The sequence below is a fragment of the Somniosus microcephalus genome, chromosome 8 (genome assembly GCF_052327205.1).
Source record: "Somniosus microcephalus isolate GS21.2 chromosome 8, FLI_Smic_1.0, whole genome shotgun sequence".
NCBI lineage: Eukaryota > Metazoa > Chordata > Chondrichthyes > Squaliformes > Somniosidae > Somniosus > Somniosus microcephalus.
Genome location: NC_140994.1, coordinates 225,784,651 through 225,856,739, shown reverse-complemented (window position 1 = coordinate 225,856,739; position 72,089 = coordinate 225,784,651). Strand labels below are relative to the sequence as shown.

General features: G+C 48.1%; 1 protein-coding gene across 1 annotated transcript; it reads left to right on the top strand.

Moving 5' to 3' along the window:
• The first annotated feature begins 23,562 nt into the window (after positions 1-23,562).
• On the top strand, positions 23,563-51,809 carry LOC147114124 (glucosamine-6-phosphate deaminase 1). The gene is made up of 7 exons (XM_085995740.1): positions 23,563-23,660; positions 28,057-28,206; positions 31,155-31,256; positions 32,518-32,700; positions 33,261-33,445; positions 47,980-48,154; positions 50,345-51,809. The coding sequence occupies exons 2-7, from the start codon at positions 28,083-28,085 to the stop codon at positions 50,395-50,397; spliced, it is 822 nt and encodes a 273-aa protein (XP_085851866.1). The 5' UTR covers positions 23,563-23,660; positions 28,057-28,082; the 3' UTR covers positions 50,398-51,809.
• The last annotated feature ends 20,280 nt before the right edge of the window (positions 51,810-72,089 follow it).

Genomic DNA, 72,089 nt, shown 5'->3' with positions numbered 1-72,089 from the left:
CAGCTTTTAGCTCTCTGTACAAAAGAGTGGGTGGAGCTAAAACACACCAGACATTTTTTTTTAAGGACAGACTTTCAGACAAACGGAATACTGTAACTTCTTAAACATCCATAGTCAGGAAAACTTTCACACTTTCACACAAACTGAGATCCCAGCATTTTTTAAGGTTCCTTTCACTCAGCAATCGTGTTTTATTTGTTTCAGCACAGACGTTAATAACTTCCGTGTCGGTAAAACTTTAGGTTTCTCTTTCTGAATCATCCTACTCAATCTCCTCACTATTATTCCTTCCATTATGCACTGACCTTGTCTTTATTACAGTGGCACACCTTTTTAACTGTTCCACTAACTCCTCTTTTTCCCTCTCCCGTGTGGCCCCAATCTTACACATTTTTCAGGTGGCCCTGACAAAGAACCACCACAGTTTTCTCCTCCTTATTCTCGCTCTCCCCACTCCACCATTTCCTCCGTCGGTCGGGAACCCATTCAGGATCCTACCTTCCTTTCCCATTCTCCTCATTAACTTGTCATCATATCCCTTTTTTTTTTACCATCTTTTCCTTAACTTTCTCATACTTATTGTAGTGTATGTACCTTTAAGAGGAACTATGTTTTTGAAGCCCCTGTATACTGTAGTACCAGTAGTGACCACTCGGATATATAAGCCTGTGTAGCGTCTTGTGTTGTTAGTTCACCTCCAGACTTTGTTCAGTAAACACTTGTTAAATCAACTCCTGCATTCCATGTCTCCATTAACACACGGATCTAACAGTGGCGACGAGTTAGAAACGAACTTACCTGCAATTCGGCAGCACCTCAAGGGGATCGATTCCTCAGACGAAGGTCGAAGCCAGAAGCAAGAAAAAAAAATAACTCGAAGAAACTCGAAAACGAGGGCCAGGCTTGGTCTCCAGTCTGTGGTTTCCCCAGCTAAACGGGCTGGTGGCAGGTAGTGCACTGCTCCTTCCTGGGCTGCGGCGGGCTACAGCTTGATCGGGTGGCTCTGCAACGGGGCCGGGCAGCGAGTTGGGAAGCAGAAGCAAAGAGAGAGAGGGTGGAGCACTCAGGGCGTGGCCGGCATTCGGACTGAGCAGAGGGAGGGGAAAGTCCCAGAGGGTCCGCTCCACGATGGGAACGGTTCTTCAATTACGGAGAGAATATTGAAGTGATATATAAAAAAAAATAGAAATTCCGCGAAAAGCTGCAGGTCGCAACGGGAACCGCGGAGAACAGCAGCGGCGGGAAAGCGCGGGAGGTGCCATCTTAACTCGGCGGGGAAGAAAGAAAAGCACGGAAGTGCCATTTTAGATTTTCAAGATGCCAAAGACTGGCAATATTACTGCTTTCGATAGTGATATAGAAGATTGGACCACATATGTGGAAAGAGTGGAGGTATATTGCAAGGCGAATGAGGTAGCGGATGATAAAAAGGCATCGGTGCTTCTAAATCTGATGGGCGCAAGGACATACGGGCTGTTACGAAACTTGATCACTCCAGCCAAACCGATGGACAAGAATTTTAATGAGATTGTTGATACCTTACAGGAGCACTTAAACCCAACACCGCTGCTGATAGCGGAACGATTCAAATTCTTCAGGAGGAATCAGCACAAGAATGAAAGTAACGCTGATTACCTCACCGAATTACGAAAGCTGTCAAAGCACTGCCAATTCGGGGCAGGACTGGCAGATTCTCTACGAGACAAATTCGTCTGCGGTCTCCTAAGCGAAGGAACACAGAAAAGACTACTTTCTGAGAAAGATTTGACACTGGACAAGGCTTTCAGTGTGGCTGTATCATACGAAGCAGCAGCAAGAGGAGCTGCAGAGATACAGCAAAAGCCACAGGACTTCGGCACCCATGAAATGACACGGGGTTTCGAGAGATGTTATCGCTGCGGCAGATCCACCCATGACCAGAAGGACTGCTGGTTCAAGGACAAAGCATGCAGGCAATGCGGAAAGATGGGACACATTGCACGTGTATGCAGATCTGGAAAGAAATCCGCTGACAGTAAAAAGGTCAATAAGGAAAAGTACAGAAAAGTACAAATGATGACGGACAGTAGCTCCGAAGACCAGAAGAGCGATAGCGACTCCGGAAACAAGAGACTAAGCTGTCTCAAATTACATAATGTAATTGCCAAAGAAGACTACCAGACCATTTGGGTTACCCTCACGATAGCGGGGTCCCCAGTCAAAATGGAGCTAGATACAGGATCAGCTCTGACCGTCATGAGTCGACGGGATTACGAGCGGCTATTTCCGCATATACCTTTGAAAGACACATCCATTGTCTTGAAGACATATACGGGGCAGAAAGTATACCCCAGAGGGAAAATAAGGGTGCCTGTTGTATACAACGGCAAGGAAATACAGAAGCTGTATTTATACGTTCTGTAAGATGGTGGTCCACCGTTGTTGGGATGTGAATGGATCAGAAAGATAAGTTTAGACTGGCACTCCATTCAGGCACTGACGGTGACCAGTAAGAAAAAAAACGATGATGACGTCATACCTGGACGATTAAAAGAAATCTTGGCTAACGCCAAAGAAGTGTTTCAACAGGAACTAGGGACCCTGAAAGGCGCCACCGCCTCAATAAAAGTGGAAGATGCGGCAATTCCCAAGTTTTTTAAGGCAAGGCAATTCGTCCAGCCGTCGAGGCAGAGCTGGAGAATTTGGAAAAAGCAGGTGTGTTATCCAAGGTAGATTGGAGCGAGTGGGCAATGTTGAATAATGATAAATATGAAGAACAGAGAAAAGTTCGCATCTGTGGGGACTTCAAGGTGACTGTAAACCCGGTTCTTCACACGGTACAGTATCCTCTTCCGAGGATAGAAGATATTTTCGCCTCACTATCCGGAGGGAAACATTTCACCAAAATTGACTTAGCACAGGCATATCTACAGATGGAGGTTGAAGAGGCCTCTAAAAAGTATCTCATGATAAACACACACAAAGGCCTGTACCAGTACAATCGACTGGTTTTCGGAGTGGCATCAGCTCCGGCTATCTGGCAAAGAGCTATGGAGCAAGTCCTGCAAGGGATTCTGGGGACTCAATGCTACCTAGACGACATCCTTGTAACAGGAGAAAACGACAACGAGCACCTTGCCAACTTGGAGCAGGTGCTCACGAGGCTGAGAGAATGGGGCCTACGAGCAAATCGCCCCAAGTGCGAATTTTTCCAGAAACAAATATCATATTGTGGCCATGTCATTAACGAAGAAGGGTTGCATAAGTCACCTGAAAAAATTGAAGCGGTCGTAAAGGCCCCAGCGCCTGAAAATGTCTCACAATTAAGGTCGTTCCTGGGATTAGTAAATTACTATCATAAATTTTTACCAAACTTGTCGACGGTTCTGCACCCGCTTAATGCACTGCTACAAACGGGAGTAGTTTGGAAATGGAGCGAAGACTGTAAACGTGCCTTCCATAAATGCAAAGGCTTGATCACGTCCAGGGAAGTGTTGGCTCATTACAACCCATCACTGCCAATCAGACTGGCGTGCGATGCATCCCCTTACGGCGTGGGAGCGGTATTATTGCATAGATTCCCTGATGGCTCGGAGCGGCCGATAGCTTTTGCGTCACGCTCATTAAACTCAGCTGAGCGTAACTATGCCCAGATCAACAGGGAGGCACTCAGCCTGGTGTGGGGGGTGAAGAAATTCAACCATTACCTACACGGACAAAAATTTACCTTGTTGACTGACCATCAACCCCTCGTCTCCATATTCAACCCTAAAAAGGGCGTTCCCATTATGACAGCGCAAAGGCTACAGAGGTGGTCCCTTTTCCTAGGAGCACACCAATATGACATAGAGTACAAAGGAACAAAACAGCATGGGAATGCTGACGGGTTATCGCGCCTACCGTTGCCAACGGCGGAAGAGGCGCCTACAGTGGACCCAGTGGAGATATCCCACTCGACCATAGTGGAATGTCTACCGGTGACAAATTCTACCATTGAAAAGGAAACGCGAAATGACCCGACTCTCTCATGAGTCTACGATTTAACGGTGAAGGGATGGCCAGCACATGGCGAACCACTGTTGCCAGCATTCTCACAAAGAAGAGAACAGCTGTCAGTGTGCTGAGGAACCTTGATGTGTGGATCCAGAGTGGTGATTCCACCCAAACTCAAGGATAGAGTGCTAAAGGAGCTTCACGAGGGGCATCTGGGTGGAGTGAAAATGAAGAACTTAGCCAGAGCGTTTGTGTGGTGGCCAGGTATCGATGGAGACATCGAAGAAATGACCAAGAGCTGTCTCGGATGCCAGAAGGTCCAAAACGCCCCACCACAAGCCCCTCTACATCCATGGGAGTGGCCCTCATCTCCATGGCAAAGGGTACATATCAACTTTGCTGGTCCATTTATGGACTCAATGTTCTTAATCACGGTGGATGCACACTCCAAGTGGCCGGAGGTAATAAAGATGTCCTCCACCACCATGGAAAAAACCATCACAGTATTAAGGACCATATTCGCCAGGAATGGGCTGCCTGAACAGATCTGTTCTGATAATGGACCGCAATTTGTATCCGAAGAATTCAGGAAGTTCTTAAAAAAACAATGGGGTTAAGCACTACACGTCCGCCCCATACCATCCCGCCACCAATGGATTGGCTGAAAGGTTTGTCCAGACCTTCAAGAAGGCCATAAAGGCCATGGGTAATGAAGACATAAATCTACAACATAAGGTAGATAACTTCTTGTTTGCGCACAGGAATGCAACACATGTGGTTACAAACCAAACCCCCGCCATGATGTTTTTCAATAGAAGACTAAGATGCCGGCTGGATTTGGTCAAGCCAAACGTCAGAAGGGATGTAAAGAACCGGCAATTTCAAAGCATGAATGAAAGGCCAACTAGAACCTTCCAGATAGGTCAACCAGTTTTGGCCCGGGACTACCGTACCGAGAAATGGCAGCCTGGAACTATTTGCACACGACTAGGACCGCTGATGTATACCGTGGACATTGGAGAAAGCATAATAAGGCGCCATGCTGACCAGATCATAGAGTCATCCGAAAAAGGACAACCTACACCACAACTCTATACGCCTAGTGATGAAGCAGAGATACCCATAGTATCTACCTCCGATCCGGTGATACTGGAATCAGATGAACCCGACACTGGCATTGAAGCCGAATCGACCTTGCCAAAAGAACCTACTACACCACCGAGGCGTTATCCAGACCGAGTCAGAAAGCCTCCAGAGAGACTGAATTTGTAATTAACTTCAGCAAATGTGTATATTATTGTTCTTGTAAAAATGTTATGTACTATTTATCTAAAAGGGGAGGAATTGTAGTGTATGTACCTTTAAGAGGAACTATGTTTTTGAAGCCCTGTATACTGTAGTACCAGTAGTGACCACTCGGGTATATAAGCCTGTGTAGCGTCTTGTGTTGTTAGTTCACCTCCAGACTTTGTTCAGTAAACACTTGTTAAATCAACTCCTGCATTCCGTGTCTCCATTAACACACGGATCTAACACTTATCGTGCACAAATTCATACGGCAAGTTACGTTACGCCGTCCTGTTTGTCCGTCGATTTCTTTCCCAGCCATTTTCTAGTCGCTCGGGAATTTCCGTGCGGTTTTCGCACTTCTCCGGGGTCTTTTTACCCTGTCCCTACCGGAATTTCCGTTATCCGATACTATCGCGTACAAACTAGTACGGGCGTTTAGATCTTTTGGCGTCCTTTTTGTTCGCCATCCTTTTAGGGTGGATTTGCTAGTTCCCCCCTCGTTTGTTACCTCTGGGACTCCTCCGGGACTCCCCCGGACCTGTTACCTCCAGGACTCCCCTGGACCTGTTACCTCTGGAACTCCCCCAGACCTTCAGGGACCTTTTCCTGCTTACGCAGTTTTAACTCCGCCTGGATTGGATTTTCCCTATATCCAATCCTATATAACCCGAGCTCCTCAACTTATTCAGACATTTTCATTTCTACAATGTCCTAGCATGCACCCAAGTTGCTTTACTTATGTATCCGGACACCGCCTAGATTCGTTGGATCTCCAGCCCTGGGCTTCGATGCGAGGAGACAATGGGGGAGAAATTCAGTATCGGCACGTTTGGGGCGAAATTTAGCGCCCGGCCCAAATTATTGCCACCTACAGCTAAATTTACCTGCTTCGCCCCAGGAGGTGCTTGGAGCGCTAAAATGGGCGCTGCATGACTGTCCTAAGGCGCTACCACCGAGGGCGGGCGCAACGCAGGTGCGGCCAGTAAGCGATTGCATGCAGACATGCTGGTGCCGGTCAGCTCTTAAAGGGGAGGGTCGATCTTGGATTGCAGCCACACCCTGCGCATCGGAGCCCTGATTCTCGGCCTGGACAGACCTGCTGCCACATTCTAATGCCTAGGACCATGGAGAGGGTCAGGGAGCAGTGAGGGGGCCCTGCAGGTTCTGGTTGGCGCGGTGGAGTGCAGGCGATCTATCCTGTTTCTGGACAGTGGCAGGAGGCCGCTGCCCACTGACTATCGCAAAGCTTGGAGGGAGGTGGCTCACAGAGTGACCCCCAGCAGCATGGTGCCTAGGACCCCTGTGCAATGCAGGAAGAAGTTCAACGACCTCACTCGGGTCATCAGGGTGAGTACCCTTTTCAGTATCCTCTTCATCCCTGCATGTGCACCTCACTTTTATGGCCAAAGGGTCCTGAAAGCCCCAATGCCCAGCCCTCATCCAACACCTATGGGCATTTCATGAAACTCACACGCACATTCAGCACTTTACACACTGTAAGGGCTATTCGACCATAGGAGGCAGTGCAGCCAAGATCAGGGCTTCACACTGTAGGGCTATTCCACCATGGGAGGCAGTGCAGCCAAGATCAGGGCTTCACACTGTACTCAGAGCCCGTCCTTTCTCTTGCAGGGCAAGCTGGCCCATAACAGGAGGCAGCAGCAACGGACCGGGGGAGGCCGGCCTCACCTTCAAGACCTCAGCGATCTGGAGCAGCGAGTCCAGTGCATTATGGCAGGCCGGATGATTGGCCCCTTCGCCACTGGAGATGCCGACCCCGTTCTGGACAGCAATGGTACGGTCATCACCTTTTTGACCTCTCTCCTTCCACTTGTGCCTCACACCAGCATCCTTTGCCACTATCGAACTGTAATGAAATCTGTTTGTCTTGATCCTGTATTCGTTTTGCACTCATGTATATTACCCTCCCCCACTGTGTATAGTTTCACTTCCTCTTTCCCGACTAACCTGGGAGGTTCCAGGTCTTGGCTCTTGGCTCCGCCCCTGACTTCTCTTACATAAAGATCCCAGGATCTGTATGACTCATTCCTGTGAACCAGTCGGCGTGTTAAGATGTTAGCTCTGATCTTAGTGATTAAAAGCCAACTTGTTTAAGTCTATAACTTCTAGTTTTGTGGTTATTGAAGGCCCATCAATTTTAATCACTAAAGAATACTAGGATGGATCGACTCCTAAAACCAGAGCGTCTGGACTTGGATCCACATTCTGCTGAAGCATCAAATCAATTTGGACACTGGCTCAAATGCTTCGAACTCTTCGTGGGGGCCTCATCTGCTAGCGAGGTAGATAAACTGAGTCTACTGACTACTCGCATAAGTCATCGGATTTATTCGTTCATCCGGGACGCCACCTCTTACACGGAGGCCATCACTATCCTGAAGGCCCAATATCAGAGGCCGGTAAACGAAGTGTACGCCAGACATCTGCTGGCTACACGCAGGCAGCGACCAGAGGAATCAATGGACGATTTCTTACAGGGCCTAAAGGACCTGGTCCAGGACTGTAACTGCAAGGCCGTGACGGCCAACGCGTACTCTGACGAATTGGTCTGCGATTCCTTCATCACGGGCCTCAAATCGAATTATATCCGGCAGAGACTGCTGGAGAAGGAGGTCCTGGACTTAAAAAAGGCAGTGGCCACTGCGCGATCGCTGGACGTGGCCCAGAGAAACTCTGACTCTTATTCTTCCGGCCATGCGGCCCTCACCGCCTCATGCGCGCCGAGGGGGCCGCCATCTTGGAATCAGCCATCTTCCCCATCCAGGTCTCAGACCAGATCTACGCCGCCGGAGTCCCCACACAGAAGTTCACCCAGGAGTCCTACTACAGCAGCAATGTCTCGAGGCCCGAAATGCTACTTCTGCGGCCAGGCCAAGCACCCCAGACAACGATGCCCAGCGAAGGACGCTACATGCTTCAAATGTAAGAAAAAGGGGCATTTTAGCAAAGTCTGCAGGGGGAATCCGATTTCCAACTCCGTCACCACCTCGTGCGTGCTGTGCGGGCCGCCATCTTGGGATCCGCCATCTTTTCCCGACTCAACGGCTGCCCAGGGCCCAACAGTGGCTTCGACCACGGTGGATCAATCCAGGCCACACCCGTTGACAAAATCCATGATGGACATACAGGTAAACGGGAATTTAATGAAATGTTTAATTGACTGTGGGAGTACCGAGAGTTTTATCCACCCTAGCCTGGTACGGCGGCACTCATTAACGGTAACCCCTACACGGAGCAGAATTGCTATGGCTGCTAAGCCCCACACTTCGGACATTTTGGGCTACTGTGTGGTAACACTGACTGTAAAAGGCACAGACTACAAGGATTTTAAACTCCTCGTGATGCCAGAACTCTGTGTTAATGTAATCTTGGGCCTGGACTTCCAGTGCCACCACGAAAGTGTCACGCTAGCATATGGCGAGTCCCAGCCGCCACTCACAGTCTGTGGCCTATCAACCTTAAAAATCAGCCCGCCCTCTTTATTCGCTAATCTCGCTCCAAACTGTAGGCCCATAGCGACCAAAAGTAGATGGTACAGTCTGGAAGACAGACACTTTATCAAGGCGGAAGTGGACAGACTCCTGCGGGAAGGCATTATTGAATGCAGTACCAGCCCGTGGCGTGCCCAAGTAGTCATAGTTAAAAATAGCGAAAAGAAACGGATGGTAATTGACTACAGCCAGACTGTTAATATTTATACCCAGCTGGACGCCTACCCTTTACCCCGCATATCAGAAATGGTCAACCAGATTGCGCAATACCGAGTCTTCTCGACTATCGACCTCAAATCCGCGTATCACCAGCTCCCCATTAGAACGGAGGACCGCCCATACACCGCCTTCGAGGCGAACGGGCGCCTCTACCATTTTCTCAGAGTGCCCTTCGGGGTAACAAATGGGGTCTCGGTCTTCCAACGTGAGATGGACCGCATGGTTGACAAGAATAAACTACAAGCTACCTACCCCTATCTGGACAATGTCACTATCTGCGGGCACAACCAGCAAGACCACGATCTAAATCTTGCGAGATTTTTAAAAACTGCCCTAAAGCTGAATCTAACCTACAACGAAGACAAATGTGTCTTCAACACAACCCGTCTCTGTATCCTCGGCTGTGTGGTGGAAGATGGGGTAATTGGACCGGACCCTGACCAATTACGCCCCCTAAAGGAACTGCCCCTGCCACACAATCCCAAAGCTTTAAAAAGGTGCCTGGGATTTTTTTCGTATTATGCCCAATGGGTGCCCAATTACTCTGATAAGGCCCGACCCCTCATTAAATCAACGTCCTTCCCACTATCAGCTGAAGCTCGGGAGGCTTTCACCAGTATTAAACAGGACATTGAAAGGGCTGCAGTGTGTGCAGTGGACGAGTGCATTCCCTTTCAAGTCAAAAGCGATGCGTCAGACTTTGCCTTAGCTGCGACCCTCAATCAGGCTGGGAGACCTGTGGCCGCCTTCTCCCAAACCCTTCAGGGACCTGAAATCAGGCACTCTTCTGTCGAGAAGGAGGCACAGGCTATAGTGGAGGCAGTGCGGCACTGGAGACACTACCTAGCCAGCAAACGTTTCACCCTGCTCACCGACCAGCGGTCGGTGGCTTTCATGTTTAATAGCAAACAAAGGGGGAAAATCAAGAATGACAAAATACTCAGGTGGAGGATCGAACTATCCACGTTCGACTATGATATTATGTACAGGCCAGGAGCCCTTAATGAACCCCCAGACGCCCTATTGCGGGGAATGTGTGCCAGCATTCATACAGACAAATTACAGGGTCTCCACAACGCCCTCTGTCACCCAGGGGTCACCCGACTATACCATTTTATAAAGTCCCGCAATCTGCCCCACTCCATCGAGGAGGTCAGGGCAATGACCAGAGCCTGCCGCATCTGTGTGGAATGCAAGCCTCGTTTCTACAGGCCTGACCGTGCACACCTTATCAAAGCCACACGGCCATTCGAGCACCTAAGTCTGGACTTCAAGGGACCCCTTCCCTCTGCCGACCGTAACGTATACTTCCTCAATATCATTGATGAATATTCCCGCTTCCCCTTCGCCATTCCCTGCCCAGACATGACCAGTGCCACGGTCATCAAGTGTCTCTGTAATCTATTCTGCATGTTTGGCATGCCGAACTACATACACAGCGATAGGGGGACGTCATTCATGAGTGACGAGCTGCACCAGTTCTTGCTCTCGAAGGGGATAGCCACTAGCAGAACCATTAGCTACAACCCCCGGGGTAATGGGCAAGTGGAAAGGGAGAATGCTACTGTTTGGAAGGCTGTCACGTCAGCCTTAAAGTCAAAAGGCCTTCCGACCGCCCGCTGGCAGGAAGTCCTCCCAGACGTGCTCCACTCCATAAGGTCTCTGTTATGTACTGCCACTAAAGCTACCCCTCACGAAAAAATGTTCGTTTTCCCCCAGAAATCCACCTCGGGCATATCTCTACCCGCGTGGCTGACGTCTCCGGGGACAGTACTATTGCGGAAGCACGTGAGAGGCCATAAAACGGACCCCCTTGTGGAAAAGGTACAGCTCCTCCATGCAAACCCTCAGTATGCCTATATCGAATACTCTGACGGGTGAGAGGACACTGTTTCCATAAAAGACCTTGCTCCCTCGGGGAGCGGAGAGAACGATGGGAGACTACCCGATGAAGACCTACACTACAAAGAGACAGAACGCCCAGAGGTATCAATACCCAACTTTAACCTGGAGGACACTGCAGATAACCTGGAAGACACTGCGGAGGCCCGGACAGCGGAGGAACCAGAATCCACTCCCCTAGAGGCACCCCAACCGGCTTTGCGCCGATCACTGAGAACTGCAAAACCTCCTGACAGACTCACTTATACCAACTTTTAAGAAACATCACCCCGATGGACTAAATCTATAGAAGGGGTGAATGTAACGAAATCTGTTTGTCTTGATCCTGTATTTGTTTTGCACTCATGTATATTACCCTCCCCCACTGTGTATAGTTTCACTTCCTCTTTCCCGACTAACCTGGGAGGTTCCAGGTCTTGGCTCTTGGCTCCGCCCCTGACTTCTCTTACATAAAGATCCCAGGATCTGTATGACTCATTCCTGTGAACCAGTCGGCGTGTTGAGATGTTAGCTCTGATCTTAGTGATTAAAAGCCAACTTGTTTAAGTCTATAACTTCTAGTTTTGTGGTTATTGAAGGCCCATCACGAACCAATACAGTGCATTGCAGCACTCATGCCTCCCTCGCTGCTGCCCTGTTTTCACGCTAAAGCAACTCTTGTACCTCCCTGCTTTCAGATGCTGATTCGCCAGGTGAGGAGGCAGGCCCTCAATCTGCCACTGCGAGTGATTCTGAAGGCGAGGAGGAAGAGGAAGCTGGACCATCAGTGCCACCCTCAGCCGAGGCAGCCCATGGCCATAATGGGGACACATCTTCCCTGGAGGGGAGCAGGGGGGAAGGGTCTGAGGAGGGTGAAGCTCTGGGGCCCAGCGGCCTGCAGCAACGCGGGGGGGTGGGGGGGGCTAGGGAAGCTCGGCGGCCTCCTCCCCAGAGGGAGAGTCTGGCTTCCAGTCCTGCTACAGTGAGCGCCGAAGAGGTGCGGCTCCTCACTGAAATGAGCGCCCAGGCGGAGCACAGGCACACTGAGCTCATGGCTGCAGTGGCAAGGATGCCCGAATCCATTGAGTCACTGGCAAGGAGTGTCCAGGACTTCGGCGCAGCACAGGCATGGAGTCTGCAGGACTTCGGTGCAGCACAGGCAAGGAGTCTGCAGGACTTTGGTGCAGCACTGGCAAGGAGTCTGCAGGAGTTCGGTGCAGCACAAGCGGCTTCCACGCAAGTGCTTAGTGGTGCAATGCAGTCAGTGGCTGGTCTGATGCAGACGCAGATTGAGGCCACACGAGCACTGACTGCTGCCACCCTCGCTGGATCGGGCACGAATCGCCGGGGCCCTCGCCGTGCCGCAGCAGGCCAGCAGTCTGTGCTTCAGCAGATTGCTCCTCATGCTGCAGTGCTGCCCCGTGGGAGTGCCAGTGTGTTGTCCGACCAGGGAGTGCCTGTCCTCTGTCAGGATGGCAGCATTCCTGCTGCCAACACTGTCACTTCTCCACTGCAGCTGCCACCACCCGTATGACAGACTGCTGCTGCCCATGCAGAGTTGGAGCAGTCAGCAGCCGGGCCCTCCAGGCCCAGAGCTGGTCCAGGCCTCCCTCAAGGGCATCTGCCGACTCAGCTTCTGACACTCAGCAGCCTTCCCCCAGCCTTGCTGCAGCCACTGGGGTCCCATTGCGGAGGAGCTGCAGGGTGGGAAGGGGCCAATCTCGCAAGCGAAGCAGATCACCCTCGAAGGGCAAAAAGTAGGAGGTGTGGCAAAATGCTGTTAATTTTTTTAGTGAAGGCTGAGGATCGTGGTCATTTTTTGTTTACTCTTTTGTTCATTGTCTCCAGGTTGTGAGAGCCAGTTATGTGTCTGACTGCTTTTTTGGGGGTTTCTCTCTATTACTTTGTCATGCGGGAAGGGCACACAGTTTGTTAAATGAAGAAGTGTCTTTATTCAGATTGTGCATGTTTGCTCTTTGAACTATTTGTTGCCTTGACCGGCTCAGGGGTTGTGGAACGGTTCCATTCATGTTCTTTCAATGGCACAAGCCATTCCCTCAGAGGGGGCCTAGAACCAACTTGTAATAAGCTGCTGACGGACTGCCCTTGCACTTTGTGCCTCCCTCCCATCCTGGTGCTCCTCCTCCTCCTCCTCTGCTGGTGCTCCAATGTCTGGTGGCAGTGGCTGAGTCCTGAGGATTGCCTGGTTATGCAGCATGCAGCACACTACAATGAAATGGGAGACTCGCTCAGGTGAGTACTGAAGGGCTCCCCCGGAATGGTCCAGACAGCGGAACCGTTGCTTTAGCACGCCGATTGTGTGCTCAATGATGTTCCTGGTTGCTTGATGGCTCTCATTGTATCGCTCTTCAGCAGGGGTGCTGGGCACACGGAACGGGGTCATCAGCCAGGTGCACAGAGGATAGCCCTTGTCCCCGAGAAGCCAGCCTCCTGGGTGAGCCGGGGCTTCGAAAAGGTCTGCCACAGAAGTCTGGCGTAGGATGAAGGCGTCGTGGCTGCTGCCTGGAAAGCGGGCATTGACAGCTAGTATCAGCTGTCTGTGGTCACACACCAACTGGACGTTCAACGAATGGAACCCCTTCCGGTTGCGGTAATTCTCGGCATTCTCTTGCGGCACCCGCAAAGCCACATGCGTGCAGTCAATGGCGCCCTGGACCATGGGGAAACCCGCTATTCTTGCAAATCCCATTGCGCGCTCTTGCTGCTTGTCCAGGGTCATGGGGAAGGAAATGTACTGACGTCTCCTTTTAAAGAGGGCATTTGTGACTTGGCGGATGCAGCAATGCACCGCGAACTGGGAGACATTGGCAATGTCCCCAGTAGCGGACTGGAAGGAGCCGGTGGCATAGAAGTTGAAAGCCACTGTCACCTTCACTGCCAGCGACAGAGACGTCCTGATCCTCAGTTGAGGCTGCAGATCTGGCTGAAGCAGGTGGCAGAGCTCAGTGACTACCTCCCTGCTGAATCGAAGCCTCTGAAAACACTGCTCCTCAGACATGTTGAGGTAGGGGAACTGTTGGTGGAATACCCTCCTGTGCCGACGCCTGTTGGCCGTCCTCCGTCTGGCCATGATCAGCACTCTCTCTCGGAGTCTCTGAGCCCCCTCAATGCAATGGAGAAACCCAACGTTTCCACCCATTGCAGCTCCCATAGTATGTGGCCACTCAAGGTTATGCCAGTGAAAAATCAAACCAACTACAAAGTTCTGGGCCAAAGCCAGAAGTACCTCTGCGAGCGCTGACTCAATGCAGAAAGCTCTCTCCCTTTGTCCCTCTGCAAATCTCTCTCTCTCTCACAGAAGGAGTGGTCCAAAAATGGCTGCCAGGAAGAGCCCCCTTTAAATAGCGCCCCCCCAGCGACTGGGAACCGTTCCAGTCGCTGGGAGCGCCAGGCGGAAAGGAGGGGGGCGCCACTGAAGTTCTGGTTCAGGGCGCCCCAAGGGCATTGCACCATGAAATGACGTCAGGATCTGCGCGCGCAGGTGAGCGGGCGTTGCGGTTTTGCACCGCCGCTAAATGTCCGCTCAATTTTGTGAGAGGCGCAGGTCTCGCCGCGCCTGGGTGCTAGCCGCTTCGCACCCCACTTATCGCCCTCTTAAGGCACTAACAACTGAATTTCTCCCCCAATGTCTCTACTCAGCCTGTCCGGTAGATCCTGCCGACTACGCCAAGTTGTAAGGGTAACCGGGAGAGCTTCTTCTCCCCGAGACGGACCCTCTGATATAAAGGGTCGACATCCGCCTTATTCCCAATCAATCACTCGGAGTCCAGAGGTTCGTTCAGTAAAGCAACTTTATTTACAAGCTGGCAGGGGAGACACTCATGCTGGGATGAATGCTCTCCGATTGCTAAGATCCCCTGCCTTATATACAGTTTTTTTGTTCTAAGTTGTGGCTTACATCATGCAGTTGATTTCAGATGCAAATTCTTGCGACCCGTGTGAACATTTTGCCCATTACATAGTCCTGTGACCCCATATGTTATCTTTACCACATTCCTCAATTGGTAGCTAAAAGTTTGGGCACATTATTCAAGTAGCAAATGACAGTTTGAACATTTGACCACATTATTCAATTATTAGCTGACAGTTTGTGCCCATTAGTCAGGTAGCCGCTGACAGTTTGACCATTTGGCCACATTCCACCATACTTCCCTATGGGACATGTACATTGGCTACATGTTCGGTTCCTAAATTCCCTTATTTTAGCCCTTTTAACTCTCAATCGTCAACACCTTCACCGAAGCATACGAGAGCATAGGCCTTACACTAAACATCTGTAAGACAAAGGTCCTCTATCAACCTGCCCCCACCACACAGTACTGCCCCCCGATTATCAAAATCCACAACAAGGCCTTGGACAACGTGGACCAGTTTCCATACCTCGGGAGCCTACTGTCAACAAGGGCAGACGTTGACGACGAAGTCCAACACCGCCTTCAGTGTGCCAGTGCAGCCTTCGGTCGCCTGAGGAAAAGTGTTTGAAGACCAGGACCTCAAACCCGGCACTAAGCTCATGGTCTACAGAGCAGCAGTGATTTCCGCCCTGCTGTATGCTTCAGAGACATGGCCCATGTACAGCAGGCACCTCAAAGCACTGGAGAGGTACCACCAACGCTGCCTCCGCAAGATCCTGCAAATCCATTGGCAGGATAGGCACACCAACGTCAGTGTTCTGGCTCAGGCCAACACCCCCAGCATTGAAACTTTGACCACGCTCGATCAGCTCCAATGGTCACATTGTCTTCATGCCCGATATGAGACTCCCAAAACAAGCGCTCTACTCGGAGCTCCGGCACGGCAAGAGAGCCCCAGGTGGGCAGAGGAAACACTTCAAGGACACCCTCAAAGCCTCCCTGAAAAAGTGTAACATCCCCACCGACACCTGGGAATCCCTGGCCCAAGACCGCACAAAGTGGAGGAGAAGCATCCGGGAAGGCGCCGAACACCTCGAGTCTCTTCGCAGGGAGCAAGCGGAAGCCAAGCGCAAGTAGCGCACGTCAACCCAAGCACCCCGCCCATCCCTTCAACCACCGTCTGCCCTGTTAAATCCGTGAATCTTGATGTATGGTGTCCTTCAATAAATAGACAGAGACTGCAGAGGAACAATCAACAGGTGTTTACTGGATGAGGGTTACTCTAAAAACAGTACAGATCCCTACTCAGGGTTTATATACAGGTGTGGTCAATGCCGGTACTACAGTATACAGGAGCTGTAAAAAGTAGTTCTCCCCTTAAAGGTACATACACTACAATTCCTCCCCTTTTAGATTAACAGTACCGTAACATTCATTTAACAATTAACACTTTTAACATACAACATTAACTGAAAATAGTCCATTTATAAATTCAGTCTTTGGGGCAGCTTCCTGATCCTTTCTGGATAGCGCCTTTCCTGAGTGTCTTGCTCTTGGTGCGGAGGCAATTCTGGCACCCTGTCGTCGGTTGGTTCATCAGCTTCCGATGCTACTGTTTCTGGGGTAGATGCTACCTGTATGTCGGGTTCATCACCAGGTATGCGAGACCTGGGGTTGACTCGTTCCTGTGACTCTAGGATCTGGTCGACATGGCGTCTCACAATGTTCTCCCCAACATCCACTGTGTACATTAGTGGCCCCTGCCATGTGCATATCGTTCCTGGTTGCCATTTCTCTGTTCGGTAGTCGCGGGCCAAGACTGGTTGCCCTACATTGAAGCTCCTTGTCGGCTTCTCATTGATGTGCTGGAATTGCTTATTCTCAACATCTCTTCGCACATTTGGTCTGAGCAAATCCAGACGAGATCTCAACCTTCGGTTAAAGAACATCATGGTCGGGGTCTGGTTGGTGACTGCATGTGTCGCATTTCTGTAGGCTAACAGGAAATTGTCCACCTTATGCTGCAGTGGAATGTCGTCTTCGCACATGGCCCTTACTGCCTTTTTAAAGGTTTGTACGAACCTCTCAGCCAATCCATTTGTGGCTGGATGATACGGGGCGGATGTGTAATGCCTTACCAAATTCCTTTTCATAAATTTCCAAAATTCTTCTGACACAAACTGTGGTCCGTTATCAGAGCAAATCTGCTCTGGCAAGCCGTTCCTGGCAAATATGGTCCGTAGGACTGCAATCGTTTTCTCCGTGGTGGTGGAGGACATTTTGATCACCTCAGGCCATTTCGAGTGCGCATCCACGGCTATCAAAAACATTGAGTCCATGAATGGACCAGCAAAATCAATATGCACCTGTTGCCATGGAGACGAGGGCCACTCCCATGGGTGTAGAGGGGCATGTGGTGGTGCATTTTGGACCTTCTGGCATCCTGAGCAGCTCTTTGTCAGGTCCTCGATTTGCTGATCGATCCCCGGCCACCACACAAGCCCTAGCAAGGCTTTTCATTTTCACTCCTCCCAGATGACCTTCGTGAAGCTCATTGAGCACTCTCTCCCTTAACTTGGGTGGAATTACCACTCGGGATCCACACATCAAGGTCCCCTGGCACACTGACAGCTGTTCTCTTCTGGATGAGAATGCTGGCAACAGTGAGTCGCCATGTGTTGGCCATCCCTTCACCGTCAAGTCATATACCCGAGACAGTGTCGGGTCATTTCGGGTCTCCTCCTCTATATCCGCGTTAGTTACTGGCAAGCGTTCAATTATAGTCGAATAAAATATTTCGACAGGGTCCACTGCTGGTGCTTCCTCCGCAGTAGGCAGTGGCAGGCGTGATAGCCCATCAGCGTTTCCATGCTGTTTCGTGCCCTTATACTCTATTTCATATTGGTTCGCCCCTAGAAAGAGGGACCATCTTTGTAGCCGTTGTGCAGTCATCACCGGAACGCCCTTCTTTGGATTAAAGATGGAGACAAGTGGTTGGTGGTTGGTCAGCAAGGTGAACTTCTGCCCGTGCAGATAGTGGTTGAACTTTTTCACTCCCCAAACTAGGCTGAGGGCCTCCCTGTCAATCTGGGCGTAGTTATGCTCGGCTGAGGTTAGTGACCGAGACGCAAAGGCTACTGGCCTGTCCGAGCCGTCCGGGAATTTGTGCGACAGCACCGCTCCAATACCATAGGGTGATGCATCACACGCCAACCGAATTGGTAGTGCTGGGTTGAATCAAATCAAAATCAAATCAAATCAACTTTTATTGTCATTGTTAGTGCACAAGTGCAGTACAACGAAATGTAGGCTTGCGGCTCCCGAGAGTGTACAATTTGGATTAGGACACTTAAACATTTCAACATACATTTGTACATATATATTAGCATAAATATGACCATAATAAAGTGCATCGGCAGATGTGCAGGCTTTAGTGTTTATTTGTGGAGTTCAGTAGGATGACAGCCCTGGGAAAGAAGCTGTTCCTAAATCTGGTCGTACGGGTGCGAATGCATCTGTAGCGTCTTCCAGATGGTAGGAGGGCGAACAGACTGTGGCTGGGGTGGGTAGGGTCTTTGATGATGGTCCGTGCCCTCCGTAGGCAGCGTTTCTGATATATATGTTCTATGGTCGGTAGCCGGGTGCCGGTAATGCGTTGGGCAGTTTTGACTACCCGCTGCAGGGCTTTCCGGTCATGGGAGCTACAGCCGCCGTACCATACCGTGATACAGTTTGTCAGGATGCTCTCTATAGTGCAGCGGTAGAAGTTAGAGAGGATCGGGGGTGACAGATTACATCCCTTCAGCCTCCTCAAGAAATATAGGCGCTGCTGGGCCTTCTTCACCAGAGAGGAGGTGTTGAGGGACCAGGAGAGGTCTTCCGTGATGTGGACTCCGAGGAACTTAAAGCTGGCCACCCTTTCCACCTCCGCCCCATTGATGTGGATGGGGGTGTGACTTCCGCCTTTGGACTTCCTGAAGTCCACGATTATTTCCTTTGTTTTCTTGGTGTTAAGGGCCAGGTTGTTGTCGGTGCACCACTTCACGAGCCAATGAGCCAACACCTCTTTTGATGTGATCAATTCTTTGCACTTCTGGAAAGCTCGTTTACATTCGTCATTCCACTTCCATGGTACTCCCGTTTGCAGCAGGGTGTTCAGTGGGTGTAGTACTGTAGACAAATTCAGCAAGAACTTATGGTAGTAGTTCACCAGCCTGAGGAACGACCTCAGTTGTGACACATTTTCTGGTGCTGGAGCCTTTACTGCCTCAATCTATTCAGGGGACTTATGTAACCCTTCTTCATCAATAACGTGGCCACAATACGAGATCTGCTTCTGGAAAAACTCGCATTTGTGGCGATTAGCTCGGAGCCCATATTCCTTCAATCTAGTGAGCACCTGCTCCAGGTTGGCGAGGTGATCACTGTCATTTTCACCCGTGACCAGGATGTCGTCCAAATAACACTGGGTCCCTGGAATCCCTCGCAGGACTTGATCCATTGCCCTTTGTCAAATAGCCGGAGCTGATGCTACCTCGAACACCAGCCGGTTGTATTGGTAGAGACCTTTATGAGTGTTGATCGTGAGGTACTGTTTCGAGGCTTCTTCTACCTCCATTTGCAGGTACGCCTGGGCCAGATCAATCTTAGTGAAGCGTTTCCCTCCAGATAGCGAGGCGAAAATATCTTCAATCCGCGGAAGCGGATATTGTACAGTGTGAAGGACTGGGTTCACTGTCACCTTAAAGTCCCCACAGATGCGAACCTTCTTTGGTTCCCCAGGCGTATTACTCAATGACCTCTTCATTACAGGAACGATGGGTGTAGCCCACTCACTCCAGTCCACTTTGGATAGTACTCCTGAATGTTCCAAACCTTCCAGCTCTGCTTCGACGGCTGGGCAGATCGCATAAGGTACCGGTCTAGCCTTAAAAAACTTTGGGCTTGCATTTTCCTCTATTTTGATCATCGCTGTTATGCCTTTTAGTGTTCCGAGTCCCTCCTGGAACACTTCTTGTGCGTCAGTTAGCATTTTTGACAGTCGTCCAGGTGTGACGTCGTCATCCTTTTTGGCATCTACAGTCAGTGCTTGTATGGAATGCCAATCTAGCTGTATCTTCCGGATCCATTCACGTCCTAGTAGTGGTGGTCCTCCATCTGGCAATACATATAGGTCAATTTTTGGTGTTTCCTTGCCGTTATATGTAACGTTCACCCTTATTTTTCCTTTGGGATAGACTTTTTGCCCTGTGTACGTCTTTAAGACAATCTCTGTATCTCTCAAGGGTATATGTGAGAATAGCCGCTTGTAGTCCCTTCGGTTTATGACTGTTAGGACTGATCCTGTGTCCAATTCCATTTTCACTTGGACTCCGGCTTTCTTGAGCGTGATCCAGTTTGGTGATCCTCCGTTTTGATCACATTATGTAGCTTCAGACAACCCAGCCCCTTGTTTCCGGAGCCTGTATCACTTTTCTGTTCGTCTGAACTACTCTCTGTCACCTTATGTACCTTCTTGTACTTCTCCTGTGGTGATTTCTTACTGCTGGTTTTCTTTTCCCGACCTGCAGACTCTTGCTATGTGTCCTACTTTTCCACACTATCTGCACACTTTGTCCTTGAACCAGCAATCATTATGGTCATGTGTATTTCTGCCGCAGCGGTAGCACTTCACTGTTCCGTATGACATTTCATTTGTGCCATATTCTTGCGGTCTCCGTTGTATCTCTGCAGCGCCCCGTGCGGCTGCGTCGTGTGATACTGCTATGCTGAAAGCCTTGTCCAGCGTAAGATCCTTTTCTGATAGAAGCCGTTTCTGGGTTCCTTCACTTTGAAGCCCACACACAAACTTGTCCCTTAAAGTATCTGCTAGTCCCGTTCCAAACTGGCAGTGTTTAGATAGCTTGCGCAGTTCCGTTAAATACTCAGCATTACTTTCATCTTCATGCTGGTTCCTTTTGTGAAACTTAAATCTTTCTGCTATCAGCAGCGGTGTGGGGTTTAAGTGGTCCTGTAGGATTGCCACTATGTTTTCAAAACCCTTTTCTACTGGCTTCTCTGGGGTTACTAGGTTCCGTAGTAAGCCATACGTTTTTGCACCCATTGAATTTAACAATACCAGCGCTTTCTTATCATCTGGCACTTCATTCGCCTTGCAGTACACCTCTATGCGTTCGACATATGTCGCCCAATCTTCGACTTCATTGTCGAACGCTGTGACACTGCCACTCTTCGGCATCCCTGGGTGTGGTTAGACTGGCTCAAATATGGCGTCTCCCGCGCTCTCCCTTCTTCTCCGCTGTGGCTCAAAATGGCGTCTCCCGCGCTTTCCTTTCTTCCCGCGCTCTCCCCCCTTCTCCGCGGACGCTGCTCGGTCCTGAACCCCGGCTGCGCCCTGTGCGCTTTACCCCCTCTCTTTTTTTGTCGACGCCGCTCGGTCTTCAACCACGGCTGCGCCCTGTGCGCTTTACCCTCTCTCTTACCCGTCGACGCTGCTCGGCCTTTTTCTGTGCCGTCGGTCGGCTCCCGCCGCCGCTGTCCGGGAAGGGTCTGCGCCGTACCTGTTGCCAGCACGTTGCGCTGGATCGTCGTGACTGGAGAACCAAGCCCAGCTCTCAACAGCCTCCTCTGCGATGCTCAAGTCTTCTCTGGATGGTCGACGCCCGTATTTCTGGACTCGGCCTTCTTCTTTCACTGTTCTCTAGGAACGACTCCCTGGGAGGTGATGCAGAGTTGCAGGTAGGTTTGAATCCACTCGTCGCCAATGTTAAATCCGTGAATCTTGATGTATGGTGTCCTTCAATAAATAGACAGAGACTGCAGAGGAACAATCAACAGGTGTTTACTGGATGAGGGTTACTCTAAAAACTAACAGTACAGATCCCTACTCAGGGTTTATAGACAGGTGTGGTCACTGCCGGTACTACAGTATACAGGAGCTGTAAAAAGTAGTTCTCCCCTTAAAGGTACATACACTACATGCCCCACCTGTGACAGAGACTGTACGTCCCGCATTGGACTCATCAGTCACCTGCGAACTCATTTTTAATGTGGAAGCAAGTCATCCTCGGTTCCAAGGGACTGCCTAAGAAGAAGACCACAGTATATTTTATACTCTCGGGAGCCGCAAGCCTACATTTCGTTGTAATGCACTTGTGCACTAACAATGACAATAAAGTTGATTATTATTATTATGTACCCATGCGGTAGCATTTTCCTGCATGATTGACCGGAGTTAGAGATAAATAGAGATAAAAGCTTTTTTGCAGGAGTGTTTTCTTGCTTTGGAGTTTAATTAGGAAGAAACAGAAATTCAGATTACAGGGTAATTTGCAGGGATACTTGTGGGAGTCCCGAGACAATGAGACGGATTGCAAACCTATCTTTTTCAAATTCAATTTATTTTGCAACGAGGGGCAAACAAACACGAAGCTTAATAACTAACACATACGTTTTCGTAAAACAATGGCCTTTGCTAGCTCTCTGTTGCAAGTTTGGAGTATTCTGTAATAACAACAGAAAATGCTGGAAAAACTCAGCAAGTCAGGCAACATCCGTGGAGAGAAATTTGAGTTGACGTTTCGGGTTTGACCCTTCTTCAAAACTGGAGAGAAAAGGAACTAGATCGAAGGCAGGGCTGCGATCGGACAAAAGAATAAAAGAACCAAAAGAAGTAAAAGAGATTAGAAGCTGGACGAGATGGTAATAGGCTGTGATGAGGCGTAAAGTGTACTGGCAGGGCAAAAGATAGCTGCCAGGTGTGAGAGAGAAACAAAAGGAAAGGGGGGGGGGGGGGAAAGGAAAGGAGTGGAAAAATATAAGTGAAAATGAAATAGGGGCCGAGGTTATGATCTGAAATTGTTGAACTCGATATTGAGACCGGAAGGCTGCAGAGTGCCTAATCGGAAGATGAGGTGCTGTTCCTCGAGTTTACGTTGAGCTTCCGTGGAACAGTACAAGAGGCCAAGGACGGTGAGGTCCGAGTGGGAGTGGAGCGGTGAATTGAAATGACAGGCGACCGGAAGCTCGGGGTCACCCTTACGGACTGAACGGAGGTGTTCCGCAAAGCGGTCACCCAATCTGCGTTTGGTCTCCCCAATGTAGAGGAGACCGCATCGTGAGCAGCGAATACAGTATACAATTCACCGCTCCACTCCCACTCGGACCTCACCGTCCTTGGCCTCTTGTACTGTTCCACGGAAGCTCAACGTAAACTCGAGGAACAGCACCTCATCTTCCGATTAGGCACTCTGCAGCCTTCCGGTCTCAATATCGAGTTCAACAATTTCAGATCATAACCTCGGCCCCTATTTCATTTTCACTTATATTTTTCCACTCCTTTCCTTTCCCCCCCCCCCTTTCCTTTTGTTTCTCTCTCACACCTGGCAGCTATCTTTTGCCCTGCCAGTACACTTTACACCTCATCACAGCCTATTACCATCTCGTCCAGCTTCTAATCTCTTTTACTTCTTTTGGTTCTTTTATTCTTTTGTCCGATCGCAGCCCTGCCTTCGATCTAGTTCCTTTTCTCTCCAGTTTTGAAGAAGGGTCAAACCCGAAACGTCAACTCAAATTTCTCTCCACGGATGTTGCCTGACTTGCTGAGTTTTTCCAGCATTTTCTGTTGTTATTTCGGATTTCCAACATCTGCAGTATTTTGCTATCGTTGGAGTATTCTGTGTTTGATTCATTGTGTGGAACCTTGCGTCAAACTTCGAACACAAGACTTGGTGGTTAATTCCTGATGATCCTCGCAAGCATTGCAAATTTTGTGATTTCCCTCACTTTTTTCTATATCTTCCGATCATCTGACCGGCAGCAAAGTCATATGACTGCTCCCTCTTTTTGCGCGTGGGTAATAATAAGAGAAGGAAGCTCAGAACACAAGAGGTTGACGTTTTAAGTAACGAGGGTAAGACGCTGGCGTTTGCTGTTGGTGTTATTTTAAAATAAAATTAAAAAAAACCATGACGTGCTAAAAATATAAAGGTGAGTCTGGGCCAGTGTGCACTGTTCGGGTTGGGTAACAGTTAGACGGAGCGAGCCCGGTTACTGCAAGTCCCGGGGAGTGATCCCAGTCGTGAGGGAGGACGGTCGACAATCAAATGTTGAAGTGGATCCTGTTCCGCGGTAACCAGCAAAATATCTCATCACCGTCAGTTTCACGGCTTCGGGGTCGCAGCGTGCCCGGGATTTTCCTGGATTGATTTATCCGCATCAGGGTTTATTAGCTGTCCTTTTCGTGCTGCCGAGATTTAATGAATTGTTCAGTCTGTGTTGTACAATGAGAGATCTTTTTTCATGCAGTAAGCATTTACAGTTCCGCTTAACCTTTTTGTTGCCCCTGATTAAAGTGTGTGTCTCTTGCAATGGCTAGAAAACCAAAACTGTGCCGCTTATACCTGCTGTAAAGATTTTTTTAACGTTAAATATTTTATGGAAAAATATACCAATGATGATTGTTTGAGGGGGGTGGGGATGGAAGGAGGATGGCTTCTTCTGGCTACACATGCTGTTGCTTTTCCCACCTCATCTTGATTCTCCCCCAATATTCAGATGACACTTTTGCCACTTTTTTAAAAACTTGGATTCTTCATGGTTTGTTCAACTTTACAAGTGGAGCATTTCCACATGCAAGAAGTGTCAGCCAAGGTTTGCTTTAACAGGGCGCCGAAACTGCAGATCTTGCACTGCTGCAAAAATAGCTTCAGTGTTGCAATGTGTTGGGTGACTGCAGCCGAACTGGTGTCTGCTTCGGGCGCGAGGCTGTTGCATCGGTGCTTCAGTGTGAAATGCAGTCTGGGGACTTGCACCTTTTTGCCCGCCTCCTGCCCGCAGAACCGTGGACCATCCAATGAGCGAAACGTCGTGTCCGCACCCACCCTGTGCCACTTGCTCCGCACCCAAGGCGGGAAACGGTGGGTGCGGACCCCTGTTGGGCTTCGGTGTTCAGAGGTCGGGAGGGGAGGGAGCGAATTGGTGAAATGCTGCCATGCACACAGACCCGCGGATAAAAGGTCAAATCTAAAGAGTTGCACACGCAGCAGACTGACCACCGCCTGGAACTTGCGGAGGCTGAGGGGAGGGTAATAGGACTTCCTTGCAGCAATGGTCCCAAGGATCAGGAGCTCATCGCTGGTGTGGGTGGAAATTGCCTGTCCCTCCCTCCCTTCGAGGCAATGGTCGAGCACCAAGCCCAGGTTTCCCAGTGGATTGTGAATGCCCCGTTTGTCCCACCTCGTTTGGGCTTCAAACCAACTGCAACATGGTGTGAAGGCGAGTTTAAAGTATTTCCAGGTGGTCAGCTGGACCGTCCACTGCAGTGGTGCACAAGACATTTTTTCCCCCGTGGTCCATGTAGATTTGTACCGTGCAGCCTTAGGGGTTACATGTAAAGTTTAATTAATAATTCTCATTCATTTACTTATATCTCAAGTTGTTAATATTAATACATCTTGGTATTCTGATTTTGGATTGACCAGGCAACAACAGACTAAGAACAGCCTTTCTCAAACTTCCAGGCCCCCACAATTTAAATGGAACAAGCCAGGAAGTAAGATAACAAAATACTGCAGATGCTGGAAATCCGAAATAACAACAGAAAATGCTGGAAATCCGAAATAACAACAGAAAATGCTGGAAAAACTAAGCAGGCCAGGCAACATCCGTGAAGAGAAAATAGAGTCAATGTTTCGGGTTTGACTCTATTTTCTCTTCACGGATGTTGCCTGGCCTGCTGAGTTTTTCCAGCATTTTCTGTTGTTATTAGCCAGGAAGTAAGACTTGAGTAGCCTGGATCTTGTAGCCCAGATTGACAGGGCTCTGATGCCATGCCTGGCCCACAAGTTGCAGTTTGGACACCACTAGTTTACATCTTTAAGGTGAATAAAGAGCCAGTTGTTTGCTAGCAACAATTTGCAGGCATTGTTTAGTAGCGCTCTGCTATGTGTTTTTAAGTATGGATATGCAGTGCTTTTTTTTTCCTGTTTTGAGATTGGTGCAGAGCTGGTAGTGTAGCTCACGGCTGCTGGGTCACACTGCTCTCGGATGGTTCCTGCACACAGAACTTTCAGTTTTCCTTTCCAATGTTAGTACTCACTGGGAAGGAACTTTGCTAATTTTCATTATATTTTCTTCCATTTTGAGTGCGACTTTCCACTCATTTAGTTATTGGCACTATTTTCAAAGGTAGGTCTCATGGGGAATTAAATCTCAGAATTTAAAAAGACTCTGATGGTGAATTCTGGCTAGCTCCCAGTTTAAAAAAATTTGTATCCCTTGACATTTCTTTCCTGTCAACACACTCTGATGACTCCTGTCTCATGCCTTCCTTTACATGACTTCAACCAGGAAGCCAATTCTAGGGTCAGTGCGAAGGTACAGTGTTGCCGGTCCATTTGATGGAAGGTATTTTTGAGTGCCGGAATTTCAATACTCAGCCGTTTTTTATTCAGAGGCTTATAGGTTCGGCTTTGTGCAGAACTATTCTTCAGCCCGTTGTCAGACAGGGAATTGTGTGTGGTTTGTGATTGTTCCTGATGCTTCTAGAAGATGTATTGATGTAGCTACATTCTGTATTGGCATATGACCAGGATGAAGTCATTGGTCACAAACCTGTAGGTTAATTTTTTTTGGGTGTCATTTAATATTACTCTTGGTAGTGTGACCCATTGAATGGCACTTAAATTCATTCTCAGGGTATGAGCATTGCTGGCAAGGCCAGCATTTATTGCCCATCCCTAATTTTATTGCCTCTACAGATACAGCCTTCAACCTTAACTGAAATAATTGTGGTCTCTGCAGTCTTCAGTGTTGATCCATAGAGGCAAGGGAGCAACTGGGTTGAGGCTAAGTGGAAGCAGTCAGGACTGTGTGATGCCTTTAACCTGTCCCCACTCACTTGCTCCAGTCAGGAAAGTGGAGAAGTATATTTCATGTAAACCACCAAGAATATCATCAGCTAAGTAGTCTGGAATTCACTTCCTTCCTGCTATTGATTTATTTTCAGTGCAAGTTTTTGCTCATTATGATCATCAAAGACAGCCTGTTATCCAATACTTCTTCATTTACAGAAAAGCCTCACAACAGGAGGGGAGGGAGAAATAATTGGAAGTTGATTTATGCTAATAATTGTACAGATCAACGATTTGCAATTATTAGTTAACCCTCCCTTTGGGTCCAGGATAAAAATGGATGGCTCTTTTCTCTTAGAGAAGACATTTTAATTCGGTGCCCGTCCAGGTGGAACCATCTGTTGCAGGACATAGAATTTGAAGAAACAACAGAACTGGGTGTGAATGAAAAGATGTGCACCCCAGAAATAATGAAGAGCTGGCTTTAAATTGTAATACAAAAGCAAAATACTGCGGATGCTGGAAATCTGAAATAAAAACAGAAAATGCTGGAAATACTCAGCAGGTCAGGCAGCATCTGTGGAGAGAGAAACAGAGTTAATGTTTCAGGTCGATAACCCTTCGTCAGAACTGGAAAAAAGTTGGAGATGGAACAGGTTTTTAAGCACATGGGAAGGGGAGGAAAGAACAAAAGGGAAGCCTGTGATAGGCTGGAAGGCAGGAGAGATTAAGAGACAAAAGAAATGATGGTGCAAGGCAAAAGGAGATGGTAATGGGACAAGTTAAGAAACAAAAGATGGCTCTAGATGAAGTGTTAATGGCGATGGCAGAATGATCGAATGATCGACAGCTGCCATGTGAGAGAGAGAAAAAAATAGGGGCCGAGGTTATGGTCTGAAATTGTTGAACTCGATGTTGAGTCCAGAAGGCTGTAAAGTGCCTAATCGAAAGATGAGGTGCTCTTCCTCGAGCTTACGTTGAGCTTCATTGGAACAGTGTAAGAGGCCGAGGATGGAGAGGTCAGAGTGGAAGTGGAGCGGAGAATTAAAGTGACAGGCGACCGGAAGCTCGGGGTCACACATACGGACTGAACGGAGGTGCTTTAAATTATGTTTAGCAAACATTCATTGTATCTCAACTTTCAGATGCAGTCTACTGTAATTTAACAAGAATAATACTCTCTTTCCTCCCCACCACACAATCTGGGGAGTGACTTTTATTTATGAACGTCTATTTTTAAAGGGGAAATGTTCTCTGACACTTTGTCTAGCTTATGGGTGAGAGTTAATGTATCTGCCGTTTACATATTTTAAAGGAAAATTGCCATACTGTGGCCAACAGGGCACTAGAGTTTTTGGGCTTTGTTACACGATCTAGGCCTGGCCCAAATACCTCATTGAGGCAGTAATGCCCTTTTTAAGATTTAGTACAAAGCGCTTTGTTTTTCTTTTACAGTTTACTTGAACATTTGAGAAACAACAATGAAGTTGATTATATTGGAGGACCACATAAAAGCCAGTGAATGGGCTGCAAAATACGTCAGGAATCGGATCGTTCAGTTCAACCCGGGTCCAGACAGGTACTTCACCCTGGGTTTGCCAACTGGTATGTAGGAAGACATTTGATATGAATTGAGTCTGTACTGTTGGTTGTTTAGTTCTGTTGAATCTTTCAGAATTTAGTGCCCATGTATATGTTCAGCACTGCCATTAACCTATCCCCTGGTCAAAAAAAAAATAGCCTTTTCTAGGTGATACTGTCAATTTAGTGTTGGGTGGTTTTGTGTTGACACTGTCCAAACTCCTATCACCAAGGTCCCTTGTGTTCCAACAATCTTAGTTGGCTTTGAAGCCAGATTTCTGAGTTCAAAAGTCTGATGTCCTGTGACACCGTCACCACAGAACAATACAACCAGAGATGTGCAATATTTCTTTCTTTTCTTTCCACTCATACAAAAAAAATCCACAAATGGTATTTTTGGCCAGAAGAGAGAGACAGTCCAACACACCTTCATGAATACAGGAAACTTTGTTATATCCGGCACCGACGGGACTGAGCTGTTGCCGATCTATCAAAACTGCCGGACATACCAGCGTTAATGTTGAAGCATACGGAGATTTGCAGCTCCATATCTGGCAACAAACACTGTTGCTTAGCAACAGCTTCTAAACAGTCGGCCGTACCTTAGAAGCGTCTCTGTAGCTTAGCAACAGCTTCAGAGAGACTTTGCAGAGCCTGACTGTTTGGAAAAAAAGCCACGAGAAGAAGAAAAAAAAACCTAACAAAACGGCTCCTGATTTCTGCCGGTAGATCGAGGTTTCCGGACATACAACCTCCGGATAAACCAAAGTTTCCTGTACAATGATACTGCTTCTTGATTGTTCCACTTGACAGTTTTTTCTTGTTCTTCTCTTCCCTACCTCCCTTTCATCTGAGACTGCTGTAACTTTCTTAATGGTTGCTAGGATTCTAACACAAGCTTTAAGAGACTCATGCACTCTAAAAATTAAAGTAGAATACCTAATCAGAACTAGTCAGGACGAAACACCGTTCAGATTAATAATTTATTCGGACTAGTGAGTCATTGCTCAAAATTTGATGTGTGGGCAACTGAGTAATGTGAGCAGCCATTGAAATGGGATGATGTGGAGATGCCGGTCCGGTTGGACTGGGGTGGACAAATGTGAGAAGTTACACAACACCAGGTTATAGTCCAACAACTTTATTTGAAATCACAAGCTTTCGGAGCGCTGCTCCTTCGTCAGGTGATCTGGCCTACTACCGTGGTATCATCCGCAAACTTGATGATGGTGTTGGAACCATGAACAGCCACACAGTCGTGGGTGAAGAGGGAGTAGAGGAGGGGGCTCAGCACACATCCTTGTGGGGCCCCTGTGTTCAGCGTCGGGGGGGGGGAGGTGTGGTTACCTAATTTGACAGACTGGGGTCTGTTTGTTAGGAAGTCCAGGGTCCAGTTGCAGAGGGAAGTGTTCAGGCCAAGAGTGTGGAGTTTGGTGGCCAGCTTGTTGGGGACGATAGTGTTGAATGCTGAGCTGTAGTCTATGAACAGCATTCTGATGTAGGTCTCTTTATCATCTAAGTGATTCAGTGCAGAGTGTAGAACAGTTGTGATTGCATCCTCCGTTGATCTGTTTGCACGATAGGCAAACTGGTGTTGGTCAAGAGAGGCGGGAACACTGGCTTTGATGTGAGCCAGGACCAGTCTCTCGAAACACTTCATTATGATGGGTGTGAGTGCGACAGGTCGATAGTCGTTCAGGCACGTCACAGCCGTTTGTTTTGGCACAGGAATAATGGTAGCGGTCTTGAAGCATGTAGGGACTACTGCCTGGGCCAATGACAGATTGAAGATGGCGGTGAAGACATCAGCCAGCTGATCAGCACATTCCTTGAGTACCCGTCCAGGGATGCTATCCGGTCCAGCAGCCTTTCGTGTGTTCACTCCGCGTAGAACACCCCTTACGTCAGAGGTCGACAGAGTGAGCACCTGGTCTTCCGGGGGTGGCAAGGCTTTGGTAGCCGGCTCCCTGTTGTCCCTGTCGAAGCGAGCGTAGAAGTTGTTAAGCTCCTCCGGAAGGGAGGCATCGCTAACCGGGGGGCTGGTGTTTTTGCTCTTGTAGTCAGTGATGGACTGGATGCCTTGCCACATGCGCCGGGGGTCCGAGTTGTTGTGGAAATGATCCTCTATCCGCAGTGTCTGTTTCCTTTTGGCAGTCCTGATACCCTTTTTTAGGTTGGTCCTAGCTGCACTGTAAGCCACCGCGTCGCCAGATTTAAATGCTGCGTCGCGTGCTTTCAACAGCGAACGGACCTCTCCGTTCATCCAGGGTTTCTGGTTGAATAGTAGCCTTCAAAAGGGAATTGGATGAATACTTTGAAGGAGAAAAATTTGCAGGGATATAGGGGGAAAGAGCCGGGGAGTGGGACTAACTGGATTGCTCTTCGAAAGAGCTGGCGCAGACTCGATGGACCGAATGACCACCTTCTGTGCTGTACTATTCTATGATTGCAGTGCGAGTGGAATGGAGCAGAGTGGAGTAAAAGCTAATAGGAATGTGCTATTCTCTAGTGCAGTGATAACCTAAATGGAGCTTACCTCCTGACTTCAGTCCTGGCTTCTGCTGGTTTCAAGTATGATTATTAAACCAAGAGGTTTCTTGTTGTCTCTCATGTCATTAGACCAGTCACGCTCCCAGTGTCATTTGTCTCTAACTAAAGATATTAGTCCTGGTCTGTGAACTGGTGTTACTTTTTAAGTTCTAAAGGCATTTTGTAAATAAAGCTTAATGCTGAAGGGTGATGTACATTTTACAAAATTTACAGCTGACTAAAATCTGCATCAATACCCATTGCCAGCAAGAAGGGCTCCTTTCAAAGCTGTCATCCCTGATTAAATGACTGATCTGTGTTGGTGTTCCATTATGTAGGGTGGGGAGAAGATAAATGTGGGTGATAGTGAGTTTAGTTTGTTTTACTGCTGTGTGACCTTACAGAATTGATGTGCATCAGTATTATTTCATATTTTTCTGTAGGAAGCACGCCATTAGGAACCTATAAAAAGCTAATTGAATATTATAAGAATGGAGATCTGTCTTTCAAATATGTAAAAACATTCAACATGGATGAATATGTGGGTGAGTGTGGCGCAGTACGATTTTTAATTTATATATATTTTTAAAGTTCTGAATAAACTGACTTGGATCCTGAAACAAAAAGGTCTTTATTGTCTGTTTCTGTAATACGTGGCCTGGAAGCAGCCACCTGGTAGCATTGGTTTTGTCTTGCGTATCTTGGTGCACTGATGCAGTGTAGTTAGAAAGGAATTTTAGTGTCAGTGAGTAATTAGCTCTGGTCATGTTTCAGATACTACAAAAAGTTATCATTCAAATCATTCATTTTGGAAATATTTCATCTGCATTTTTTTTCCTGCAGACTACTTGCTAAAACTCATTGGAGACCGAAATGAGTTGGGGGGGGGGAAGTATGAAGTACTTTTATCATATGCCAGTGCCACCAGATCCTGCTAAAAACAAGTCTTCTCGGCAGTCACACTTAGTTGGGCCCAGCAGTTTTACTTTTGACTTTCAGTCAGCTGCATGAGATCCAATGTTCAGAAACTGGCAGGTCTTGTGTGATATTAAATACTGTATTTATTAATGTAGTGTGGTGTAAGCTGGATACATATCTGTTGCACAAATGCCACTGATGAAATGTAGCAGTTTGGCACTATTGTGCACTTTTGTTCATGCTGAATTTACTGAATAATTTCCATGAATATGGTATGGAGATTTTGTAAATCCCAATCTGAAGGGTAACATATCTCTTGGCCAACTGAGGGTCAGGACTCCCCTATAATAGATCAACTTTACCTTGATTGTATAGATATTTTTAGATAGCGAAGAAAATGTTGTCACACGCTTATAAAATTGATTACAGTGATAGCATGGCAGAGATATCAGTATGTAGTGCCACAGAATACTGGGATACAGCTTGGTCACACCTGTGCCACCCACACTGCTTTAGGGAGGTACTGAGCAGAGGCCTGGCACTTCCCAAAAGGGAGGGATGGAGATTAAAAGTTGTTCCCATGTTGCATTTGAACAGCTCGTTAAGGCTGACTTAAGAACAGCATTGCTGTAACTAACACATTCTGAAGTCCTCCATTGCTGCGAAGATGCATTCTCTTGTGGCAGAATTTGGTTGGGCTTGGTGCCGAAATTGGCTTTGAGATATTGCAAAATTCCAGCGCTCTGTCCATATTGTTTACTTGTGTTCTTTAGTAATGTGGGTGTAATACTGGAACGGTCATATCCATACAGTTTGAGGCTAGTGCATTTGATCAGTGGTTCTACTTAGTGACTGGTTGCAATACAGTATGTTGAACTTCCCTTGCAGGCCTTCCAAGGGACCATCCTGAGAGCTATCACTCTTTCATGTGGAGGAATTTCTTTAAGCACATTGACATCCTGGCTGAAAATACACACATTCTAGATGGGAATGCTCCTGACCTGGAGGCTGAGTGCAACGCTTTTGAGGAGAAAATGAAAGCAGCAGGAGGAATTGAACTGTTCATTGGCGGTACTGTGCAGTGACCTACTCAGGAGAATTAATATCCTCTTCCTATAGCTGGTGCTACTTACATGATTGATAGTTGTAATCTGGTTATATTACTTTTAAAAATAGTTTTTGGGGGTGTTCCTGTGATTGTCAAAGGGAGAATGTCTGTATTGAGAGAAATTAAATATTTTTCCACTCTTGGTATCCAGTGAAAAACATCAATTGCTCCTAGGTCAAAGGCAGCATGAGTTGGATGCAGAGTAATGCTTTCTTTATGTTGGCCCAACAATATGCCTTAATGCCAGCATTAGAGCATTCCCTACTGTGTGTGAGCGTGACATTGTTGTTTCCCTACGCAAGCCATCCTTGTGTGAGTGTGACATTGCTATTTGCCTACACCAGCCATCCTCTCTTTGACAGAAACGGAATTTAGCCCATGGTATTGTAAGCAGTTTTGTGCTAGGTTTAAAATTGCCCCAAATTCCTGGCACACAGGATTGGCCCCAGGTGATGCTGCCATTGAGCTCTGTTGAACTGTTACGCTTACATTTTGTTCAATTTTTTTTTTTGGCTTTGAATAGGTATTGGTCCAGATGGTCACGTTGCTTTCAATGAGCCAGGCTCCAGTCTGGTGTCTCGAACCAGAGTGAAGACATTGGCAATGGATACAATATTGGCCAATGCTAGATTCTTCGGTGGAGATTTGTCTAAAGTCCCTACCATGGCTCTGACTGTTGGAGTGGGGACTGTAATGGATGCTAGAGAGGTAAAAAAATGGCAATTAATTCGCATTGTTCCTTTTTTTTTAGAAAGCAGCCTGTTGGCATAGAATATTTAATGTACCAAATTTGCCTGTCGGGTATAGTCACATGTACCTTTTTGAGAGTTATGTTTATCAGCCTCTATCCTTGTTGCCTCTCTGAATAAGATTGTTCAGTTAGTGCTACAGTTTGGAATCCTGCTACAAATGCAAAACTGGATTTTCTTTTAGATCAAAGGCCTAGAAATTGGGTTGGTAGCGCCGGCGCCTAAAGAGACCTAGAATTGGGGTGATGCCCTATGTTGGGGCGGGCGCTATGAAGATAGCGACAACTCAGATATTGACTATACATTTAGCGCCTGCGCTAAGTGTTTGCGCGCGCCCGCGAGCGCAAGCAGTTCATGATGTAATTTCAGTGTGCAACGCCTTCTAGGAGCGCCTGAGCGCATATTGGGTGGCGCCCGGAGCCTTAGCGCCCAGCGCTATTAGTGACAGTTCGAGGGAAGGCTAACAGGCCCTTCTCGGAGTAGGGGGGCGCTATTTAAAGGGGACAGCTCTACTGCAGAATCTTCTGCCACTTGGCCTGCTCATTGCAATCGTTGCCAGAGAGAGTTGGCGAGCTAATGTGGAGCGGAGTTCTGGGATTTGAGCTTTACAGTACTTGGGACCTTCAAACCTGTCCGAAGCACTTGCAGCACTACACCTAAAAGCCTTTTGACCAACTGGCATCGGAATGAGAGCTTGTTTGGAGGGCGACGGCCTCATCGCCCAACACTGTGAAGAGGCAGAGAGAAGGCGGGAGAGAGGGCCGGGATTGGCCAGAAGGAGGAGGGCCAATGGAGGTTGGCCAATCCGACGGGAAGCTGCGAGGGTCTTTAGGCAGCAGGTGACAAGCCTTGACATGTCGGAGGAGCAGTGTTTGGGAAGGCTCCGATTCTGGAGGGACATTGTCACTGATCTGTGCCACCTGTTTGGTCATGATCTGCAGCCGCGTGAACGCTGCAGAACCTCTCTGTCTGTGATGGCTAAACTGACTGATGGCCTCCATTTTTATGCCAACGGATCCTTTCAGTCAGCCATTGGGGACATTGCGACTGTCGCTCAGGCTGCAGTCCACTGTTGCATCCGGCAAGTTACAGAAGCCCTTTATAGGCGAAGGCGTCAATTCATGACCTTCCCTCGGACCCTGCACAAGCAGGCGGAGGGCGCGCGGGGTGTCGCTTCTATTGCAGACTTCCCCATGGTGCAGGGGGCGAGTGACAGCACACACTTGGCTTTGAGGGCGCCATGCCATCATCCTTAGGACTTCTGCAACTGCAAGGGGTTGCACTCCCTCAACATGCAGCTGGTCGGTGACCACCGCCAAATCATCATGGCAGTCACCGCGCATTTCCCAGGGTGCAGCCACGATGCCTTTATCCTGCGGCTGACCTCAGTTTGTAACCTTTTTGAGGGGCTGCCTCGAAGACCAGGCTGGCTTACTGGGGACAAGGGCTATCCTCTCTGGCCATAGCTGATGACAACACTCCGTGTGGCCGACACCCCAGCAGAAGAGCTGATCAGCAGCGGCCATCAGGCGACCAGGCACAGTAAACAGCACACTATTGGTGTTGTCAAAAAGCGTCTCCAATGTGTGGAAGATTCGGTGGGATCCCTGCAGTACTCGCTGCAGCAAGTGGGACACATCGTCGTCGTTTGCTGCATGCTCCACAACTTGGCGATTCGACGCACACAGCCAATTCCAGCTGTCCCTCAACGACCAGCAGAGCAGGCGGAGGAGGAGGAGGATGAGGAGGAGGAAGAGCAGGCGGAGGAGGAAGAGCAGGAAGAGGAGGAGGAAGATGGAAGGGCTGCTGAAAGTGGAAGGGCCATACGTCAGAGGCTCATCTGGACTCGTGTCGAGACCCCTGTGGCGGAATGATGAGAGTCTTAACTCATGCGCACTTTGGATGTTTGAGGGCCTCTGAATGTCAGCATCACTGAAACTAGTCACATGCACCATGCCACATTGAAACTTCTGTTTATTGGCACAAAAGTCTTTCATTACAGCTAAACAACGTATTGTCAACAGAAACCATAACTTTCAAAATAACTGTGAACTGCTCGGCAAAGCCGCAAAACTCAACAAACCTTCTGCAAATATAACAACAGATGAGGGTGTCCTTGCAATTGGACAAACAAACGTCTCAGCACCTCACTCTACAACTGGCCCCTTGAGGGAGAACGACTTCTCTTTCGCGCCCGGCCCCTTCCCTCCCTGCTGCTCCGACGTAATTGAACCCCAGTGGCTGCCTCAAGGCTGGGGGACGCCTGCTGACTGTCTGGAAGCGCAGAAGCCCCTGAGGGACGGCCTGGCCGACCTCTGGGCTTGGAGGGTGCGGACGCAGGATGCTTGATGGGACCATGGCTGGAAGCAGTGTGGCCCGCAGGTGGTGGCAGCTGCAATGCAGGCGTCCCAGCGCTGGCATGTGCAGTGGTCTCCTGCTGAGAGAGGACACCTGCACCATGGTCGGCCGACACACTGGCTATCTGAGGGGAGCGGGTCGGCTCTACCGCCACAATCGCATGCTCCACTGATTGCTGGCCTTGTATGGGACTGGAAGGGCCCGGGGTGATCCTTACTGATGCAGAGAGGGTGGCTACAGTGAGAGATCGCGTTGCGTCAATCTGGCTGTGGAGGAGCCCAGCAAGTGACTGCGTGGCAACAGTGAGGACCTGTGTGCCAGGTGCCAGTGCTTCGGAGAAGGCCTGGACAGTTCTTCCCATTGCTTCGGACAAGCCAGGTGCTGACCGCTCCACTGCCTCGGACAAGCCCTGCACAGACCTTTCCAGGGATTGTCCGAAGCCCTGAACAGTCCTTTCCATAGCCGACTCAAAGCCGTGGACAGTCCTCTCCATTGTTGGGCTGAAGCCCTGGATAGTCCTGTCCATTGTTGCCCCGAAGCCCTGGATAGACCTGTCCATTGTTGCCCCGAAGTCCAACATACTCTTAGCCAATGAATCTATTGACTCAGGCATCTTCTCCACTGCAGCCATCAGCTCCGTGTGTCTGACCCGGGCCTGTTTGCTCATCTCAGCCAGGCGACGGACCTCATCTGCACTCTGTGCAGCAGTCATCACGACCTGCTTTGCCCTCCGGGGAGACGGTGGCCGAACTTGCCTATCCCCCGTGCGTTGCTGCATGCCGCTTGGTCCGGCAACTGGTTCATCCTCAGAGCATCCCCCCTCCCCCCCCCCCCCCCCCCCCCCCCCCCAGGGGACTACTATCCCCAGTCTGTAGATGTGTCAGCTCCCCGGATTCTGCAACGGCTGGTCTGGATTCCTCCTGGTCCTCGCCTCCGGTGGCACTGGCACTGGCAGCTTCAGCGCGTTGAGCCCGAGTTGGTGCTGCTTCATCTGAAAGTGGGAGGTGGAAGAGTGGCTTTAGCAAAAGGACAGCTTTGCTGAAAGGCATGCCAGATTGCGGCAAGGCTCTGACATGGCTGCACACTGAGGATGCATGCTGGCGGGGGGACCAAGTGGAAGGCAACAGGTGAAAATGGTGAGAGTCTTACCCTCGCTTTCGGTAATGGGGTCGGCAGATGCAGTGGTCACAGGACCAGACAGACGTCCTCCAAGTATCTGGTGCACTCTCTCCTCCAGATCCGTCAGAGTGACCACTTGTGGAGGTCCGCCACCGGTTCGATGCTGCTCCTTTTGGATCATGGCCAGTTTGGACTACAGGGGAAAGAAGGGGAAGTTCTGTAACATGAGGCCTTGAGAGATCATCGCATGCCCCCCATGGTGCAAGAGCCCTTACATGAGGCCTTGAGACATCTGTCCATGTGTGTGCCCAGAAAGGGCCATGGGTGCATGCTGACAGATGGCCATTGGGGCATCATTGCAGCAGGGTGCCCGAAGTCAGCTGCAGATGGAGGGAATCAGAAGATTGCTAAACCATCACTCACCCTAACGATCCGTGTGAGGCTGAATTAGCGCCTCAAGACCCTTTGGGGGCGATGCAACCCAATATCTCGCCAGGCAGCGATAACTTTCGTCTGGCTATAAACTTAGCGCTTCGCCAGTTCTAACGCCTCAAGCGAGGCTATACCCAATTTCTAGGCCATAGAATCTTACAGCACAGGAGGCCATTCGGCCCATTGTACTCTTTTGAAGAGCTACCCAGTTAGTTCCACTCCCCATAACCCTGCAAATTATTCATTTTCAAGTATATATCCAATTCCCTTTTGAAAGTTATTAATTGAATCTACTTCCACCACCATTTCAGGGAGTGCATTCCAGATCATCATAACTGTAAAAAAAATATTCTCACCTCCCCTCTGGTTCTCTTGCTGCCTAAATGGATTTTATATGAATGGAATTTCTTGTTTGGATTAATATTTGAATTTTTAACTGAACAAGTATTGGTCGAGATGGTCAGCGTCTGGCGTGTGTGTGAATGACAGAGAGGAGAGCGAGAGGTCCCATCAACTGCATTGTATTGAACTCTGGAGTAACATTGTTGTCCTGCACTATTTCTATGCCTCTCCTCCAGCCTTAGCACCCCCCTTTTTTGTTTCCTCCTTTTCTCCTCACAAAAAGAGCAAACTAATAATTTTTAACTGCTAGCTTTTCAGAATGATTAACATAAGAACATAAGAATTAGGAGCAGGAGTAGGCCACACAGCTCTTTGAGCCTGCTCCACCATTCAATAAGATCATGGCTGACCTTCAACCTCAGCTCCACTTTCCTGCCCGATCCCCATATCCCTTGAATCTCTAGAGTCCAAAAATCAATCTATCTCAGCCTTGAATATACTCAACGACTCAGCATCCACAGCCCTTTGGGGTAGAGAATTCCAAAGATTTACAACCCTCTGAGTGAAGAAATTCCTCCTCATCTCAGTCTTAAATGGCTGACCTCTTAACCTGAGACTATGCCCCCTAGTTCTAGACACTCCAGCCAGGGGAAACAACCTCTCAGCATCTACCCTGTCAATCCCCTTCAGAATCTTGTATGTTTCAATGAGATCACCTCTCATTCTTCTAAACTCCAGAGAGTATAGGCCCAATCTACTCAATCTCTCCTCATAGGACAACCCTCTTATCCCGGGGATCAATCTAGTGAACCTTCGTTGCACCACCTCTAAGGCAAGTATGTCCTTTCTCAGATAAGGAGACCAAAACTGCATAGTACTTCAGGTGTGGTCTCAACAAAGCTCTGTACAATTGTAGGAAGACTTCCATACTCTTGTACTCCAAATCCTTTGCAATAAAAGCCAACATGCCATTTGCCTTCCTAATTGCTTGCTGTACCTGCATGATAACTTTGTGTTTCCTGTACGTGGACACCTAAATCTCTCTGAATACCATCATTTAATAGTTTCTCACCATTTAAAAAATATTCTGTTTTTCTATTCTTCCTACCAAAGTGAATAACCTCACATTTCCCTACATTATATTCCATCTGTCAACTTATTGCCCACTCACTTAACCTGTTTGTATCCCTTGGCAGGCTCTTTGTAACCTCTTCACAGCTTACTTTCCCATCTAGCATTGTTTCATCAGCAAACTTGGATATATTGCACTCTGGTTGTGGTGATTGAAGGTCAATCATCACAGCCCCAGGATATTGCTGCAGGAGTTCTTCAAGGCAGTGTCCTAGGCCCAACCATCTTCAGCTGCTTCATCAATGACCTTCCCTCTAACATAAGGTCCGAAATGGGAATGTTCGCTGATGACTGCACAGTGTTCAGTGCCGTTCACAACTCCTCAGATAATGAAGCAGTCCATACCGGTCATTTTCCGGTTGGCAAACGGTAACTAGTGGGGTGCCACAGGGATCGGTGCTGGGGCCTCAACTATTTACAATCTACATTAATGACTTAGATAAAGGGACCAATTGTAATGTAGCCAAGTTTGCGGATGGTACAAAGATGGGTGGGAAAGCAAGTTGTGCAGAGGACTCAAAGAATCTGCAAAGGGATATAGACAGACTAAGTGAGTGGGCAAACATTTGGCAGATGCAGTATAATGTGGGAAAGTGCAAGGTTGTCCACTTTGGCAGGAAAAATAAAAAAGCAAATTATTATTTAAATGGAGAGAAATTACAAAATGCTACATTTCAGAGGGACCTGGGGTCTTTGTGCATGAAACACAAAAAGTTAGCATGCAGGTACAGCAAGTAATCAAAAAGGCAAATGGAATGTTGGCCTTTATTGCAAGGGGGTTGGAGTATAAAATCAGGGAAGGCCTTCTACAACTGTACAGGGTATTGATGAGACCACACGTTGAGTACTGCGTACAGCTTTGGTCTTCTTATTTAAGGAAGGATATACTTGCATTGGAGGCAGTTCAGACAATTCACTTGGTTGATTCCTGAGATGAGGGGGTTGACTTATGGAGAAAGGTTGGGCCTATACTCATTGGAATTTAGAAGAATGAGGGGTGATCTTATTGAAACGTATAAGATACTGAGGGGGCTCAACAATGTAGATGCAGAGAGGATGTTGCCCCTCATGGGGAAATCTAGAACTCTGGGGCATAGTTTCAGAATAAAGGGTCGCCCTTTTGGAAGTGAGATGAGGAGGAATTTCTTCTCTCGGTTGTAAATCTGTGGAATTCTCTGCCCCAGAGAGCCGTGGAGGCTGGGTCATTAAATATATTTAAGGTGGAGATAGACACATTTTTGCAAGATAAGGGAGTGAAGAGTTATGGGGAGTGGGCAGGGAAGTGGCTTTGAGCCCAAGATCAGCCATGATCTTATTGAATGGCGGAGCAGACTCGAGGGGCCAAGTGGCCTATTCCTGCTCCTATTTCTTATGCCCGCATGCAACAAGACCTGGACAACGTTCAGGCTTGGGCTGCTAAGTGGCAGGTAACATTCGCGCCACAGAAGTGCCAGGCAATAACTATCTCCAATAAGCGAGAGTCTAACCACCTCCCCTTGACATTCAACGGTATTACCATCGCCGAATCCCCCACCATCAACATCCTGGGGGTCACCATTGACCACAAAATACTGTGGCAACAAGAGCAGGTCAGAGGCTAGGTACTGTATTCTGCGGCGAATGTCTCGCCTCCTGACTCCCCAAAGCCTTTCCTGGCTTGTGCCTTGTAGATAGTGGAGTGTGATGGAATACTCTCCATTTGCCTGGATGAGTGCAGCTCCAACAACACTCAAGAAGCTCGACTCCATCCAGGACAAAGCAGCCCGCTTGATTGGCACCCCATCCACCACCTTAAACATTCACTCCCTCCACCATCGGCGTACCGTGACTGCAGTGTGTACCATCTACAAGATGCACTGCAGCAATTTGCCAAGACTTCTTCGGCAGCAACTCCCAAACCCGCGACCTCTTCCACCTAGAAGGACAAGGGCAGCAGGCGCATGGGAACACCACCACCTCCAAGTTCCCCTCCGAGCCACACACCATCCTGACTTAGTATATCACCGATCCTTCATCGTCGCTGGGTCAAAATCCTGGAACTCCCTCCCTAACAGCACTTCACCACACGGACTGCAGTGGTTCAAGAAGGTGGCTCACCAGCACCTTCTCAAGGGCAATTAGGGATGGGCAATAAATACTGGTCTTGCTAGTGACGCCCACATCCCATATGAATTTTTAAAAAATCGGGCCCATTGTAGGAATTGCCAAATTCCTATCTAAGAACTGAGGTCGACTCAGGCGATCAAACAAACAAGTTTTAATGCAGAACTAACGATTTTAAACAGTTTGTTGAGAATGATACAGGAGAACCACGAAAACAGGTCTTTTCTGGTCGGAGGCTCCACGAGGACTGCCAGGGCGGTCCCGTGGATGGCTTCATGATGTCATCACGTTTGTCCCGCGCTTGGGTGGTCACGTGATTAGCAGCATGACGTCATCGCGTTTACCCACTCTTTGCCGCAGTCTTAAAGGGACCGCGCCCCGTGCATGCAAACAGTATGTACAAACACAGAAATCACTAACAGACTGGTACAGGCTTAGTTTGGAGTAAAACCTCGTTAAAGGGAATTATGTACAGTTGCTCAAAGTCCCTCAGTGGCTCTGCCACATGCGCCCCCCCAGAATTCTCTTTAACGGAAAAAGTCAAACACTGAGGGGGTCTGACAAGCCTGTCAGAACGACTCCTGTACTCCCGAAGCAGAGGCTGCTGGACGGCTGGCGGACGAGCGGGCGATTGCACTTGATCCGTTGTGACGATGATGGGTGGCCGACCTTGTCTTGGCGGCTGTGCTGTCTCGATGGGGCGGTCGAGGTTCAAGTGTGCTGGCTTTAAACGGTCGACTGAAATGTGGTCCTGTTTACCACCGACGTCGACCTTGACGGTTTTGTCTCCTGCCTCTAACACCCGGAAAGGACCAATATACGAGGCCTTGAGCGGATCCCGATACGCATCGTGGCGGATGAAAACGTAATCGGCCTTTTTAAGCTCTGTGGGCACGTGCGATCACTGAAGCCCGTGGCGCGACGTGGGGACCGGCGCGAAACATCTGGCCACCTCCTGGTGACTGTTAAGCTGGCCTGACGCGGACCATGGCTCCGTCGGCATTGGCAGGAAATCCCCCGGGACTCGCAGCGGCTGACCATAAACCAACTCTGCAGAGGAAGAGTGAAGGTCTTCTTTGGGAGCCGTGCGAAGGCCCAACAGAACCCACGGTAGCTTGTCCGCCCATCCGGCGTCCTGGAGGCTGGCCCTCAGTGCGGCTTCCAGTGATCTGTGAAAAAGTTCGCAGAGGCCATTCGCTTGAGGGTGGTAGGCTGTAGTGTGGTGCAATTTGACGCCGAGTCCCTGAGCCACCGCATTCCATAGTTCAGAGGAAAACTGCGGCCCTCGATCCGAAGAAATGTCAGCGGGCACTCCAAAATGGGTGACCCAGGAAGAAATGAACGCCCTGGCCACGTCCGCCGAAGTAGTGGATGACAGGGGCACCGCTTCTGGCCATCTGGTGGTGCGTTCTACCATGGTCAGGATGTGAGAAAAACCATGGGAAGGTGGAAGTGGTCCTACCAGGTCCACATTGACGTGGTCAAAACGCCGCTCCGGAACCGTGAAGGTGGCCAATGGGGCCTTGATGTGGCGCTGCACCTTGGCCTTTTGGCAGACGACGCAGGTGTTGGCCCAGTCACGGACATCCTTATGCATGCCGTGCCAAACGAATTTAGCCGACGTGAGCTTCTGTGAGGCCTTCATCCCTGGGTGCGACAACCCATGTATGGCGTCGAAAACCTTGCGGCGCCAGGCGACCGGCACGACAGGGCGAGGGTCCTGTACGGAGACGTCTCACAGCAGCGTGGTACCTGCCGAATGGAACTCGACGTCGGCTAACTGGAGACTAGTGATGTTGGCTCGGTAAGTCTGAACTTCTGGGTCCGAGACTTGGTCCGCCGCCATGAGGGCGTAGTCGATGCCCAGATGGACTGCATTGACAGTCGCGCAGGAGAGGCAGTCTGCCACCAGGTTGTCCTTAGCGGCCACGTGCTGGATATCCGTAGTAAATTCGGATATGTAAGTCAGCTGACGCTGCTGTCGGGATGACGACGGTTCGGCGCTCTTGGCCATGGCAAAGGTGAGTGGCTTGTGGTCCATAAAAGCGGTGAAACAGGCACTGAAAATGGCAGATGGCCAGAAAAAGGGCTAGCAACTCCCGGTTGCAAGTGCTATAGGATCTTTCGTTCCGTCTAAGTTGTCGGTTGAAGAACGCCAACGGCTGCCACGTCCCATTCACCCATTGCTCCTGTACGGCGCCGATTGCGTAGTCTGATGCGTCGGTGGTGAGGGCGATGGAGCCTCCTGGTAATGGGTGTGCCAGCATGGTTGTGCTGGCTAAGGCGCTTTTGGTGTCGGCGAACGCTTGGTCCATGTCAACCGACCAGTCTACCGGGTCCTTGCCAGTCCTGCCCTTGAGGGCCTCGTACAGGGGCTGCATGAGCAGTGATGCCTTAGGCACGAAACGGCGATAAGTTTACCATGCCTAGGAATCCCTGAAGGGCCTTTATGTTCTGCGGGCGTGGAAAGGATGTCACCGCCTCTACCTTCGCTTGCAAAGGAACCGCCCCCTCTGCGGTGATGCGATGCCCCAGGAAATCGATTTGTTTCAGGCCAACCTGGCACTTAGCCGGGTTGATAATCAGGCCGTGTTGGCTGAGGCATCGAAACAGGGAGCGGAGGTGACAGAGATGTTCCTCTTTGGTGGCGCTGGCAATCAGAATGTCATCCAGATAGATGAAGATGAAGTTGAGGTCCCGCAGCACGGAATCCATCAGGCGCTGGAAAGCCTGGGCGGCGTTCTTTAAGCCAAACGGCATGCGCAGAAATTCGAAGAGGCCGAATGGGGTGATGACCGCGGTCTTCTGCACATCGTGTGGGTGCACTGGGGACCTGGTGGTAGCCCCGGACGAGGTCGACTTTGGAGAAGTTGCTTCCTGCCAAATGGGCAGAGAAATCTTGGATGTGGGGGGTCGGGTACCGATCTGGAGTGGTGGCGTCGTTCAGGCGTCGATAGTCGCCGCAAGGTCGCCATCCGCCGCCAGGCTTCGGAACGATATGAAGGGGTGAAGACCAGGGACTATTCGACCAGCGAATAATCCCTAAACGTTCCATGGTGGCGAACTCCGCCATTGCAACAGCCAGCTTGCCAGGATCCAGGGGCCGAGCTCGCGCGTAGACTGGGGGACCGTTGGTGGTGATGTGATGTTCCACACCATGTTTCGTGGCTGTGGAGGAGAACGTGGGTCTCGTCAGGTCAGGAAATTCTGCGAGCAGACGGGCGAACTCGTCGGGAGTCAGGAAAGCACAGGCGACCGTGCGTGACGTAGTGTTACTGCAGTAACGGGATGGAATTGAAGGTTGCCGCGTTGATCAACCGCCGGTTTTTCACATCGACCAGGAGGCTGTTGGCACACAGGAAATCCGCGCCGAGAATGGGTTGAGAAACCTTGGCCGTAATGAACTCCCAATGAAAACGTTGCCCCCCGAAGCAAACCTCCACACGCCGTCTGCCAAACGTCCGAATCGCTCCGCCATTGGCCGCTTGAAGGGCGAGGCCGTGCTTCCCTGCCTGAACATCGAGGGGGGGGAAGCTGGTAATATGCTGCACTGCTGGAGAGCATGTCGGTAATGAAAAGCAGCTTGCCCGCGTTGCCGATCGCCATGGCGGCCGCGGGGCGCCCATTAGACCCGTTCCTCATTATTCGCAGTAGTTTTTTTTCTTGGAGAAAGCTGCAGGGAGGACGGCACCGTCTTGCCTTCGCGCCGAACTGCGCGTAGTAGAAACAGAGCCCTGTTGACCGACGAGCTGTGGCGGCGTCTGTGGGGGAGGGGCGCCTCGTGGCGGCTTCTGCAGGGGATGGGCACCTCATGGCGGAGCAGTACTGCTGCGTGACCACGAATATTTTGTCTGCCTCTGCCGCGAGTGCCGCGCAGTCTTCTACCTTGGATCTGGCCAGGGCAGCTTGCACCTGCTCAGGCAGCTGGCTGAGGAATAGTTCCCGGAAAAGGAAGCATTCCGGTTCGGAGCTCAGGAGTGTGAGCATTCGGCTCATCAATTCCAAAGGCTTGGAGTCCCCCAGCCCAGGCCTGGCGAGCAATCGACGTGCGCACTCTGATTTAGTGAGCCCGAATACTTGCAGCAACCGCGCCTTGATGGTATCATACTTGCCCTCTGTTGGAGGGTTCATGAGGCTGATGATCTGCAAGGCGGTGGAGCTTTCGAGTGCCGAGACCACGTAGAGGTATTTAGTTTGATCTGCAACGATGCCTCTCACAGCGAACTGGGCTTCGACCTGGATGAACCACGAGGTTGCCTGCTGCTCCCAGAACTGTGGTAGCTTCAACGAAACGGCGTTGGCCCCCATGTAGTGTTCTTTTCGTGAAAAACGTTCGCAAAAGACGGGGTCACCAATGTAGGAATTGCCAAATTCCTATCTAAGAACTGAGGTCGACTCAGGCGATCAAACAAACAAGTTTTAATGCAGAACTAACGAGTTTAAACAGTTTGTCGAGATCGATACAGGAGAACCACGAAAATAGGTCTTTACTGGTCGGAGGCTCCATGAGGACTGCCAGGACGGTCCCGTGGATGGCGTCATGACGTCATCACGTTTCTCCCGCGCTTGGGTGGTCACGTGATTAGCGGCATGATGTCATCGAGTTTACCCGCGCTTTGCCGCAGTCTTAAAGGGACCGCGCCCCGTGCATGCAAACAGTATGTACAAACACAGAAATCACTAACAGACTGGTACAGGCTTAGGTTGGAGTAAAACCTCGTTAAAGGGAATTATAGAAACATAGAAACATAGAAGATAGGAGCAGGAGTAGGCCATTCGGCCCTTCGAGCCTGCTCCGCCATTCAATGAGATCATGGCTGATCATCCAAATTCAGTACCCTGTCCCTGCCTTCTCCCCATATCCCTAGATCCCTTTAGCCTTAAGAAATATATCCAACTCCTTTTTGAATATATTTAATGAACTGGCCTCCACCGCCCTCTGTGGCAGAGAATTCCACAGGTTCACCACTCTCTGGGTGAAGAAATTCCTCCTCATTTCAGTCCTAAATGGCTTACCCCTTATCCTTAGACTATGACCCCTGGTTCTGGACTCCCCGGCCATCATAAACATCCTTCCTGCATCTAGTCTGTCCAGGCCTGACAGAATTTTATAGGTTTCGATGAGATCCCCTCTCAATCTTCTAAACTCCAGTGAGTATAAGCCCAATCGACACAATCTCTCCTCATACGTCATTCCTGCCATCCCAGGTATCAGCCTGGTGAATCTTCGCTGCACTCCTTCCATGGCAAGAACGTCCTTCCTCAGGTAAGGTGACCAAAACTGCACACAATACTCAAGGTGCGGTCTCACCAAGGCCCTATACAACTGTAGCAAGACATCCTTGTTCCTGTACTCGAACCCTCTTGCTACGAAGGCCAACATACCATTTGCCTTCTTAACTGCCTGCTGCACCTGCATGCTTACCTTCAGCGACTGGTGCACAAGAACACCCAGGTCTCTTTGCACTTCCCCTTCTCCCAACCTATTGCCATTCAAATAATAATCTGCCTTCCTGTTTTTGCCACCAAAGTGGATAACCTCACATTTATCCACGTTATAGTGCATTTGCCATGTTTCTGCCCAATCACGTATGTACAGTTGCTCAAAGTCCCTCAGTGGCTCTGCCACACCATCATCTAAGTCATTAATGGGCCAGTAATTCCGGTCCCAACGCGTGAGTACGGACGGTGTACTCACGCGTGGGCCCGTTGGAAGTGCCGGATTTCAGCATGCACAGCGCATGCGCGGGAAACCGGCATTTCCTCTCCATCGAACCAAGGGGTTAAGAGGTCCAACGCGTGCGCGTTGAACTTCCTTCGTTTTGACAGGTTTGCGCGTGTGCAAGGGCCTGAACTTTTTAGAAATGAAAAAAGGAGGCGTAAGGAGTGGATTCTTGAAGGTAAGTGGTCTATTATTTAAAATTATTACATTTTTTCCACAGATTCATTGTTTATAAGGACTTTACAGTAAGGTAAGTTTATTTTTAGACCCGATTTCGTAAAAAATTATTTTTTTCAAAAATTTTATTAATTGTTTTAAATAGTTTTTTAAAGTTATTTATAGTTTATTTAATTATCGGGATGTTTTTTAAAATTTTAATTAAAGTTAAACTAGTCTTTTGGGCGCCCGTACTTTTCATGAGTTTGACAGTCTTTACTATCAAACTCATGAATGCGTTTCCCCTCCCCTGATTGGCTGCAGAATGCTCACCTGATCCCAGCCGGCACATCGCACTAACTACGCCGCTGGATCAGGCAAGCACATTGCGCCGACATCTGAACCGGGCCAGTGACAGGAAATGCAAGCAGGCCCGGGCTTCAGATGTCAGTGCGCAGGGTGAGTGCAGATCGAGGGCTTGCACGCGCGGCAAGCACCCGATCCTAATTTCTGGCCCAATATAGATCCTAAATAGCTGAGGCCCAAGCACTGATCCTTGCGGCACCCCAGTAGTTACAGCCTGCCAACCAGAAAATGACCCGTTTATCCCTACCCTGTTTTCTGTTCGTTAACCAATCCTCCATCCATCCATGCTAATATATTAACCCCAACCCCATGAGCCCTTATATGCGTAGCAACCTTTTATGTGGCACCTTATCGAATGCCTTTTGGAAATTCAAATATACTACATCCACTGGTTCCCCTTTCTCTACCCTGTTAATTACAACCTCAACAAACTCCAATAAATTTGTTAAACATGATTTCCCTTTCATAAAACCATGTTGACTCTGCCTAATCATATGATTTTCCAAGTGCCCTGTTACCACTTCCTTAACAATTGATTCCAGTGTTTTCCTGATGACTGATGTCAGGCTAACTGGCCTGTAGTTCTCCGTTTTCTCTCTTTCTCCTTTAATAGTGGGGTTACATTTGCTGCCTTCCAATCCGCTGGGACTGTTCTAGCATCTGGGGAATTTTTGAAGATCACAACCAATGCATCCACTATCTCTGCCATTATTGTCACTGTTATTTATGGAGGGTGCTCAATGTGTTTCCTTTTATTTCTGTAGGTGATGATTCTTATCACAGGAGCTCCTAAAGCCTTTGCTCTGTATAAAGCAATCGAAGATGGTGTAAACCACATGTGGACTGTGTCTGCTTTCCAGCAGCACCCTAAGACGCTCTTTGTGTGTGATGAAGATGCCACATTGGAACTCCGTGTAAAAACCGTCCAATATTTTAAAGGTAATTGATTCTTGCAAGAGTTCTCAGACTTCAATCACAATAACCTGTGCAATAACTAAACCCTTTGCTATTTAACCATTTTAAAAGGCTATCCAGTCTATTTTGAGAACAATGTTTTAATTGGTTGCATGTTTGCACTGATTTCTTCCTTTTACAGGCAATGAAACAGCCTGGAATTTTTATAAATTTCTTTATTCTCCATGTCTGTTAGGATAGGTCAATGTCAGACGGAGAGTGGATGTGTTAAGAGTGATCACAAGATGGATACAGATGAGGGAAGCCTTTTGGCCCACCTTGGCTCATCCATCCAGAATAAAAATCTTGCATTTTCCGCGTCATGTCATCTAACTGTCCCTTGAAATAGTCTAAAGTTTTCCCTTCCACTGCCCTGCTTGAAAGACCATTCCAAGTGTTGATCACTACATGTGAATAGGTTATTCCTAATGTCTGTTCGTAAACTATCTTTTCACCAGTTTTAATCTATGACCACTTGTTCTATTATCTTGGCCTACCTTGAATTAGTGCTCCGATTTAACCTTATCTATGTCGTTCAATGTCTTGTGTACTTCTTTAAAATTCCCTTTTTAGTCACCTCCTTTCAAAGATAATGAGCCTCAGTCTTTCCTCATAATCAACCCTTTGATGCTAGGGATTGTTCTTGTGGCTCTCTGCTGCACCGCCTCCACTGCTTGAATGTTTTTCTTGTGCTACGGAGACCTAAACTGAACACTGTACTCAAGGTATGGTCTGACCTGGGCACTGTACAGATTTAGCATGATAGCTTCCAATTGATGCCCAACTGACTAAGCAATGTGATTAAGCATTCTGTTTGATTTGCTTGTTGCTGTTTCATAGTGATCTGCCATGTTAAGTGCCAAATTTGTTCTTTTGCTTAAGTAATCCTCTCAAGATCTGATTCTCTCCTGTTTCCACATTGTAGTTATAGTCCAATCCTCAGTTCTTCTCTTATCAGTATCTCACTGTCGCTCTCCTTAGGATAAGTGTTTATTTTGTTGCATCTGAATTGGTGGTTAGTCTTGCCTGCAGCTTCAACTTTTATGGTTTGATTCCTCTTCAGTGGTGTCCTTTAGACAGGTTTTCTTGTCTAGTCAAATTGTTGTGTTCTTCAGTATGTGTTTACACTAGGTTTCAATTCTACACATTCTGTCACTAATCCCTTCCAGTCACTAAATGTTTTTGACTGTTGCACTATTTTGAGAATGTCTGGCACAGGGCTGCAAAACTGGCCTCATTCTCTGAGACAGACTGGGAAGTTTACCTTTGAGGATTGGATGGCTTCATTTGTAATCAGTGATCTTAATAAATGGAAGTGAAAGAGCTGACTGTTTAGTGCAGTGGGAGATTTTTGTTCGACCTAACCATGTGACAACTTTAAGCTGTGAAATTATAGGCTAATCACTTGTAGATTGCTTATATGGGGAGAGGGATATGAAAGAAAAAGTCCTGGTTAAAATTAAATGTTAAACTTGGAGTAACAGAAGTTTACAATTAAACCATAGTAATTTGGTTATTTTCTCGGAGTTGTAGTTTAATCCTCAGAATTAAATGAATATTTGTATTGTCTGTGTGGTTGTATATGCACATGCCTTTGTTACTTCTAGACTCGACTATTGCATAACTCTACTGGCTGACCTCCCACCTTACACTGTCCATAAACTTGAGCTCATCCAAAACTCTGCTGCCTGTATCTTGACTCGCACCAAGGCCCGTTCACCCATTTCTCCCCCTGCTCACAGTTCAGTAACGCCTCTTATCCTTGTTTCCAAAACCCTCCGTGGCCTTGCCCCTCCCTATCTCTGTAACCTCCTCCAGCCCTACAACCCTCCGAGATCTCTGTGCTCCTCCAATTCTGGCCTCTTGTGCATCCCTGATTTTTAACGCTCCACTATTGGTGACCATGTCTTCAGCTGCCTAGGCGCTAGCATTCCCTCCCTAAACCACTCTGCCTCTTTACTTCTCTCTCCTCCTTGAAGATGCTACTTAAAACTTACCTCTGACCAAGCTTTTGGTCATCTATCCTAATATCTCCTTTTGTGGCTCGCTGTCAAATTTTGTTTAATAATGTTCCTGTGAAGCGCCTTGGTATGTTTTACCACAATGCAAGTTGTTGTCTAACTTTTAAAATTTTGCTCCTATGCCCCTTTTGTTTTGCTTCTATCCCTTTCCCAGGTTTATTGCATTTTCACAATAAGCTTGTAGATCCATTGTACAGTATGAAGTAGTGCAGTGAAGATGACTTTTAGTTATACGAAATGAAGACCGTTGAGCTGCAGGACCTTCCATGTGAACCACTTCTTCTGGAAAAGTAATTGAAGGAAACTTAGCCCGACTCGTTACGAAATCTTAAGAATTATGACCCTTCCTCATACTTCTCTTATGTTGTCAATGAAAACTTCTCTTATTTTTGTGGAGAGGGCAGAAAGGGAGGGTATCTTAAGTCTGCTGATGGACTGAGAAATGAGCCTAGTTCATCTAAATTTTTCTGATCTGAGCATAAGCGTTTCATGAAAGGCAGTGGTGATGAGAATAAATTTCTTGACCTGTATGAAAATGTATACTTCTTAAACACTTCATTTTTGGGTTGTGGAAACTTGCAACTTACAGCTCAGATCTGGCTGCTCCCTATTTAGTATATTTTGAAATGTTTAACCAAATAGAATTAAAAAGCCATTCCTTTTATGATTTAAATTTGAGAAACCACTTACTAGATAGGATAAAGCCATGACAATTTAAGTTTTAAAAAAAATACAACTTTGTGCAGAAGTTATTGTGATGCACTCAGCACCTTCCTATTGTGGCCTGATTAGTGTCATTGTCTCTATTTCAATATATTGACTCTATTGGTAATGTACTCTACACCCTCTTCCAGTAGGTTTCATCTTCTCATTAAAAGTCACATTACAATGTTCCCTGAACTTACCCTTGCTTTTTAATAACTTCTGCTGATGCACTGCATATGGTGTGTTTAATGTGCAGGACTGAAAGAGACCGCTGCAGTCCATCTGGCTAGCAATGTTTGAAAACCACTTTCTACTGCCCTATGTCTCATACCTTGGTTGCTATTTCTGCCAAATATCCATCCAGCTCTCTCTAGCATTTACTCGTACTATATGTCTCCATTGCTTCCCTGGACATTCTGTTCCATATATTCACAAGTTTCTGTGTAAAGTAATTACATTTAAACTGTTGGACTTCCCTTTTCTGAGCTTGCTTTTGTGGCCACTTTGCAGAGTGTTTCCTGTGTCTGGAAGTCCCCAAATTTAAACGGAAGAGTATTTAACTACAATAGAGTGTTCAATGGAATATAGAACCTTCCTCACTCTGCTGTTTTGGGCATTTTTTTTTGTTCCAAGAGTTTGAAATGTGTTAAAGGGATGATGTTGCACTGTTAAGGTATTTTGAGCAGGCTACCGTCCATTAATAGTCTGGCATGTTCACTGCAGGGATAAGCTTAAGTGGATGCTTTGTCTGTTGTAAACAAAGCTGGTAAACTGACCAATACAAACAAAAATGTATAAGCCAAGCTGATGCAAGATATCAATTAAAGCCAGTTACTGGAGGCAGCTTTTATTGAAAGAAGCCTTATTGTCATCTTGCTTTTTGAAGAACAATAAAAAAATGTGTTGTCTTTCAACTTGAAAATAGGTCTATTATTTTCCACTGTCGTTTACTCTGTGTAATCATTTTGTGTTGAGCCATTCAACAATAGGTTCTCTTTATCCCATACTATAATGCAGAACCTGATGCATTATAGTTACTTGAATTAATGGTTGATTAAAAAAATAATAGAATTAGGATTTCATTGTATTATACACTATTTAAAAGGCAGCTATAATTTAGTATTTCAGTCTAGCAATATTCTTAAACCAATTAATTGGCAACTAGGCAAAAAGACTTCTAGATACAAATATTAAGGAAATCAGGACCCAGAAGTTACAGGACACTGTAGAAAATGATGCATTTATATAGCACCTTCAACACAGTAAATGTTCCAAGACACTTCACAGGAGCGTTATCAAACAAAATTTGACACCGAGCCACAAGGAGATACTAGGACAGGAAAGAGGTTTTAAGGAGCATCTTAAAGGATGAACGAGGTGGAGAGGCAATTCCAGTGCTTAGGGCCTAGTCAGCTGAAGGCATGGCTGCCAATGATAGTTCGATTTAAAATTGGGGATGTGCAAGAGGCTAGAATTGGAGGAGTGCAGAGATCTTGTAGGGCTGGAGAAGATTACAGAGCTAGGGAGAGGGTGAGGCCATAGAGGGATTTGAAAGCCAGGATGAGAATTTTAAAATCTAGGCCTTGCCAGACCGGGAGCCAATGTAGGTCAGTGAGCACAGGGGTGATGGGAGAACGGGACTTAGTGTGAGTTAGGATAAGGGCATCAGTGTTTTGGATGAGTTCAAGTTTATGGAGGGTGGAAGATATGAGGCCGACCAGGGGAGCATTGCAACAGTCAAGTCTAGATGTGACAAAGGCATGGATGTGTGTTTCAGCAGCAGATGAGCAGAGACAGGTGATGTTAAGTAGGTGGTCTTGGTGCTGGAGCGGATATGTGGTCAGGAGCTCATCTGTCAAATAGGATGGCAGGTTTGTGAATGGTCTGGATCGGCCTAGACAGTGACCAGGGAGAAGGATGACTTTGGTGTCTAGGGAACAGTTTGTGGTGGGGACTGAAGACCATGGCTTTGGTCTTCCCAATATTGAGTTGTAGGTAATTTCTGCTCATCCAGGACTGGATGTCGGACAAGCAGCGTGGCAAATCAGACAGTGGAGGGGTTGAGAGAGGTGGTGGTGAGGTAGAACTGGGTGGTGTTGGCATATATGCTGTGTTTTCGGATGAGGGGCAGCATGTAGATGAGAAATAAGGGGGTGCCAATGAAAGATCCTTGGGGGACTCTAGAGGTAACGGTGCGGGAGTGGGAAGAGAAACCATTGCAGGTGATTCTCTGGTTATGACTGGATGGATAAGAATGGAACCAGGTGAGGGCAGTCCCACGCAGCTGGATGACGGAGGAGAGGTGTTGGAAGAGGATGGTGTGGTTAACCATGTCAAAGGTTGCAGACAGGTTGCGAACGATGAGGAGGGATAGTTTACCACGGTCACAGGACGTCATTTGTGACTTTGAAAAGGGTGGTTTCAGTGCTGTGGCAGGGGCGGAATCCTGATTGGAGGGGTTCAAACATGGAGTTGTGGGATAGGTGGGCATGGATTTCGGAGGTGACAGCACGTTCAAGGACTTTGGAGAGGAAGGGGAGGTTGGAGATGGGACGATAGTTTGCAAGGACAGAGGTCAAAGGTGAGTTTTTTGAGGAGGGGGTGATTATATCAGATTTGAAATTGGGGTTGGGGGGCTGGAACCATTAACAATATCGGCTAACCATGTCTGAGTCCTCTGCCAAGAAGGAAAGTTGGGTGGTCAGCAGATTGGTGGGAATAGAATCGAGGAAGCAGGAGGTGGGTCTCCTGGACAAGATGAGCTCCGAGGGCATATGGGGAGATGGGAGAGAAACTAGAGAAAGGTGAGTTCAGGGCTCGGGCAGGGGGAAACCTTTGGGGGAAGTCTGACTTGGTGGGCTAGGGGAAGTGAGGGAAGCAGCTGAGGCAACTAACCAGATGATCTCAATCTTAGTGACAAAGAAGTCCATGAGCTCCTTGCACTTAAACAAAAACTTCTTATTTTTAATAAGAATGACCGTGTACCTTTGTTGACCCAGACAAACCGTTGCTGAAATATTCGTCCGGTTAACAAAAATGTCATTAACAAATTCAGCTGATCAGTTTAGTTCAACATAGGAGAAAACCGGTAACATTATAACTACATTACTCAAAACATATAGGCCTAGAGTTTGCGCTAGTTTTATTTGCGCAATCTGGGTGAAATTGGCCAAGCCAGTGCAAAAGATTGTGGATACGCGAACCACGTCAAGCGTAAATCGAGTTTCTGCAATCTTTAACACTGGTTTAAAAAATGTTGCGCTGGAAGCTGGTCCTGCCTGCAAAACTGGCCACGCCCCCCTGATCAAAATAATGAGGATGCGCGTTTCCACTGCTTGCACCCGTCTGTAGTCATTGAGTGTCGTCAAATTGTGCTCTCTTTTTTCGGTGTACAAGCATCAACCAGCACCCGTGGTCGTGTGATTCCAGTCTTTTTGCAGTGACCAGCAATCATTTCCGCAAAGTACAGGCTTACAGATAATTCATTTAAATTGAGCCATATACATTGGCAAAATAGTTATAGTGTAATATAGTCATTATTTACACTATCATAACCATTATATTGCAAGGAGTTTCCGCTTTGTTTAATTTTTTGAGTTATAATCGAGAGTTTAAAATGGTGCACTTTCTTACCATCCCTCTCATCTTTAAAATGATGGAGGAGGAGAGAGCTGCGGAGGCTCTGTGAAGGAAGAGCCATACATATTCAGAAAAATACACCATCCTATGGACAGAATTCTGACTTTATTAAACATGACAAACTGGGTTTGAAAATCTAAAAGCCTCAATAATCTGAGCTGTAAACACCATACAGGCTTTTGAGATAAGATCAGTTGTTGACACTGAAACAATAGCCCTATTGAAGCAGAGGATTAGAGCTTCCAGAAAGTCTGAGCTTTGGAGGGAACACAATGGAATGACCGGTTAAAAGTGTCATAAACCAACACTTTGGAAAGAAACACAAAGATTAAAGAAACGTGGCTTTGTAAAAATGACATCAAGTAAAAGAAACACCTGACATCAAATGAAACACGGCAGGCAATAACAATTACATTGTTTTTGTGTTAAACTTGGAACACCTAGGAGACACGAAGTCTGTAATACAACCAACTGAGGTAGCTAAGAAGACAATAAAATACCCGGTTGAAGTGTTTTTAATTTACATGTAAAAAGATACAAACAGAAGTCCTTCGTAAGAATGGCACCAAATAGAACCACTGCTGTTATATTGTTTTTATGATAAGTTTTGAACACCTACACAGCAGACATAATTCTGCAAGCTAACAGCTGAACTGACAGTAAGAGTAGAAAGAAGTCAACAGAAAAATGACTAGAGATAATTAGCTTACATCAGCAGAAAACTTCAAAGGATATACCACTGCAGAAAGGGTATAAATATAGAACTTTCAAATGGGAAGATAGAATTAGCTGGAAGGGGCAAAGCGATTCTCAGCTTCAGAGGCTCTGTAAGCCTACAACTCTTTGAGTCTCAGGTAATCAAAAGGTATTTGATTTTGGTGGCTATCCTGGAATATGGACTAAGAAATGTAAAAATGTATAAGGATCTCAGAGTAAGAATTGTAAGCTATTTGTTTTTGGAACTGTTAAAGTTGTGATTGAATCACCATCTGTAATTACATGTTGGTTCTTTAATAAATTATGGCCTAGAAATTCGGTGGGGTTAGCGCCCAATTAGAGGCGTTAGAGGGTCTTGCGCCGGAATTATAGCTGGTAACGAAATTGCGTTGGGCCCTACCATCGGCGTTAGCCGGTAGCGCTGCGCCGGCACCGATGACGTCATCGGTGTGCGCAGCGTCCCGGTTGCCGTGGTAACCCGGCCCCAAGCCCAAATTCAGTTGCGGCCGCCTCACCCGTGGCAGCCGCAACCAACGATTGTTGAAAGGGATGTTACACACCTTTGCGCTGGCGCATAAAGGTGGAGCGGCGGCTGTTCGCTTTCCCGGCGGCCGCCTGCCCGCACCTCCCTCCCCGGACTCCTCCACCACCCCCCCGCGGCACTGATGTGTGTGGCCCGCGAGCCCGGCTCTTCCCCGAGGTGCCAGGCTCATTTGTCGGGCGAATCGACCGGCCAGCGGTCGGCTGCAGGCAGCTCCTCCTTAACAGAAGGAGGAGGCCTGCAGTTCCCCAGCCTGCCGCACCGCCTCGGGTGCCGCAGCGGGGGATTAGCGCCTCAAAACTGCACTGAACGCCCATAGTGAGGCGCAAAAACCCTCCATTAGCGCCCGCCGCCGTCTGGGCCCGGGGCAACCGAATTTTCGTCGGGCGCAGCAGCATTAACGCCGGCGCAAAATTTCGGGCGCTAAAGCCCTGGCGGACCCACAACCGAATTTCTAGGCCTATATATTTTTAGAATTGTCTCACATAGTACTTCTGTATCAAACTCGCAAACTCAATCTCTCTACACTCTTTGGTGAGGAGTTGCAGAATTCTGGAGGAGTTTTCCGGACCCTCACAGTCTAGTTAAACTTATTAAAAGTGCTATCTGGAGGACGGTAACATCTTCAGGTCGTTCCTTTCCTTTAGGGAGAGATAGTCTGGACCTTTAGACCCAATTAAGCGTCTCTAGGATTCAGCTACCTCTAACTTCAGTTGAAGGTGAATGTCTGGGGTATACGTCTGATCCGGGGTAGCCCGAAAAGGACTAGGACTAGTAACGATCCTTTCAGTTGGCGCCCAACGTGTGTGTTAACGAGTTGATACAGAACTTATAATTATATTTATATCTATATCCATCTTGTAGATTGTTAATTATAGAAGGAGTGTTTTACTGACAGTGGTACTAAGACCCAGATTTAAGCCTCTAGAGACGACAAGTCCCTGATCAGGCCTTGTAGAACTTAAATCAGAACTCCCTCAATATACCATTGAGGCCTAGAAATTTCTTATAAAGTTCATATTAAACCCTAACCGAGGTTAGGTCCTGACAAAATGACAAACCCTGTCGAAATTGGCCAAGTCTTTTTATTAGGAAATGCAAACGATTACTTTATTAGGGGAAATAATCCTATCCCTGTACCTCCACAAAACCAAGTGATAATTTTTGAAATAGAATGCTTTGATGCTGAAGGAGCCATTAGTGCTCATGGCACGATTGATGTTGATCCCCAGAACCAGGGGATACAGAATATCCAGTGGGATAATCAAACAAATACTCCAAATCCACTAAATTCCTTAATGATAAGGTGCACAGCCACACAATTGGGAGGCCTAATGAACGGTGCCGAACAAGGTGGCGGCAACCATGGCCGAATAGTAGGACCCGGAGCAGCCTATGCTCCTGGGGGCCATGGATTCCGGTTAAGGTGGCAAGCTGCTGATGAAATAAATGACCAGAATCTTCGAGCAAACTATAGACAGCTTAGAATCCATTATAATCAATGCCGACAGGCACTAGCTCAATCTTATCTAAATGCTGGAGGCACACTGATCACTGGTCCAGTAAGCCAACCCCAGCAACCATAAATTGCACCCCTAGGTCAAGTAAACCTGAGCTCTATCTACACAATGTGTGGTAGACCGGGAAACACCAGCCAGGAAAAAACCTGCTGGATTCTAACTAACCTTGATAAATTGGAAACTTGTTGCCAAGATTGGAATGCCCAACGCCTGAGGCAACTACTGCAAATGATACTAATTTCAGACTTAATTCCCCCATTAAACCAGTGTAACAACTGGGTTCAAATATACGCTTATGTTCTCGGCAACTCAGGGAGGGCATGTAATGGGTTCCATCAAGGAAATACTCACTAATACAGCCACAACTAAAGGGCTGGTAGCTGCCTACAGATTAGGCAAAGTACTTACACAGGATAACTGGGACATTGTCCATGGTTGCCTGGTCAATCAATACCAAAATACAGCCCGCAAACTTGCCTGTGAGGGTGCTCTAAACGATTATCGAGATAACCAACAAAGATGGGATAATGTTAATCGCATTATCCAATTAAATCATGACCTCTTAGGTTTACCCCAAACTAAACCTATAATGAGATCAGACACTAGGCATAAAAAAAACGGAGAAGGTACCTTTGGTACTCAGAAACAAGGACTGTATAGACCCAAGTCTCAAGTCCACCCTGCCCAGACACAAACTCGTGGCTCGGGACCCCCAAGAGGGTATTCCAGAAGGTTTACACCCCCAACTCGCCCACAATACGAGAAAGATTTCGCCCTGGAAAGATGGGATAGACGAAGGGCTAGACCTCGAAAGGAAAGCGAAGGACAGTGGACTCCCTATGGGGACAGCTTTTACACTGGCTAAAACTATCAGAGAGCCATGGGAGGATACGGAGAAAACTGAAATGGGGATCAAAAAGATTCCCGGCAGAACCAACATCCACCCCAACAGGTGGATCGTCAAGATAATAAACGGTCCGACAAACCCCCTCAGGGATTTGGAAAACATGATATCCCCAAGAGGGAGGAACAAAAATCAGTTAAAATAATTAAAGACAAAGCAACAAATGAAACTCAGGATCCTGAGGATGAACAATCCCAGGATTGAAGGCCTGGCACCCAGCCAGGGCCTCTTCAATTCCCCTATGCCCTGGCAACTTTCCCCACAAACACACAAGTGAAGGTCTTGTTTGATACGGGAGCTGATTACACTATAATAGATCCTGCAATTATAAAAATGAAGTGGACAGATTTGGGGCGCCCAATTTGTAACCATTAGGGGGATTCACACAAGACAAAACCAAAATAATTAATTTTTACAAAATACCTATTACTATATATGGAATCACGGTGACCCTAGATGTAGGACTGGTACCACAATTGGCCTGTTCCCTCATTATAGGACAACCAGACATGAAACATTACCGTAAAATTTCAACTAGACCTGTAGAAGCATTCACAGACCAGGATGACAGGGAAAATCATGTTCGGACACAGCTTGATCGAACTTGCCTAGAGGGGGGAGGCAAAGACCTCCTCGAGCAACTCATTAATAGATAATACCCTTATCTACAATGCCATCCAAATCAATGTGGAAAGATAGAGCATCTCCCCATCATGGAGGATGATGATACGGAGGAGGGAATCAGACAAATACCTATGAGACTGCTGACAGAATACCATCACGCCATTTACTATGATGGATCTTCAATGACGATTAAAAAAGGGACATCCCAACAATCCTCAGCTGGGATGGGGATAGTAGTAGGGACTTTTTGAGATTCCTATTTTTATCCAGAAGAATTACTGTCTATACCACTTGGCCATAAGACAGCGCAATATGCTGAAGCTGCAGCATTACGGTATGCTTTAGAAAAGGCAGACCCTATTAAACCCACATTAATCTGCACGGATAGTGACTATTGTACAAGAGGATATAACCAAGGTCTAGTTTCCTGGGAACAAACAAATTTTACCAATCATAAGGGTAAACCCATAAAACATAAGTCATTGTGGGAAGACATTTTCCATTCGAGAATGGAGAAACAGAATTGTCAGGTGATTCATGTAAACGGGCATACCACTGGGACAATACACTCAAAAGGAAACTGCCTTGCAGATGAACAAGCAAAACGTTTGGTCTGCATGACACCCCCTCGAGAGGGGCCTGCCAATATTAGTGTAATCACTAGGGCAGAACGGGCAGCTAATCAGGATGAGGAACTGATTCAGCTATTAGACTCAACAAAAGAGAATCCACCAGGATATCCACCAAAGTACTTTTACTCGGAAACCCCTACGGGTATTGTGCTAGTTAAGTTGCCCAAGGGAAACCGAGACACAAACGAGAACAGCTTGTAAAAGAAGCTCACGAGGGCATAAGTCAAGCACATTGTGGTGCCAGAACAAGATTGTGTAAATTGACCCCCTTATATTGGTGGCCAGGCATGCTTAAGGCCTGTAAAACATACGTGGCAAATTGTGAGCCATGCTATTTAACCAATAAGTCATCACTAATTAAGCCACAACCATTGGCTCCTGTGAAAGCTGATGAGCCAATTGGAAAATTCTTTATTGATTTTATTGGACCACTTCCCCCGACTTTGGGATATAGATATGTTCTTGTTTGTGTAGATGGATGCACTTCCTTCTTTCTGCTGGCTGGTCCCCACAAAAACTGTTTCGGAAAACGCACTTGCCACTGCTATTTCTGATATAATTACTGTAGCTGGTGCACCCGAAATCTTACACTCCGATCAAGGCGGAGCCTTTGTATCCAAGGTCTTGAAAGACTACTGCAAACAAAGGGGGATTGGGATAGAGCACAGCACGCCACGTCATCCGCAATCAGCGGGGCTGGTGGAACGTAAAAACCAGCAAGTAAAAAAGCTATTGGTCAAACTGTTGAGAATCAGGGGGAATAAGTGGACCACCATCATTTCGGAGGTACAGCTGTCACTCAATAATGTGCCCGCATCTGCATCAGGGACAGTGGCCCCTAAAACTCCATATTATCTGATGTATGGGGCTGAGATGCATACACTGCTTACCCATAGTTGTTTTATTGCCTCTACACACTCTGAGTCGTTGACCCGACAGCGACAGTTAGATTTAAAAAAAGAAGTAACAGAGGAGATTCATAGAAACATAGAATGGGAAGATAGAATTCGTTGGAAGGGGCAAAGCGATTCTCAGCTTCAGAGGCTCTGTAAGCCTACAACTCTTTGAGTCTCGGGTAATCAAAGGTATTTGATTTTGGTGGATATCCTGCAATATGGACTAAGAAATGTAAAAATGTAACGACGTTAAGATTTGAGAATAAGGATCTCTGAGAATAAGAATTGTAAGCTATTTGTTTTTGGAACTGTTAAAGTTGTGATTGAATCACCAGCTGTAATTGCATGTCGGTTCTTTAATAAATCTATATATTTTTAGAATTGTCTCACATAGTACTTCTGTATCAAACTCGCGAACTCAATCTCTGTACACTCTTTGGTGAGGAGTTGCAGAATTCTGGGGGAGTTTTCCAGACCCTCATAATATCCGTAAGGTTACAGTCAAGTTAAACTTATTAAAAATGCTATCTGGAGGACGGTAACATCTTCAGGTTGTTCCTTTCCTTTAGGGAGAGATAGTCTGGACTTTTAGACCCAATTAAGCATCTTTAGGATTCGGCTACCTCTAACTTTAGTTGAAGGTGAATGCCTGAGGAATACGCCTGATCTGGGGTAGCCCAAAAAGTGTTAGGACTAGTGATTATCCCTTCAGCTCTAAGCCTCTAGACTTGAGGCTCAATGTGTGTGGTCACACAGGTGGGGAGAGTTCACCCCATCTGCCGCAACTCTGCTCGTGTGTACAGGCCTTGCTTGAGTTATGAGAAGATGTTGGAGGAGCTGGTCGTGTGCCGTCTATGCTTCACCAAGGCAGCAATCGGCCAGCTCTGCGATTTACTGAGGGAGGACCTGAGGCTTCGATTGTCAACTAGCACGGCGATCACTGTGAAGGTGAAGCTCACAATGGCTTTAAATTTCTATGGGAGTGGCTCATTCCAGGCGCGATGGGGGATCTGTGCTGGATCAGCCAAGGGGCAGTGAAGGCCAGCATCTGACAGGTGACGGACGCCTTGTTCCGCAGGGTGAATGTCTTTATTAAATTCAATTTAACACACGCGGAGTAACGGCAGAGATTATTGGAGTTTTATCGAATAGTTGGCTTCCCAAAGGTGCTTGGAGCGATTGATGGCACTCACGTGACATTTAAGGTTAGCCATGAGGACTCGCAGAGCTACCTCAATAGGAGGGGATTCTACTCTCCTAATTTTCAGGTAGTGTGCGATGCCCGTCTGTGAATCCTATATGTGAATGCCATGCATGCTGGATCAACGCACAATGTTTTTATTGTAAGGAACTCAGATGTAACCCGCATATTTGATGATTGGCCTGATGGTCGGCTAATTGGGGACAAGGGCTACCCCATGCTGGTAAGGCTGATGGTACTATTTTGAGCACCTCACACTGAAGTGGAGGTGAAATTTAATGAGACCCATGTCTCCACAAGGCAGGTCATGGAAATAAGCCATTGGGGTCCTGAAGAACCACTTCAGGTGCTTGGACAGATTTGGGGCCGGACTGCAGTATTTCCAAGAGAGGTGGAAGAATTGGCTACCTGGTCCCTACGAGCCAACGCACCAGTTCACCGACAAGCTCACCAACTGGCGTGCTGGATGGAATGATGGCAGCTGCGAGGGCCCACAAGGTCTTATTGACAGAGTGTAAGCTGTCAGTTATAGCGACCTCCAGTCTATCTCCTAAGGCCTGAACCTCAGAAGCCTGAACCTCCATTGAGTTGGGGGCCGTGGCTTCTACATCATTGTCCCCTTGCAGTGGAGCTGCCGGAAGGCCCAAGGCGGCAGTCAACCACTGAGTCAACTGTTGGATGAGCTGCTGGACCACAGCCACTGCCCGTCCAATGTTGTTGCAGATCTGCACAGCAGATTCTAAGAACAGGCCAGCAAGTTTATCCAATGTGTCCTTGATGGAGGACAGGGAACTCATACCTATTAGGTGCTCCAACATCAGGTGCCACCTCATTTCAGCTGACGACATGTCAGGCGCCACTGACTCAAAGCTCCGTGTCCGCCTTCTGGTCAGACTCACCAGAGAGGCAGATACATCCGCCACCTCATCCAAGTTTTCCACCACCACAGTGCTGCTGGAGTCAGATATCTGGGAGCTATAGCGGTACAGAAATACTCTCCGAGCACAGTCAAGTGTGTCTGCATTTGTGCCGGGCTGAGGAGAGTCAGTTGAGTCTGTCTCTGCTTAGGGGTGGGGTTGAGGGTTCACTCCCAGGAAGGAGTGTTGGTGAGGAGCCTTGACTTTCAGTCAGTCCCTCATCATAGAGCACGATCTGAAAATGTGTGAGGAGCAATTCCAGTGAGCTACTGCTGAGCATATATCGGGAGAGGAGGGTTCAGTCCTCTCTGACAGATTGCCGGTCCTATTGCTTCACCTGAGTCTGATAAATTTCTCACTGTCCCTGAACTTGTCAGGTCATTACATTTCTTCCTGCAATGGTCTGCTGTCCTGGGCCTCAACGTGGACCCATTCAGTGCCTCCGCTACCTCCCTCCAGGCATGTCTCCTCACTACCTGTGAGGGCTGGACCCCAGACAAGACAACCAGGCTCCCTTGACATGCCTTGATCTCATTGAGGAGTGTCATGAGGTTGAAACCCTCTTGCAGCTATCTTCAACATCTTTGAATCAGTCATCTGCAGGCAGGGAGAAATTGCTCAAATTGAAAACACTCATTACTGCTCTTAAAACTTATGCATGATTAAATTAAAATTAATTTAAATCAATCAGATCAGATCAATGCATTCCTTAAATCAATTTGCACACTGCTTAGATTGAAAACACTCATTACTGCTCTTAAAACTTATACAAGATTTAAATCAAATAAAATTAATTAAAATTGAATTCATATCAATCAATCAGATCAATGCAGTTCTGTAAATCAATTTGCACAATGCTCAAATTGAAATCACTCATTACTGCTGTGCATTAAATCAATCAACCAGGTGAGTCAGGCCACATGGCATTTTATTCCAGATAGAGAGGAGTGTCCTCTTACCTTTCAATCTTCAGCCTCACTCTGAAGGAAAAAAAGTCACACTGTTTTTTTATATGACCCCTCCCCAGACACTTGAGGCCTGATTGGCTCTGTTCCCAGTCACTTGTTGATCACTCCCGGTCACACTGCTCCGCTGCGCTGATTCACGGGAAATCTTACGGTCGGCGATATGCAAATTAGTTTGGGTAGAAACTTGAGCCATAACTTCAATTTGGAAAAACACCGCAATTTTGAAGTGCAATTTGCGCCTAGTTTCCCGATTGCATGCCCAAAGTGGAAACTCTACCCCGCACAGTTGATCATGGTCTTCTCTCTGGTCAGCATAGCTGACAGCTTTGTTCACTGGACGTTCCGCACACCCCTGATTTCTTGCAGTACTGTTAGGATTCTGGTGATCAGCAGGTATGGCAGTCACTGACTGATACAAGCACCATAAGTCACCAGTTGAAATAACAACAGAAAATGCTGGAAATACTCAGCAGGCCAGGCAGCATCCGTGGAGAGAGAAACAGAGTTAACGTTTCAGGTCTGGGACCCTTCATCAGAACTGGAAAAAGCTGGAAATGTAACAGATATTAAGCAGGTGCAGAGATGGGGGGGTGGGGGGGGGGTGGTTTAGGAGGGGAGGAAGGAATTGAAAGAACATATTGTGAAAATGTTGCACATGGGAATGGCAAAATCATACTGCATGAAAAATGGGGGCAGGGATTATTATCTGAAATTGTTGAACTCGATATTGAGTCCGGAAGGCTGTAAAGTGCCTAATCGAAAGATGAGGTGCTGTTCCTCGAGCTTACGTTGAGCTTCATTGGAACAATGTAATAGGCTGAGGACAGAGAGATCAGAGTGGGAGTGAAGCGGAGAATTAAAGTGACAGGCGACCGGAAGCTCAGGGTCATCCTTACGGACTGAACGGAGGTGTTCCGCAAAGCGGTCGCCCAATCTGCGTTTGGTCTCCCCAATGTAGAGGAGACCGCATCGTGAGCAGCGAATACAGTATATTAAATTGCAAGAAGTACAAGTAAATCGCTGATTCACCTGGAAGGGGTGCTTGGGGCCCTGGACAGTGGGAAGGGAGGAGGTAAAAGGGCATGTGTTGCATCTCCTGCGCTTGCACGGGAAGGTGCCAGGTGAAGGAGAAGGGCTGTTGGGGGTGATTGAGGAGTGAACCAGGGTGTCGCGGAGGGAGCGGTCCCTTCAGAATGCTGAAAGGGGAGGTGAGGGGAAGCTGTGTTTGGTGGTCGGATCACGTTGGAGGTGGCGGAAATGGCAGAAGATGATCCGTTGAATGTGGAGGCTGGTGGGGTGAAAGGTGAGTGTGATGAAATATTTCCATTCATCACTGCCTGTGACTGAGATCGGTTTCAGTGTCATTTCCCTTCCCCCAGACCTCATTGTATTGTGTACTGGAATGTGCTGTATTGTATACTGGAATGTGCTGGAATGTGCTGTGTGTAGGGCTCCGCCCATACCTGGCCCCGTTTGTAAGCTAGCTTCAATCTAGCCCCAATCTCCAGAAGGACGACATCTCTCTCGCTTACGTGTTTCGTTCTAAGTTAATAAAAGCCTTGTTTTGTTCTGCTACCTTCGAGTCTCGGAATTATTGAGGCACATCAATTTTATTAACTTATTTTTTCAACACTATGGATCAACTCCTGAAACCCGAATGTTTGGATTTGGATCAACATGCTCCGGATGCATCAGCACGCTTTGGACACTGGTTTGAGTGTATGGAATTCTTCCTGGACAATTCCGCAGCCGTCAAAGACGCTACGGACGCTGCAAGGATGAGACTCGGAATTCTGCGGAATTGGGTAAGCCACCGGGTTTACCCCCTCATCCAAGACGCCGAGACGTACCTGGCCGCCTGCGACATCTTAAGGGCGCATTACCAGCAGCCTACGAATGAGGTGTATGCTAGGCACCTGCTCGCCACCCGCGCACAGCGACCTGGGGAATCGGTGGAGGAGTTCCTAAGCACCCTGAAAATGCTTGGCAAAGACTGCAAGTGCCGAGATGTAAAAGCCGCGGTGTACACTGACGAGCTTGTTCGCGATGCCTTCATCACAGGCCTCGGCTCCACTTACATCCGGCAAAGACTGCTGGAAAAAACGGGGTTGGACCTGAAACAGGCTGCGGACACCGCGCGATCCCTGGATGTGGCCCAGAGAAACTCGGACGCCTACTCTTCAGCCCGTGCCGTCCACGCCGCCACGTGTGCACCGAGGGCACCGCCATCTTGGAAGGCATCTTCCCCGCCCGACAGCCCGACACCGGCTGGGCCCCGCTCTCCCCCCAGAAGCCCTACGACAGCCGCGACGCGTCAGGGACCCAACTGCTACTTCTGCGGGCAGCCAAAGCACACCAGAAACCTGTGCCCGGCGAAAGGCACCACCTGCTTTAAGTGCGGTAAGAAGGGGCACTTCGGGAAGGTGTGCAGAGGGAACCCCGCCGGAAAACCCGCCACCGCCGCGTGTGCGCCGTGGGAGCGGCCATCTTGGACGCCATCTTGCCCGACCTCGTGGGGTCCGCCATCTTGTGAGCAGACAGAGTGGACGCCATCTTGTATCGATCAGGGCCCTACAGTGGCATCGGTCACAGTGGACCAGACCAGGCCGCACCCGCTATCCAGATCAATGGTGGACATCGAGGTAAACGGGTGCCGGGTTAAATGCTTAATTGACAGTGGAAGCACGGAGAGCTTTATCCACCCAGAACTGGCACAACAACTCTCCCTAAAGGTGGTCCCTACTCAGGGTACCATCTCTATGGCTGACAAAACCCAGACATCAACCATTCTGGGTTACTGCACGGTACAATTGTGCGTTAACGGAACTGTATATGATAATTTTAATGTATTAATCATGAAGAACCTATGTGCGAGCGTGATCTTGGGCCTGGATTTCCAGTGCAACCACCAAAGCATCACGCTCAAGTACGGTGGGTCCCAGCCGCCCCTCACAGTGTGCGGTCTGGCTACCCTGAAGGTAAAGCCGCCTTCGCTATTCACGAACCTTACCCCTAACTGCCGGCCAATAGCGACCAAAAGCAGGAGGTACAGCTGGGAGGACAGGCGGTTTATCGCGACCGAGGTAGACAGGCTCCTGAAAGACCGCATTATTGAACGCAGCAACAGCCCGTGGCGCGCCCAAGTGGTAGTGGTAAGGGGTAGCGAGAAGAAACGGATGGTGATCGACTATAGTCAAACGATCAACAGGTACACCCTACTAGACGCCTACCCGCTACCCCGCATATCAGAAATGGTGAACCAAATCGCCCAATACCGGGTGTTCTCCACCATCGACCTCAAGTCAGCGTACCACCAGCTCCCTATCAGACCAGAGGACCGCCCGTACACCGCCTTCGAGGCGAACGGACGCCTCTACCAATTCCTCAGAGTCCCCTTTGGGGTGACGAATGGGGTCTCGGTCTTCCAGAGGGAGATGGACCGCATGGTCGATGACCACCACTTGCAGGCAACCTTCCCCTACCTCGACAACGTCACCATCTGCGGTCACAACCAGCAGGATCACGACTCGAACCTCGAGAGGTTCCTGAAAACCGCACAAAAACTCAACCTCACCTACAATGAGGACAAGTGCGTTTACAACACCACGCGCCTCTGCATACTAGGCAGCGTGGTGGAGAATGGGGAAATCGGACCAGACCCCGACCGATTGCGCCCCCTACGGGAGCTGCCCCTGCCCAACACTCCCAAAGCCCTGAAAAGATGCCTGGGGTTATTTTCTTATTATTCCCAATGGGTCCCCAACTACTCCGACAAAGCCCGCCCCCTCTTGAAAGCATCCTCTTTCCCGCTCTCTGCTGAGGCCCACGCCGCCTTCAAAAGCATTAAGCAGGATATTGAGCGGGCCACGCTACAGGCAGTGGACGAGAACACTCCATTTCAAGTGGAAAGTGATGCGTCTGACTTCGCCTTGGCGGCCACCCTCAACCAGGCGGGGCGGCCCGTAGCTTTCTTCTCGAGGACCCTCCAAGGGCCCGAGATCAGACACTCCTCCGTGGAAAAGGAGGCCCAAGCCATCGTGGAGGCAGTGCTCCACTGGCGCCACTACCTAGCCGGCAAACGCTTCACCCTACTTACCGACCAGCGGTCGGTAGCGTTTATGTTCAATAATAAACAGAGGGGGAAGATTAAAAATGATAAGATTCTTAGGTGGCGGATCGAGCTCTCCACCTTCGAGTACGACATCATTTACCGGCCAGGGGCCCTTAACGAATCCCCTGACGCCCTCTCACGAGGGATGTGTGCCAGCGCCACCGGGGATCGGCTACAGACCCTCCACAACGACCTCTGCCACCCAGGGGTCACGCGGCTGTTCCACTTCATAAAGTCCCGTAACTTACCCTACTCGATTGAGGAAGTTCGGTCCCTGACCAGGAACTGCCGCACTTGCGCTGAGTGCAAGCCTCGGTTCTACCGCCCAGATAAAGCCCACTTAATCAAAGCTACACGGCCCTTTGAGCGGCTCAGCTTAGATTTCAAGGGCCCCCTCCCGTCCGTCGACCGCAATGTTTACTTCCTGAACATTGTGGACGAATACTCCCGGTTCCCATTCGCCTTCCCCTGCCCAGACATGACCAGCGCCACGGTCATTAAATGCCTCAACAGCCTGTTCTGCCTGTTCGGTATGCTGAGCTACATCCATACGGATAGGGGGGCGTCCTTCATGAGTGAAGAGCTACGCCAGTACATGCTGTCCAGGGGGATCGCCACGAGCCGTACCATCATCTACAACCCCCGGGGTAACGGCCAAGTGGAGCGAGAGAACGGGACAGTATGGAAAGCAGTCACTCTAGCTCTAAGGACCAAGGGCCTCCCTATCTCCCGCTGGCAGGAAGTCCTCTCGGATGTGCTCCATTCGATACGGTCGCTATTGTGTACGGCCACTAATACCACGCCTCATGAACGAATGTTTGTCTTTCCCCGGAAATCCACCTCAGGCGTATCCATGCCATCATGGCTCTCCACCCCAGGTCCGGTACTCGTGCGAAGGCATGTGAGGGGCCACAAGACGGACCCTCTCGTGGAGCCAGTACACCTACTCCATGCCAACCCCCAATACGCATATGTCCGGCACGCCGACGGAAGGGAGGACACCGTGTCCATAAAAGACGTCGCCCCAGCCGGCATCGACAACAACCACGGCAATAGCGGCAACGACGATCACAGCAACTCTTACCCACCCACTACTCTTTCATCACCCCCGGAAGAACACCGACCAACGGCACCCCCACCAACTACCCCTTCAACAACCCTGGCGGCACCCCCGGCAGAGACCAAGGAGGCTACCGGGGACACCCAGCCGACACCCGTGGCACCGCAACAGCCACGTCGGTCGCAGAGGACTATCAAACCCCCGAACAGACTAAATCTATAGAAGGGGTGAATGTGATGAAATATTTCCATTCATCACTGCCTGTGACTGAGATCGGTTTCAGTGTCATTTCCCTTCCCCCAGACCTCATTGTATTGTGTACTGGAATGTGCTGTATTGTATACTGGAATGTGCTGGAATGCGCTGTGTGTAGGGCTCCGCCCATACCTGGCCCCGTTTGTAAGCTAGCTTCAGTCTAGCCCCAATCTCCAGAAGGACGACATCTCTCTCGCTTACGTGTTTCGTTCTAAGTTAATAAAAGCCTTGTTTTGTTCTGCTACCTTCGAGTCTCGGAATTATTGAGGCACATCAATGAGGACAAGGGGAACCCTATCATGGTTCTGGGAGGGAGGGGAAGGGGTGAGAGCAGAAGTGCGGGAAGTAGAACGGACACGGTTAAGGGCCGTGTCAACCTCGGTTGAGGAAAAAGGAAGACATGTCAGAAGCACTGGTATGGAAGGTGGCATCGTCAGAACAGACGCGGCGGAGATGGAGAAACTGGGAGAATGGAATAATGTCCTTACAGGAAGCGGAGTGGGAGGAAGTGTAGTCCAGGTAGCTGTGGGAGTCACCAGTTGACCACTCCTGCTGTGCTTTGTTTTCCTGTCTGCATTTCAAACAATCAGACTAATGAATAACAACACCTCTACCCTTACTCCATTACTTATCTGTGGTTCCATCAAGTGCTTATTGCCTTGACAAACCAAGCACAGTTAGTTTATCAGAGTAATGAGCACTTAGTAAAACCAGTTCATTCCCAAATCAGTCTTGCATTTTCTAGATTAACAAGTATAAAATGCACTGTTCTGAACCGTTCCCTGATAAGCAGTTGGATAATCATCGATCCTAAATAAAAGTCTTCTGGATTAAATAGGGCTGACTGCACATTACATTTTCTACACATAGTTTATTTTACCGTTAGAATTACATGTTAGAAATTGTACACAATTTAAATATCCTATGGTTCCTGGATGAATAAATATTGGAATCTAAAATCTATGGAAGGATCTTCCACAGGGCTAAACTCAGAGTGAACGGGCACATCCCACTGGACTGGCTATCACAGAACTGGACAAGGAGACCTGTACTAACACCTGAAAATGTAGAGGAACGGACACGTTAATATTTCAGGTGTAGAACCTCCATCAGAACAGAGGAAGCCCGTGTAGTGCCATTACTGAACTGTTTGGACGAGGATTACTGGTTATGGTTTTTGCCCAAGTTACTCGCATATTCTCACAAAAGCAAAAGACTGCGGCTGCTGGAATCTGAAATAAAAACAGAAAATGCTGGAAATACTCTGTAGGTCAGGCAGCATCTGTGGAGAGAATCACCCAGGATTCCTGGTCCAGTGTACTTGTGATATCAGAGTTGCATATTCTGATGTGAAGACTGTAATTGCAGCTGGTGCAAGGTAATGTACTTATCCCATGTTTTAAGGACATGCTCCTAGCTATTTAATGCCCTTTGAATGCTGGATTTCTATTTCCTTTCCAAACTAGACAATGGGCTCGTGCTCTGAAGATTCATACATTTTTTGCATTTAGATGAGTCAATGAAAGAGAGTGTCTTGAATGGCACAGTGAATAAATGCAGCACATTGTGTATTGATGGTCATAGGTTTGATTAATGAGTTAAACTGCTTTTACATTAGTCTTAAGAAGGGTGAAGAAAGAAAGACTTGCATTTATATAGCATCTTTCACAAGTTCAGGAGGTCCCAAAGCGCTTTACAGCCAATGAAGTACATTTGGAGTGTAGTCACTGTTGTAATATAGGGAAAAACAGCAGCCAATTTGCACACAGCAAGGTTCCACAAACAGCAATGGGATAATGACCGGATAATCTGTTTTCCTTTGGTGTTGGTTGAGAAATAAATATTGGTCAGGACATAGGGGCGAACTCAACTGCACTCCTCGAAATAGTGCCATGGATTCTTTTATGTCCACCTGAGAGGGCAGACAGGCTATTGGTTTTATGTCTTATCTACTGCCTCAGTACCGCACTGCAGTGTCAGCCAGACCATGTACTCAAGTCTCTGGAGTGGGACTCTGAACCCACAACTTTCTGATTTAGAGGCTAGAGTGCTACCCACTGAGCCAGAGCTGGGTGCTTGTCCTGCTGGTTCCTGATGTGTAGGTCTTTCACGTCAGGCAGCAATCCCAATATAAATTTATTGGATTCACTAAGAAGGCTGGGTTGACCCCCAGTGAACAGCAATATTTGGTTTCAGGGGGAAAATCACCCAGGATTTCTGGGCCTGTGTACTTGTGGTATCAGAGGAAGAAAATATTGGACTTGACTGAGATGTTTCTTCCCCTCTCCCCTCGTCCCTCCCCCACCCCAGCATGCTTGAACAGCCTGCCAATACTCCATGTCTGGGATGATACATGAAAAATGGTGAGCTGCATACCAATGAGGCACTTGTGGAACCTTAGCCTAGCATGAATCATTAGCGGAATGGTAAGAGGGAAAAAAAAGTATGGAAAAAAATCTTTGAATATGTGAATGTAAGACTTGTGAATTATGATTATGTGAACAAGGATTTTGTCTAAAGATCAGGGAATCCCCATTTTAACTCCAGGTGGATTCTCTACTCAGGCCTGAGTTAAAATGATGTAATCAGGCCGCAACATGCATATGTAAAGAAGGACCCTGTTGGCTCCGGGCACGTGTCCTTGTTGCCTGCTCAGGAGAGCAGGTTAAAATTGCAGAAGTTGCGATCATGTCAGCCTTTGGACAGGTAAGAGCCAGGAGGATTTTAACTGCCCACCCGCCGGGTTTCTGCCGAGTGAGTAGGGTTAAAAATACCCCCATATGTCTGGGTTATAATATAGGCTGGGTCTAAAAGTCTGTCTACAGAAACTGGATTTAGCAGCATAAATACTAGGCCATGGATGTTGGTATCTTGGAATCTGACTTAAAAGACCAATATAAAATTGTTTTTTGTTACACTAATTTATCAGAAAGCAAGTGGGCCATCTCCAGTTGTAAGGCTAATTTGCATTATTGCATGTTAGACTACAAAGGATGCTATAATTTTCCCTCAGTAGTAATGTAAAATGCTAGAACTACCATTCTGATGGTTCAAAAGTACAACATAGTTATTGGTAAAATAACATTAGAACCCTAAATAGGAATAATCCCAGCTCATAAGGGTAAAGAAATTGTATATATCTGCTGAAATATATGCCCCGATCACTAGATGGCAGTCTTGATTTGAGGATCACAGTTCATAGATAAATG

What these genes read in the sequence shown, in the direction of transcription:
- LOC147114124 (XM_085995740.1), top strand. Translation starts at nt 28,083, where the DNA reads ATGAAGTTGATTATATTGGAGGACCACATAAAAGCCAGTGAATGGGCT. An exon ending in CAACATGGATGAATATGTGG is followed by an intron (nt 31,257 to 32,517) that starts GTGAGTGTGGCG and finishes CTTCCCTTGCAG; the next exon opens with GCCTTCCAAGGGACCATCCT. An exon ending in CTGTAATGGATGCTAGAGAG is followed by an intron (nt 33,446 to 47,979) that starts GTAAAAAAATGG and finishes TTATTTCTGTAG; the next exon opens with GTGATGATTCTTATCACAGG.